At 40.7% G+C, this 72089-nt stretch overlaps 1 protein-coding gene across 1 annotated transcript; it reads right to left on the reverse strand.

The window, feature by feature from the left end:
- Positions 1 to 5731: 5731 nt before the first annotated feature.
- On the reverse strand, positions 5732 to 38773 carry si:dkey-238o13.4 (uncharacterized protein LOC560780 homolog). Its single transcript, XM_059993489.1, has 6 exons — positions 38591 to 38773; positions 25941 to 26048; positions 25329 to 25468; positions 22276 to 22372; positions 7026 to 7150; positions 5732 to 6102 (listed from the first exon to the last, which is right to left on the reverse strand). Exons 1-6 carry the CDS (start codon positions 38673 to 38675, stop codon positions 5926 to 5928), a joined length of 732 nt encoding a protein of 243 aa, XP_059849472.1. The 5' UTR covers positions 38676 to 38773; the 3' UTR covers positions 5732 to 5925.
- Positions 38774 to 72089: the final 33316 nt, after the last annotated feature.

Below are 72089 nucleotides of genomic sequence, written 5' to 3' on the forward strand. Positions count from 1 at the left end.
TCTTTTCGTCACTAATTCTGCATATGACACTAAACGTGGTGATGTGGCCAACAGTGAAGTTTGTCCAAAGTTACAACAGGAAATAAATCAATTAGGCAAAGGAATGGCAAATGGAATTTAATTTAACAAATATGGAGTGTTGCACTTTGGAAAGTTAAACCAGGGTTGGACATAACAGTAAGTGACAGTATCCTGGGAAGTGTTGTGGGACAGAGGGAGTCTCAAGGCTACAAGTATATTATTCCTTGAAATTGGCAACATGGGTAGACAAGCTGATAAAGGTGGCAGGTTGATGGCATGGTTCCCTTCATTTAACAGGGTACTTATTACAAGAGTCAGGATGTAATGTCACAGCTGTACAAGAATGTGCTGAAAACAACAAAAATATTGTGTGCAGCTCCAGAAGGATTTGATTAAGCTCAAGAACGTAGAAAAGAGATTCACAAGGGACCAAAGGCTTGAGTTATAACTAGATCACTCTGGAGTGAAGGAGGCAGAGAGGTGACCTCATAGAGGATAATAGGAATAGCCTAAGGAAGATGATCTCCTCGCTACCTCCACCGCCCCCCCCCCCCCAGCACTGATAGGGGAGTCTAAAACTAGAAGGCATCAGTTTAAGGTGAGAGGGAAAGAGTCAAACAGGATCTAGGAAGCAGGTTTTCCATATAATAAGGAATGAGCTGCCAGAGGTAAAGGTAGAGGTGGGTGCAATGCTTCAAAGCCACTTGGACGGGTACAATGAATAAGACAGTTTGCAAAGAATATGAGCCAAGTGCAGACAAACAAATGGGCTCAGGAAGGTGCCTTCAGCAGCATTGATCCATTGGGCTGAAGAGCCTGCATCCATACTGTATAAATTTATGATTCTATATAAAGACATGAAGTGTATTTTATAACAGTGGCTTGCATCAAATTTCCTCAGAAAATATACCTTCCATCTGTTTGTTGATGACCCACCAGCTTAGTGTGACAATCAAAACATTTAATAGCAATTGATAGGTAGTCATTTTGAAGTCTATGCTATCAAAAATCTATCAGGCTGCAGGTGTAACACAAATATCGATTGGAGCAATGCCAATTCCTAAAGCCTTTGTTAAAGATAACTAACAACAAGATCATATAAACTCTTAGAAAAAGCAGAATCAACATATAACGAGTGCATACACTTTCAGAAATTGACAAATTGTGGTGCCAAATCATAAGTAATGGTATTTCATTTGTATTCATGTGTATATACGTGTATTCATGTGTATATACGTATGGTTAAATGAAATTTAAACTTGAACTTGAACTTAATATATATAAAGTGATGGTGCATGAGCAAGACTCAGGTTTGAAAAAAATAATGCTGTGTTAAAACAGGTAGTTTCCTCTTACCCCAAAGAGAAAATCAACTTTTTTTTCAATCTGCAATGAAAAATACTTTCTAAAAATACTTACCTACCTGTAAACACAATCACATATTTTATTACAAACTTCATTATCAAGTGTCTACTTCTTCCTTAATATTATTTGCACTACTTTCGCCTTCTATCATTCAAAAAATTACAGGTAAATGCAAATACTATCCGCAGAGTAAGAGGAATATTGGCACATGTATTAGGTTTATTGAGGGAAGAAGATGTGTATAATATCTACAAAATATTAGAACATTTTCTGTTTGTTTAGTTATATTGTTTTTACCTCTTACATTTTTAGAGAGTACACCCAAATATCATAGAAGATAAACAAATAGAAATCCCCTGCATAATGTAACAGAAATTCTTCAAGCCAGATAAACATGTGCAAGAACTTGGCCTATTTCATAAAAATTCACAATAGCCAATTGACTGAAGAATCAAGAATGTTTCTAATAAGAAACAGGAAATGATTCAAAGAGACACAGATATGCAGTTGAAGTGTTATTAACTGTGACACACTCTCTTCTCAAACTGATTGCTGCCTTCGTTAACTAGAAATTTAGTTAAATTACAAAATGCTTTGTCTAGAAAAGTATACAATTTATTTTTGATCTTGTTAGAGCTCCAAGTGTCTGTTGGCCCCGTGAGGACACAACCAAACAGCAGATGGTCCCAATCTACACTTATCTACTCCTGCTCACAATTTAGATGTCTAACTTGCAGATCAATCTTGCCCCTCTTCGCTACTATCTAAAAGCTTTCTGAATTATTATCATTGGTTCCAAAATTTTCACTCATTGACACTTACCTAGACACCAATCAGTAGTTGTCATTGTGGCTGTGTAGGGGGGAGATTGCAATCAGGATTTATGTTGGGTGTCTCATTTTGTCCTCAGGCAAAGTACACCTAAGAGAGATGCTTCCTGTGCACTTAGGGCTGATGATCCGTTTACCTTCTCCTCTCCTTCCTTATTTCAACTTTTTGTCTTGTCGCAGGTAGTCCCTGTCCATTCACAAAGGGGCAATGCTAACTAATGAGCTCATGCTTTGGAATAACTTTTCCGCAGAAGATTAAGTCAGCAAAATAGCCTCCATCACCACTGCACTCTTCCATGCAGAGCTTTGTAATTTGAAATAATTGTGGAACACTTCAAACATAGAATCATACTTACAGCCAGAGTAAGCTAGCTTTAACCTGAAAGCAATTTATAATCTCTTTAAAGGGAACTGGTTGGAGGAAGGGAGTACAAATCTTGATCAAAAGTGGGCATTGTTGCTATCAAAATGTAGCCCTGGCGTCCAATCAGCATGAGGTTTCATCTTCCCTCTCTGAATACTTTGAGTGGCTGTTTGATGTATGTGCGTGCACTAGGTGGAATGTGACATCCATCATAATTACTTCAAAACATTTGAGGCACCACCCATCCTTCACAAAAAAAAACATACTGGTATAACAGATCCCAATTTCATGCTTGCACTTATCATGAAAATCTACTGATAACAGTGTAACTTTAGATCATTCCCAGTAATTAATGTTATTTATCAACCTAAATAAATCAGTGAGTTTTAAAGATCATGACATATTACACATCTTCAACATGTCAAAATGTTCACATTTACACAGAGGGTGTGCTATTAGTAGTGAGTAAAAATGAGGCTAATTCATTAAGGATTCAAAGTACATTTACTATCAAGTGTAGGCCTCTGTTAGTCTCGATAGACCATGGACCTGCGCCTTGGAAGGTTTCCAGGGTGCAAGCCTGGGCAAGTTTTTTTTTGTGGAAGACCAGCAGTTGCCCAAGCTGCAAGTCTCCCCTCTCAACACCACTGATGTTGTCCCAGAGAAGGGCATTAGATTTACTATCAAAGTATGTATGCAGTATACAACCCTGAGATTTGTCTTCTCCACTGACAGCCATGAAACAAAGGAGAACCATAGAACCCATTCAAAGAAAATCACCAGACTTTTAGAACAAACATTCATCTTTATTAAATCATGCAACAAAATTGACTGATATCAATTTATGGTAAGAAATACATGTAAGAAATTTTTTTTAAAAAAAAGTCACCATACCACAGTCAGATTTGTTACTTAACTGTTGTAATGAATATGTAATATTAGCTAAAAAAAAACTCACTAAGAATGGCAAATGGTTGAAGTCCTACAATTTGTCTAAAGAAGTGGGCAGCTTACTTCAGTACCAAAAACATAAAATACTGTAAGGGAAGGTGTGCCTTAAATGAATCTAAATATCTTGGTAACAATGTAAACAACCATCCCTTGTTTAGTGAGTGGATCTTAGAAATGTTTTAACCCAAACTGACACCTGTTAGTGTCAGCTAAATTATCGGTACTGACAACAATACTACAATTCTCTCTCATTGCTTCCATCAGGAAGGAGCTACAGAAGCCTGAAGACACACACTCAACGATCCAGGAACAGCTTCTTCCCCTCTGCCATCAGATTTCTGAATGGCCATTGAACATTACCTCACTACTTATCTAAATATATATATATATATATATATAACTACCATAATTCACAGTTTTTATTATTGTGTATTGTATTGTACTGCTGCCGCAAGAACAACAAATTTCACAACACATGCCGGTGATACTAAATCTGATTCAGATTCTGATTCCTGGTTTTGTTGCTTAAAAGTTTAATTTTAATCAATTGATCTTAATTTTCTAAGAATGAGACCATGGGATATAATTGGATTCTAGAGAAAGTAGAACTAGGGGACATTGCCTCAAGATTCAGGGTAATAAATTTAGGATGACAATGAGGAGAAGCTGCTTTTCCCAGAGAGTAGTGAATCTGTGGATTTATCTGCCCAGGGAAGCAGTAGAGGCTACCTCATGAAATATATCTAAGACTCGGTTAGATAGATCATTGAATAGCGGGGGAATTAAGGGTTGTGGGGGAAAGGCAGGCAGGTGGAGCTGAGTTCAAAGCCAGATCTGTCATGATCCTATGGAAAAGTGGTGCTATCTCAGCAGGCCAGATGACCTACTCTTACTCATGTTCCTAATGCTCTTATGTTGGTAACCAAAGCAATTGCCTTTGCAGTAAACTGAAAGGTTTCATGAAAATCATTTCAAATTCTTTGAACTTGAGCAAATTATGTATCTTTGTATAGTCCATTTTCTAATCTTGTAAGGACACAAACTAAACTATCTTTATCACTTAACTAAATGGTAGTCTAAATAATAGTTTCTCTTTTTTCTAAGTACTACATGAAGGGCAATTATTCAGAATAAAGCTGATATTCTAAGTATTTCACTCAGACTATTAAGTAATACTTAAGGTTGATGTTAGTTAAGGAAGTCATCCATAACCCTTTATCTTGACACAAAACACAACTTAGGAGTCAAATATTCTTGAATAAGTTTGGAGAAGGTCAATTTGATGCATCTCATTCTTTCTTTTCAGCTGACATGGTGATGCATACTGTCTTCATAATAACAGCCAATTGTTGTTTACACAATGAACAAGTATGACTTCCTGCTCGAACATTCTTATGATCAATATTAAAAATGATATCAAACATTGTTTTACTGTACATCTGGAGTATTTCTGGAGTATCCAAGGGCAGAGAGAAAGCAACAGAAGAGTTTTATATATTCCTGGCACTGTAGAGTGAGTATCGTTCTGCTTAAGTGTGACACCCACAGATTAATCAACAATTTAGACCTGATCTCTTTGAAATTGCAGGATTTGAAATATAGGCACAAGTTGTAAATGCACTAATAAGATGATTTCTAAAAAAAACATAAATCAGTATTCAATGACAGATCTGTAAGGCCTTTTCTTTACAAAGGATGCAGTTCAAACTATGATCAACCCAGATCCAGCCTTAACTTGTTCTGTGAAAATTATTCTATGTCCAAATGAAGCTGCTGGAACTTAGTAGGCTGTGGTGGGCTTCATGTGTGAAAGATAGCATGCTAATACATCTGTTCAATAAAGGAAATGGATAAATTGTCACCTCATGCAGACCTTTAAGATATGCAGGTTTTTGAAAGGGAAGCTGTGGAGGAAGTTTCCACTTGTGGGAGGAGACCTATCCACCCAGCTCTGAGTCCATCCAGGGAAGACAATCTCCAAGAAAACCAAAGGGAATTCAAAGACACTCAGAGTGAAGAGAATGGGGAACTCACTACCAAAGGAAGTGGTCGAAGGGAGACTGGACAAGCATGAGAAGAAGGCGAAAGGGACAAAAGATTGAATGGGAAAAGAGGACAGGGAGAACCTTAGGTAAGGCATAAATGCTAGAAGGAAGCAGTTGGATTGAATAGGTTGGTTGAAATGTAACATGAAACAAAATGGAGACAGGTGATTTTAATCTGTTTCAGTTTAAGTGCAAGAATCAACACAAGCATTGGCAGACATATTACTGGTTTTATAGTACAGTGCACACCACTGTAGTATTAAAGGACTTTAAAATTAAAAATAAACAATACATGCAGTACAGAATGTCGAATGCTGATTTGGTACAGAGATTTGAAGGGTCTTCAGGTTCAAACTTTCCCCTCTGTGATCAAGGCTTTCAGCTCAGCTGGGGTATTCACACAGAATATGTAGTGGGAAACAGATGACTTCTCCAAAATACTGGCCATGGCTTCACCGACATCCAGATGATTGACAAAGCCAGGAGCAATCCGATCTGGGGTCACAACACCCATGTTGAACTTCACCTGTCAATGTAACAACAATAATTTGCATCCAAGAGATTTTCTATTGTATGACAGCAAGTTAACTTCCAGTCACTTATACAAGAAATACCAATAAGTTTATTAAATTACATCTATATCTTAAGACAACAGTCAGTAATGTAAAAGTTCATGAAAAGGAATTGCACTGCAAAGATCAAACTTAATATTTTATCAGTCTAAGTCTGACATGAAAACAATAATGGTGTAAGCCCTTAATTGGAAGTTGGTGTTAAGAATGATAAGTTAGGCTTAAAACCTGATGACCAAATGTGCCAGATATTATTAATGGCTGAAAAATGACCTTGCTCATTTAAAAGAGATGACAGAGTGCAGATGCGTCATGAGGGTATTCAAGAAACAGGTTTCATTTCCCACTTAAATTACCACAAAGAAAATGAAAGCAATTATTAATCAAATATGGATCATTAAATCTGTATGGAAAGCAGTTATCTTGTTATTTAGAAAGTATTTGTTTCTCTGTCTGCCATGAGCAGGTCCAGAAGCACCGTGGTAGCATGGTAGTAAGTGCAATGCTTTTCAGCACCAGCTGTACGATCAGTCAGGGTTCAATTCCCACCGCTGCCTGTAAGGAGTCTATAAGTTGACCCATGACCATGTGTGCCCAGATTCCTCCCAAACTTCAAAGACGAAAGGGATAGTAAGTTGTGGGCGTGCTAAGCTGGCACCAGAAGCAGAGCAACACTTGCAACTGCCCCTTGGATGTGTTGGTCATTGATGCAAATGATACATTTCACTCCATGTTTCGAGCAGAATGTAGAAAACGAGATTAATGTAGGAAGAGTGTAAATGTCGGTGTGGGCTCTGTGGATCAAGGAATCTGATTCCTCTGTATAACAAATTCATGAAGATCAGATGAATAAAGCCAGTCTTATTAAAATCTTCACCTCGTTCAGTTTGCATGGGACGTCAGGGTACTCCTCTCTGACAACCTGGCAGAATGCCAGAGCTCCCGCAGCTCCCAGGGTCAAGAATCCAGTCCCAGGCATCAGTAGGCGCTCCCCGGCACCACCTTCACACATGGGGAAGCAACAGGGAAAGGATTAACTGTTTGACACTGTACTTCATAAATCTCCTCATGGTGCATTGCACCTAAGTTGTAACACATCAACTGGAAGCACTTCACTTATACATCAGATACTTTACTACTTTCCATCCACAGCTGATCAGATCAATTCTGGACCAAATCTGGATCAATAAAGTTTGCTTGACAGCTGTGGCAGGACTTGAATGGTATCACCTCCTACAAGGTTAAATCAAGCAACATGGGTGACAAAGGGCTTTGCTTCCAGATGAACTCAATGCCCTCCATGCTGGCTTTGACCATCATGAAATCCCACAGCCCCTGATGATCCTGGAATTCCAGTCCCTGAGGCCAACGTGAGAGTACCTTCAGGAGGATGAACCTTTGGAAAGCATGCAGCCCAGATTGGGTACCTAAAGGCCTGTGTGGATCAGATGGCTGGAGTGATGACTGAGATCTCTAACCTCTCACTTTGGCAGTCTGAGGTACCACATACTTGAAGTAGGGTTCAACTATACCAGTGCCCAAGAAGAATGTGGTAACCTGCCTCAATGACCATCATCCAGCTGCACTTACATCTACGGTGATGAAGTGTCTTGAGAGAGGCTGGATTTGAAGCATATCAGCTCCTGTCTGAAGAGCGACTTGGATCTGCTTTAATTTCCCTACCAGCACTACAGGTCCAAAGCAGATGCCATCTCATTGGCGCTTCACTCAACCCTGGAACCACTGGACAGCAAAGATACATACATCAGGATGCTCATTATCAACTACAAATCAGAATGCAATACTATCATCCCCTCAATACTAATCAAGAACCTTCAAGACCTTGGCCTCAATACCTCCTTGTGCAATTGGATCCTTTTCTTAGACCCCAGTCTGTTTAGTTTGACAATATCTCCTCCACAATCGTCATCAGCACAGTTTTTCCACAAAGCTGTATGCTTAGGCCCCTGCTCTGCACACTTCACACTTATAGCCAACACAAAGTACACTGCAGATGCTGTGGTCATATGGCTAAGCACAGCTCCAATGCCATATTTAAGTCTGCTGATGACACCACTGTTACAGGACAAATCAAAGGTGGTGACAAATCAGCCCATCAGAGGGAGGCAGAATATCTGGCTGAGTAGTGTCGCAACAACAACCTCTCACTCAATGTCAGCAGGACCAATGAGCTGATTGTTGACTTTAGCAGGAGGAAACAGAGGTCCATGAGCCGGTCCTCATTAAAGGATCAGAGGTGGAGAGGGTCAGCAACTTTAAATTCCTTGGTGTTATCATTTCAGAGAATCTGACCAGGCCCAGCATGTAATCTAAGTGTAATTACAAAGAAAGCGTAGCAGTGCCTCTAATTCCTTAGGATTTTGTAAAGATTTGGCATGACATCTAAAACTTCAACAAACTTCTATAGATGTGTGATGAAGAATATATTGGCTGCATCACAGCCTGGGATGGAAACCAATGCCCTTGAATGGAAAAATCCCACAAAAAATAGTGGATACGACCGGTCCATCACCGATAAAATCCTCCCTACCATTGAGCATATCTACAAGGAGTGTTGTTGCAGGAAGCCAGCATCCATCATCAGCGACCCCCATCATCCAGGATGTCCTCTCTTCTCACTGCTGCCATCCGGATGAAGGTACAGGAACCTCAAGATTCACACCACCAGGTTCACTCAATTCCACTTGCCCCATCACCGAATTGTTGCCAAAAGGTATGGACTCCTCATCTCATGTTCTCAGTAGTTATTGGTTATCTATTGATTTTTAATCTTTCTTCTTGTACTTGTAGTTTGGTGCCTTTTGCACACTAATTGTCCACCCTTTTGGTGCAGTCTTTCTCTGATTTTATTATAGTTATTGGATTTACTGCGTATGCTCAAAAGAAAATAAATCTCAAAGTAGTATATGGTTATATATATGTACATTGATAATACATTTACTTTGAGCTTTAAATATAAATTAACAGAATGACTGAGACTTCATGGCAAGGAAATGGGTCTGATAATCTTAAACACAAGAGATTCTGCAGATGCTGGAAATGAAGAGTAACACAAACAAAATGCAGGAGGAACTCAGCAGGCCAGGTAGCATCAACGGAGAAAAATAAAAAGTCGACATTTTGGGCTGAGACCCTTCACCACGACTTTGACAATAACTATTTTGGTTACCATATGACAATTTCCCCTACTTTTACCAAGTCAGACCCAGTCTAAGAGTAGTCCAAACCAATAGATAACCAATAGAGATTATTGCAATGATTAGAAATATGAACCATTGCATTTTTTTATTTCACGGTCCAGACCAACCATAGAATGGTATTGAACTGACTTAATCCAGACACGGGATAAAACCTTGCACTGTGGGTCTGAACTCATTTACTCTGTGCAGAAACTAATAGGCAGCACAGGGGTGCAGCTGATAGAGCCTCTGCCTCATGGTGTCAGAGACCCAAGTTCGAGTCACACCTCACTGTTGTCAGTGTGGAGTGCGTATGTTCTCCCTCCAGGTGCTCCAATTTCCTCCCACATTCCACACATGTTATCTGGACATTGCAAGTAACCCCTAGTGTATGGATGAATGGTAGAATGTAGTGGGGGGAGAGGCAGTTAATAGAATGTAGAGAGATTAATGTATGATGAGTGTGAATGGCTGGAGTGGACTCTGTGGATCAAGGGATATATTTTCATGTTGTATCTCTCTGTAACCAATTCATGAAAATCATATCTGCTTCTTCAGTTCTGTGCTCCTCAATATCCCTAAATGTGATCACTCCACCTTTGGTGGTCTTGCTAACAGCTGCCAAAGCACAAAGTTCATGTATTATTATTCTACAACTCTCTACCTTTCCTTTAAGACACCTATCGTACCTACATCTTTGCCAGCTTTCTTTTAAACATTAGCAATAACCGTACAGCAGGACTCTTCAATGTCTCTGTTTGGAAAGCCCAATTTCCAAAACACACGTGAGCTGAACTGTAGTCCTTTCTTGTCACTGTTGCATCCATCACAGAGCCCACCAAATCCACAATAAAGGCCAAGAAATCCCATGTCAAGGAAGCTTCCTTCCTCCATTCAGTTGGTAGATGAAAAGATAAACTCTGTTCCTCAGGACCCAGGTTCTCTTGCTGCAAGCACCCCCAGACTTGAGCTACAACACTACGTTATCTTGTAGAGACTGATGGGGTTTTACAATCAAAATCAGAATCAGGTTTAATATCACTGGCATTATATTTAAAGAAATTTGTTGTTTTGCAGTGCAGTACCTTACAATACAAAATAATGAAATACAATAAGACATATATAAATAAATTAAATGAGTAGCGCAAAAAGAGAGCAAAAAATAGTGATTCACTTTACATGGGTTCAATGTCCATTCAGAAATCTGATGGTGGAGGGGAAGAAGCTTTTCTTGAAACATTGAGTGTGTGCCTTCAGGCTCCTGTATCTCATCCCTGATGGTAGCAATGAGAAGAGACATGTTCAGGGTAATGGGGGTCCTGAATGATGGATTCCGCCTTTTAAGGCATCGCCTTTTGAAGCTGTCCTCAGTGCTGGGGAAGCTAGTGCCTGGCTGAATTTGCAACTTCCTGCAGCTTTTTCTGATCCAGTGTAGTGGCCACTCCATGCCAGAGGGCAATACAACCAGTTAGAATGCACTCCACAGTACATCTGTAAAAATTTGCAAGAGCCTTTGATGACACGCCAAGTCTCCCCAAGCTGCTAATGAAACTTAGCCACTGCCGTGCTTTATTTGTAACTGCATCAATATATTGGGTCCAGGACAGAACTTCAGAGATATTGACACCCAGGAACTTGAAACTGCTCACCCTTCCCGCTGCTGATCTGTCTATGAGGAACGATGAGTATTCCCTTGACACTCTCTACCACTCTGGTATCCTGTCTTCCTGTGCTTGTACTTAGCTTCTGTCCATGGAGAAACACTGGTTTGGGTAGGAAGTGATGAAGAGCATGGCCCTTGCCCCACAAAATCTATCCCTTCGAGCAGTAACTGGCACCAAAAACATCTAGCATTGGGGAACCCCTCCGGATAAGAGGGCTGCACCTGCTCCTGGCAAAGTGGCATCCAACATGAGGCATTCTTCTCATGCTGAATATTGAGGGAAAGATTCCATGGATGATCGGGCCTAGGTTCCTCATGGGAAGCTTTGTGGGAAGATGTGCTGACAATGACTGCTGACAAGACAGAAAAATTCCTGTGCCAGCGATTTCAATTTTCCTCACCAGAATTGCATTTGGTGAAACTATATTGCATAGATGATCTCATTAATGAAACAGTGAGATTCAAATTGGGAGACATGCCAGGGATTTTCCAGGGCTGCTTGGAAAGATCAGGGAAGATGAAAGTCAAACATAACCATGACGTCTATGCGAAGTGCAGTCCAGACCCATGACCTTGGCTAAAGGTTTTCCCATAGAAGTGGCAAATCTTATTCACGACAGCCTTGGAACACATAAGCATGCCAATGATTTTCCGACTTGAATGTTCTAGTTAGGATGTGGTGTCTTTGAAGACTCTCTGGAAGGAGACTCTTCACTGACTGACATAACTTGGCCTCCTGGCCTGAAATTCCTGAGTGATTACCCATAGTCATAATGACTCCTTGAATAACACTGGACAACAAAAATTTTGCTTCCTGAATACTTTTGGGTGTACCTTATGGATTTTGGGCTGCTGATCATGAAAATCACCATGAAATTTCTCTGTCACATACCATTTTTGGAAATTGCCTGTATTTGTTATCTCAATTCATAATTCAACTCAGACTAACTGGTGCCAAGATTAAGAAAGGCATTTTTGTTGGTCCACAAACCAAACAGGTTGTCAATGATGGGCAATTTGAATAACATCTAGTGGGACAGGAGAAAATCACATGGAAGGCATTCAAGGACGTTGTTGAAATTTTTCTGGCAACTACAGAGCACCAAACAACATGCTGTTGGTTGACAACATACTTCAAGCACACAAAACCATGAAGTGCTACATGTCACTAAGGATTCATTTTCTGCATTCATATTTCGACTTCTTCCTTGCAAATCTGGCCCTGTCAGCAACAAGCACGGTGAAAGGCTTCATCAACAAAACATTTTTGGCTTTGTTGAACTCTTGCAAAGTATGCAGTTAGTCCGTATGCAGTTAAACGCATTATGTTCAATAAAAGTTAATGTCTTGTTTCTCCAAATTCCTACATGAGACAAGTAATCTGAAATTATACGTGCTCAGCTTCAAGTGGTCTATAATTTAAAAAATTCCGATGAATCAACCTTCCGAAAAAATTTGTTGTCCAGTGTAATGGAATACTGCCAGAGGTGCCACAAATGAATATCAATTTTATCAGCATCTCAGCAATCAAATAACAATGAGCAACTCCCTGATAGCTTCAATAAACCCTGGAGACATTGGAGGTGTAAGTATGGAAACTGCTCAGACAGGTCTCCCAATTTTTGAGACAAACAACAATACTCTTAGTTCTATTGTGGTGCTTCCACAATGGTTGGAGTTTGGTGTTTTCACCTCCCCTTTACATTGACACTCAGCAATACGCAACCGGCAACATCATGAATGGCGTGTGACATTGGGAAAGATTAGGCATGCTAATGTGAATTACTGCTTAAGTCCCATCCAATTTCATCATTTCAACCAAAAATGTTTGTTTCTGCCTTTTACTTCAGTCTAGATTGAGTTTCACAAGATAAATACAAACAGAAGAGGGATGACATGACACAAATTCCAGGTTCATTTGTTCAGTCCTCTTACGGCCGTATTATAGGGACAAAACTTTTTATAAAAAAGCACACAGAAATAAAATAGGGTTGTAAAGACTTCTGATTATATTCAGATTGCCATCTATCATGCTTCTGAACCACAGATACACAGTGTATCTATATTTGCTCTGTATTTGAACAAAGTATTAGCCAAGGTCATTGATAAATTATGTTAAATCAGTAATCATTTAAAATGTTTGTTCTCAATCTTTATAACTGCTAGTTTAAGTGATAAAAGAATTTATACAGTATAAATAAAAATGACAGATTCTGGTCATTTCTGTCTGAGTTATCTTTTTCTACATCATAAGTATTTTGGATGACTACCTTAAGATGTGCGTGACTACCACCCAAGATTATATCAATGCCAGCAACCCAGAGATATCATTGTAAGGGACGTCATGTAGTGTTGAAATGCAACCAACTTGTACTGCATGGCCAAAAAAAATTGAGAGGAAGCAATTGATTACTTATTTTTGGATTCAGTCATTTCACTATATATTCACTTCTTTTTCCAGATGACAAAAAGGCAATCAAAAAGTACCTCAGCTGAATTCTTGTACATTCATGCATGACTAAATGTTGATGTTTCTTTTCTGGGTATAATAAGGTAGTTGCCAATCACCTTACACTAGTGATGTTTCTTTCAGATACCTGTCCAGCTGGTATTCCTAGCCAGGACAGCATCCGGCCGAAGAATTGTGAGCTGTATGCCAAAACCCAATGGGTTCCCATCTGCCCACTGAAGCCTTTCATTACACCATTCCGGAGGACAACATACCTCTGCCAAAATATAATAACGCTCACTAATATATTCAACCCGGAAGAAATAGAGCCAGGGTCTGCTCTCAAGTCAAACTGGCACGTTGCCTAACAACACTGTTTTTTTCTGCTGGCCCCATCAAATCAGGAGCAAGGGAGGAGACACAGGTACACGAGTGATATCTTAAAAAGGACCATTTGTGGGCTTTCGCTATTCTTCCAGCGGCCCAATTGAAACAGGAGTGTGAGAGGAGGCAGATCATAGGTCTATGAGTGAGATTTAACGAAGAAGCATTCACAGGGTTTCAGTGTTTTCTGGTGGTCCAATCAAATAGCGATTCATTAGCATAAAGAATAAAAATAAGATAGGGATAAGCGGAGTGGCCATTGTGTGAGTGGACCAGTCTTAGAGCAGACAGGCTTGGGCGAGGTACATACCTGATGTTTCTTCTTCATTATTCATTCTTTGTCTGATAGTACATACAGCAGTAAGGGTGGCTCAAGAGGCTGATTGTGTTCTTGGTATGAGATGTGGGAATTCTGGGAGACCTCCAGCCTCCTGGATAACCACATCTGCACCAGGTGCATGGAGCTGCAGCTCCTCAGAGAACGTGTCAGGAAATTGGAGCTGCAGCTCGTTAACCTTTGGTTTATAGAGGGAACTGAGGAGGTGATAGATGGAAGCTACAGGGAGTTAGTCATTCCCAAGTTGCAGGAGGCATGTACCCAGGTAATTGTCAGGAGAAGAAAAAGAAATAGGCAGCCAGTACAGAGTATCCCTGTGGCCATTCCCTTCAATAATAAGTATACCACTTTGGATACTCTTGGGAGGAGGGAAGTAATCTACAGCAATTGGGTCTCTAGCACTGAGTCTGGCATTGTGGCTCAGAAGGGAAGGGGAAGGAAGAGGACTGCAGCAGTGATAGGGGATTCCATAGTTAGAGTAGACAGATTGTGTGAACGTGTTAGAGACACCCAGATGGTATGTTGCCTCCCAGGTGCCAGGGTCAGGGAAGTCTCAGATCAGGTCCACAGTATTCTAAAGGGAGAGGGTAAGCTGACAGATGTTTTGGCACATATTGGCACCAATAACATAGGTAGGAAAAGGGGAAAGAGAGAATTTAGGGAGCTATGCAGAAAGCTGAAAAGCAGGACCTCCAGGATAGTAATACCTGGATAGCTGCCTGTGGCATGCACCAGTGAGGGTAAGAATAGGATGTTTTAGTACGTAGGTGAATGTGTGGCTAAGAAACAGGTGCAGGGGGTAGGGTTTCAGATTTCTGGATCTCTTCTGGGGAGGGTTTGACCTGTACAAAAGGTTACACCTGAACCCAAAGGGGACAATATCCTTGTGGGCAGGTTTGCTGGTTTGCTAAATCTGTTGGGAGGTTTTAAGCTAATCTGGCAGGGAGATAGGAAACTGAATGATAGGGCTGAGGATGGTTTCAGTTGGTACACAAGAGAGGCAGTGTATAGTGACTGTCAGAAAGACAGGTAAATGATAGCACAAAATTGCAGTCAGTGGAATGAGTTGCAGTGTAACCGGAATAAAATCAAAAAGAGTGATGAATATAGGAATGAAGTTCTTATATTTGAATGCACACCAGATATGGAATGAGGTAGATGATTTTTTTTTTAGCTCAGTTAACAGATTGACAGGAATGATGTGGGCATTGCTGTGTCGTGGCTGAAAGAAGATTATGGTTGGGAACTTAACATACAAAGATACATATTACAACAAAAGGACAGGCAGGTAGGCAGAGGGGGTGGCGCGGCTCTGTCGATAAAAAAATGAAATCAAATCCTTAGTAAGAGACAACATAAGATCAGAAGATGTAGAATCTTTGTGGGTAGAGGTCGGGAACTACAGGGATAAAAAGACACTGGTGGGAGTTACATACAGGGCTCCAAACAATAGCCAGGATGTGGGCTGCAAGTGGCAACGAGAGGTAGAAAATGCATGCGAAAGGAGGCAATGTTACAATATTCATGGGGGATTTCAATATGCAGGTAGATTGGAAAAATCAGATTGATGCTTATTTTGTATCACATGAGAGAGAATTTGTAGAATGCCTGTGAAATGGTTTCTTAGAGCAGCTTGTGGTTGAGCCCAAGTTGTAATCAGCTATTCTTGATTGGGTGTTGGGTAATGAGACGGATTTAATTAGGAACCTTAGTAGCCAGAGATCATAATATGATAGAATTTATGCTGAAATTTGAGAGGGAGAAGTTAAAGGAAATGTATCAGTATTGCAGTGGAGTAAAGGGAATTTCCAAGGCATGGGAGAGGAGCTAGCCAAAGTTGATTGTAAGGGGACACCAGCAGGGATGACAGCAAAGCAGCAATGGCTGGAGTTTCTGGGAGCAATTCAGAAAGCATAGGATAGATCAGGGGTGGGCAAACTTTTTGACTTGTGGGCCACAAAGGGTTCTAAAATTTGACAGGGGGGCCGGACCAGGAGCAGATGGACGGAGCGTTTTGGTAATACACCTCATAAGAGAAAATAAAATATCATGGGATATGTAGAAAACATGTGCTCTAATTTCAATTGAAAATGAACAAATGCATTACAACAAAATATCTGTCTTTGAAGTCCCATGGTATTTAGCTATTTATTGAAATGACTTTTAAAACACTGAAAATTAAATGAATAAAATACAGCTTTTTTTAATAGTAACAGTTATTACTTTAAAGCACTGAAAATTCTGTTATCCTTCAAGATATTATCATCATCACTCTCCTCCTGACTGTCTTTATTTCAAAAACGGTAGGAGATGCAGGTCTACTTGTCCTGCTCATTCTTATTCAATTGTCCCCTGTGCCAAAACTCAACAACGACCAGCACAAGGACAGAACAGTGACAGCGCGTCAGTATGCGGAGCGCGTTATTTGATCTGGAGCGCATTTTTTATTTTGAGAACATACGTGCACCTGCGCACTACTCATGTCCATCACTTAACAGAAATGACATGTAACATGTAAGGCTTATTGAAAAAAATATTTTCAAATGCACTCTTTACATAACACAACGAAGAAACTTATTTTTAATTTCAGTGGGAACAGTGTTGTTGGTCTCCCTTTTTAGCCAGCGCATCAAAGTCTGGATTTAGTTTTGTTGTGGCGATTCTCAGGATGGATCTGAGGTGTTGGTCAGTTAACTTGGATCTGTGGCTGGCTTTGTTGATGATCATGACGCTGAACGCCTGTTCACACAAATAGGTCGAGCTGAACAAAGAGTAAAGCGCAAATGTGGAGTAATACGCTGCACCTCAACAAAGGTCAATGTATATAGAGTGCGTCATCTATTGGGAAAACGCCAGAATTGCAGGGAAAAAAACGTTAACAAGGTTTATTAATATAATTTCATCAAGTTCTGCGGGCCGGATTAAAAAGCTTAACGGGCCGCATATGGCCCCCGGGCCGTAGTTTGCCCATGCCTGGGATAGATACATCCCAAAGAAGAAAGTATTCCAAAGTATTCTAACTGTGGCTAACAAGGGAAGTCAAAGCCGATATAAAAGCAAAAATTAGTGAGAAGTTGGAGGATTGGGAAGCTTTTAAAAAAAACTAGAAGGCAACTAAAAAAGCTATAATGAGGGAGAAGAAAACGTGAAAGTAATTTATTCAATAATATCAAAGTGGATACCAAAAGTTTTTTCGGATATATAAAGAGTGAAAGAGAAGTGAGAGTAGATATCAGCCCACTGGAAAATGACACTGGAGAGGTAGTAATGGGGGAACAAGGAAATGGGAGATGAACTAAGTAAATATTTTGCGTCAGTCTTCACTGTGGAAGACACTAGCAGCAACCATTAGTTCGAGAGTGTCAAGGGGCAGAAGTGAGCACTGTTGCAATTACTAAGGAGATAGCATGAAAGGTCTGAAGGTAGATAAATCCATAAAACCATAAGACATAGGAGCAGAATTAGGCCACTTGGCCCATCGAGTCAACTCCGCCATTCAATCATGACTGATCCTTTTCCCCCCTCAGTCCCACTCCCCAGCCTTCTCCCTATAACCTTTGATGCTATGTCCAATCAAGAACCTATCAAGTTCTGCCTTAAATACACCCAATGAGCTGGCCTCCACAGCTGCCTGTGGTAATAAATTCCACAAATTCACCACCATCTGGCTGAAGAAATTTTTCTGCATCATTCCTTTAAATGGACACCCCTCTGTCCTGAGGCTGTGCCCTCTTTTCCTAGACTCCCTCATAATGGAAAACATCCTTTCCACATCTACTATGTCCAGGCCTTTCAATATTCCAAAGGTTTCAGTGATATCCCCCTCAGCACCTGAACCAGATGGACTACACCCCAGGGTTCTGAAAGAGGTGGTTGAAGGATAGTGGAGGCATTGGTAATGATATTTCAAGAATCTCTAGATTACAGCATGGTTGCAGAGGACTGAAAAATTGCAAGAGTCACTCCAATCTTATAGAAGGGAAGGAGGGAGGCAGAAGAAAGTGAATCGTAGGGCAGCTAACCTGACCTCTGTGGTTGGGAAGATGCTGGAATTGATTGCTAAAGATGAGGTCTGGGGGTACTTGGAGGCACATGGCAAAATAGGGCAAACCCTGCATGGTTTCCACACAAAGGAAATTTTGCCTGAAATCTGTTGGAATTCTTTAAGAAAACACAAGCCGGGTAGACAAAGGAGAACTGATATGTGTACCTGGATTTTCAGTAGGCCTTCGACAAGGTGCCACACATGAGGTTGCTCAACACAGGAAAGATTCTACCATAGATAGGGCATTGACTGATTGGCAGGAGACAAAGAGTGGGTATAAAGGAAGCCTTTTCTGATTGGCTGGCAGTGACTAGTCGTATTCCGCAGGGGTCAGTTTTGGGACTGCTTCCTTTTAAGTTGTATGTCAGTGATTTAGATGACGAAATTGATGGCATTGTGGCCAACTTTGGGGATGATACGAAGAAAGCTGGAGGGGCAGGTAGTTTTGAGGAAGCAGGGAGGCTGCGGCAGAGTTAGATTAGGAGAATGGGCAAAGAAGTTCCAGATGGAATACAGTGTCGGGAAGTGTACGGTTATGCACTTTCGTAGAAGGTATAAAAGTGTAGACTATTTTCTAAAAGGAGAGAAAATTCAAAAATCTGACATGCAAAGGGACTTGGGAATCCTTGTGCAGGATTCCCTAAAGGTTAACTTGCAGATTAAGTCAGTGGTGAGGAAGGCAAATGCAGTGTTAGCATTCATTTTGAGAGGATTAGAATAATAAAAACAAGAATGTCACGCTGAGGCTTTTTAAGGCACTAGGAAGGCTTCACGGAGTATCGTGAGCAGTTTGGAGTCTCTTATCTAAGAAAGGATATACTTACATTAGAGGGGGTTGAAATGAGGCTTACAAAACTGATTCCAGGAATAAAAGCTTTATCATATAGGTAATGTTTGGTAGCTCTGGGCCTGTACTCACTGGAGTTTAGAAGAATGAGGTGGGGTATCTTACTGAAACCTATCGAATGTTGAAAGGTCTTGATAGAGTGGATGAGTCTATGACCAGAGTGCACAACCTCAGAATGAAAGGAAATTCATTTAGAATGGAGATTAGGTGGAAATCTTCAGCCAAAGAGTTGCCACAGGTGGCTGTGGAGGCCAGGTTATTGGGTGTATTTAAGGCAGAGGTTGATAGATTCTTGATAAATCAGGGCATAAAAAGTTTATGGTGAGAAGGTAGGAGAATGGATCAGCCGTGATCAAATAGTGGAGGGAACCAATGGGACAAATGGCCTAATTCTGCTCCTTTGCCTTATGGTTTTAACACAGTTTAAATTGTGACAAGCATGCATGGTGGTTTTAAAAGAGGTTATTTTACAGATTATAACAATGGCATTGTTTAGTTGACTTGCTTCTTAATGAGAAAAATTATGAAAATTAGAGGGTTGATGCTCAGTGCTTCAAACTAACCACAGCATGAACTGGCCGACACCCTTCCACTTGGTACCCTGCTAATAATCCAAGGGTTAAAAGCAGAATTAAAAGCATGTGCCCATCTCTCCCCTCTGCAACCTGTATGCCTCTGCGGGTTCTGCTGGTGGGTGGGAGCAGCAGACAGGTCAGTGACTGGATCGGAGACTCAGCAGGAGAGTGCGAAGTCAGGTGGGGTAATGGTGACAGAAGACTTGATGGTTCGAGGACAGATAGGAGGTTCTGTGGCCGCAAAAGAGACACCAGGATGGTGTGTTGCCTCCTGGGTACTAGGGCCAAGGGTATCTCAGAGTGGCTGCAGAACATTCTCAAGTTTGGTGAGCAGACAGGGGTCATGGTGCACATTGGCACCAATGACAAAGGTAGAATGGGGGAAGGACACCTGTGCAGTGAGTATAGGGAGTTAGGAAGTAGGCTGAAAAGCAGGACCTTGAAGGCAGTAGTCTCTGGATCACCCTTGGTGTCACATGCTAGTCAGGGCAGAAAGATAGAACCAGATCAAAGGGTGGCTGAGGAACTGAGGAAGGGGGCAGGACTTCTTGGATCATTGAAAGCTCTTCTGCGGGCACACACACACTCGCTCAGTGGCCACATCATTAGTAAACCTGCACATTACTTTAATGCATTAATGCAGATCTCTAATCAGCCAATCATTTGGCAGCAACTCAATGTATGAAAGCATGCAGACATAGTCATGAGGTTCAGTTGTTGTTCAGACCAAACATCTGAATGGGGAAGAAATGTGATCCAAGTGACTTGGGCAGCAGTCTCTAGAGTTTACAGAACAAGGTAAGAGAAACAAATAAAAAATCTAGTGAGTAGCAGTTCTGTGAGCAAAAACACCTTGCTAATGAGACAGGTCAGAGGAAAATGGCCAGACTTGGTCAAGCTGACTGGAAAGTGACAGTAACTCAAATAACAGTGGTGTGCAGAAGAGCACCTCTGAACAAACAACATGTCGAATCTCGAATTGGCTGGGATACAGCAGCAGAAGATCACGAATATACACTCAATGGCTACTTTATTAGGTACAGGAGCTCCCTAATAAAGTGGCCACTGAGTGTATAGATGTATGTATCAGGTCTCGATAGACATATAGTCTGTTACTCACAGCACCCCTGGTAGTGATGAAATTAGCAGTCTTGCTTCAGAAAAATGTGTTACTTGAAATAAGCTTAATCCGTCCGGATTGGCTCTTACTCACTGAATTGAATTGATTTTATTACTTACAGCCTTCACATACAAGAGGAATAAAAATCTTTACGTTATGTCTCCGCCTAAATGTGCAATGTGCAATTTATAGTAATTTATAATAAATAGTATGTACAACAGGACAGTCAATATAACATAGAAATACAGTTGTGTCAGCATGAATTAATCAGTCTGACGGCCTGGTGGAAGAAGCTGTCCTGGAGCCTGTTGGTCCTGGCTTTTATGCTGCAACACCGTTTCCCAGATGGTAGCAGCTGGAACAGTTTGTGGTTGGGGTGACTCGGGTCCCCAGTGATCCTTCGGGCACTTTTTACTCACCTGTCTTCGTAAATGTCCTGAATAGTGGGAAGTTCACATCTACAGATGCGCTGGGCTGTCCGCACCACTCTCTGTCGAGTCCTGCGATTGAGGGAAGTACAGTTCCCATACCAAGCAGTGATGCAGCCAGTCAGGATGCTCTCAAATATGCCCCTGTAGAAAGTTCTTAGGATTTGGTGGCCCATACTGAATTTCTTCAACCATCTGAAGTGAAAGAAGCGCTGTAGTGCCTTTTTCACCACACAGCTGGTGTGTACAGACCACGTGAGATCCTCGGTGATGTGGATGCCGAGGAACTTAAAGCTGTTCACCCTCTCAGCCCCAGATCCATTGACGCATACTGCACCTCTCCTGCCACAAACAACGCTGTGTATCAAAGTATACTCACAGAAATATGGTAAAAGTTAATTGTGGATTTTAAATCCCATTCCACCTCCAGAAATTCCTTTTAAGATTAATAGGATAAATTGTGGAACATGATATTGATAACAGGCAGAGCTAGAATATGTTGACATCAGAAAGCTTCAGCACCTTCTTAAAAATCTAATTTGCTTTAATAGACTGTACAAGATCAGTTCCTAAAGCCAAAGGCTGGAGCCCAATTAGAGTTTTATAAAGCTGCAACATGACTTCCTAACTCGTGAACTCAGTTCCTCAACTAATAAAGGCAAACATGGCATAGGCCTTCTTTACCACCCTATCAGCCTGTGTCGCCACCTTCAGGGAGATCTGGATGGAGATCCCATGATCCCTCTGTATGTCAACACTGTTAAGAGTCTTGGCGTTAACACTATACTGTCCCTTTTCTTTTGATCTCACACCATCTGTCACTGCCCCACCCATTTCAGCAACTGATCTATATCCCACTGGATCCTTTGGCGGACTTCCATACTATCCACAATGCCACCAATCTTCATAATGTCTACAAGCTTACTAATCCATCCATCTACATTTTCAATTAGCAACCATTGGAATGGACTGTACAATCAGATGTTCAAAAGCCAAGGTGAAAATAATATACTGCGTCAATTTGAAGTAATATTGAGTCTTTCAAAAATAATTGTCACATTCTGAAGTAGTCAACTCACCAGTTATAAATGTGTATGATCCATGGGGGTTATCTTTAACCAGAGGAAAGAATGCCTTCCAGGATGTGAAAGTGCTCAGCACCAGTGTGTTCAGAACCTAGAGCATATAATACCTGGGTTAGATGCATCAGCAATATATTCTGGCTGCCGCAGAGTCCCTGGTACACATTCCGACTTAAAACAGAGAAGAATTTTTTTTGATTAAAGTTTATTAAATGGATCAAAGGATGGAGGTGAGGAAGGAGGGACAAATTTAAACCCCTCTCCAGAATGTGAGGGGGAAGAGATGGTGATAATTAAAATAGAAGGACGAAACGGCAAACATTGAAAGGACTAAATCTGCTCGGAAAGCTATTGGCTATTGACATTAGTCAATTCAACTGAGGCCAGAGTTGGGGGAATATATTGGTGATAACCCACTAGGCCAAATCTTCCAGGAGCATAAAACAGGACCAAAAGGAAGCTCTGCCAGACAAGAAAGACTTTACAGACCAAGTGATATAATCCAGGGAGCATCATAAGGAAACTTAGCCTTCCCTCTCCCAATCAGGACTCCATTCAAGAAGCACTTGCTTAAAAACAAGGGTTATAACTCTTGCAGTGTCTTGGCGCTCAGTTTTAAAGGTTGACCAGTCAGCGACATATTAAAGATGGCTGGACAATGATAAATCAGCTGATTATGCACAGAGGCTACTTGACTGTAATTCCTTCTCCAAGATAAAATCAAGGCTCCCGTTCAATGTGAACCCTTCCTTTAGGTTACTCAGCAATGGGAGAAAATTGCAACCTAGAATTAGATGTCACATCTACAGTTTAGTGACAATTCATAGAAAAACAAGGCGAGTAAATAAAGCATAGATCATCATTCATTTTCATCATTTTACAAAAAGCAAAATTATTATTAGGACAAAGAAGTGAGATTCAGGTAGATGATGAAACCAGAGGAGACCATTCAGCCCATCATCAATGTCAGGTCACAGCATAGCATTTCTATCAGTATAATTCCCATTTCCTCTCCGGCCCTGCAACTTACGCTCATAAATTCATTTTGTTCTTTTGTCACTCAACTACTCTTAGGTGTAACAATGTGACTGATTAACGTGTATATATATATATATATATATATATATATATATAACCTCCGGGTTACATAAGAATTTTTTTTTTTCTGGAAACTAATCACAAGTTAGAACCATCTGCTTATAGTAGTAACCCATATTATACCACTAATTGATATTGTTGAATTATCATCCTTACACTATCTATAGATATATATTGCATCTAGTCATTAATGGATACCATAAAATAGTAATAATGTTACTGGCTTGAAAAGTGTGTTAAACAGGTATGGGCAAATTGGCAAAGAGCTAGATTTGCATAAATCAGGTCATTTGTAACCCAGGGTGACCGAAAACACAAAACTCAAACATTGCACAAACATGAAATAAACAAAAGTTCGTGCTTAATACTTTGAAAACCATGGGACGTTGTCACAAATGAGTCACAAATTTTTTAAAGCCAGTCCTTTTAAAATACACCCCATTCAGCAAGGTTAAAAAAGTATTCCTCGCGAGAACAGTGCATAAGAAGTGAAATTCATATGAATGAACTGATTCCACTTTTATTACAAGAGTGTCAAGAAATGTTTAAAAATCTTCGGGTGATTGAGAAGGGTAATTAAGTTTCTTACCCATTAAACTGCTATTTCCAAAATCCAGCTACAATAAGGGGTGGGGGGGGGAAATTGATGCATTATCTGATTTTTCCAGTTAGGATAGATTGGCTTAACAACAAAGGCAAGTGCAGTCAAGCAGCCCTGCAGCTTTATGTGGAAATGGTTGCAAACATGTATATTATAAAAATGGCATGTGTTCAACATGTAGCTTCAAAAGCATTTTGTTAATAAATAAGGGTACTGCTGACATCAAGCCATCTGCCAAATTGTACAGGTCCATAAAGTTAAAATGTAGTGTACTTTAACTATTTCACATAATACATGTATGCGCCGCCTAACATCCATTCAGACAACATCCAACTGCATATACGTCTGTAGTCCTGATTGGAGAATGTGCTGTAGCCAATCTTGAGTATCGCGCGTCTCTTGAGGTAGTAGTGTTATCTCTCTGTTTAATTTTCTTTCGAAAATATTACCGTAAAGTGCACCAGGGCTTCCAAACGCAGCAAAACCACTCCTAGGGATAGCAGCAGCAAGAGGCAAAGGAAAGGTATTGATTTGGAAGTGAAACAGTAGGTTATTAAACAATACGAAGGTGGAAAAACCAGTGAATGCTATTGCTCGGGATTTAGGCATGTCGCACTCAATGATCAGGACAAGCCTGAAAAACAAAGAAAAAAATTCTCAAAGCTGTTAAAGGATCGGCTTCACTGAAAACTACAAGGCTCATGAAAATGCAAGGGGGACCTATATCGGATATGAAGAAATTGCTAATGACATGGATTGAGGCAGTGTTTTTCGAGAAATTTATGAAGAAAAGAAAAAGCCAACTAGGCAAACAACACTGGACATATTCCTGAAGAAGCCAATACCTCCTGAAGAAGTGGAACTCTATGAGGAAGTTGAGAACAGTGATGTGGATGATCCTGATCCTCATTGATAAATTGTGTGTGAAATAGGCTAAGAAAGTGTTTACATAAAAGTTTAAAAAGTGAAAAAAATTTAAAAGTTTAAAACAAAATAAAATATGATAGTGTATGTATGTATTATTGTGTACAGTATACAGTTTTAGTGTAAGTTCTTGGCTATGTAGTCAATACAGGTACACTACAGTACTCCACATAGGTTTGCTAAGTATATATCATGTTTGCACAATGTCCAAATCACATAACGGCCAATTTCACAGAACATATCGTGGATGTTAAGCAACGCATAAAAAATGTCTACAGTCCCGACTCTGTGGCCAAATATTATGTCATTCAGTACTGGGTTCATTGAAGGATAATTTAATGTAATCACAAGCAGTCAATAGCTTAAGATTGCAAGGTGCAGTGCTGTTCAACGGTCTAGAGTTTAGAGTGATAATTCTGCCACTTACCCTATTGAGTTCTTCCAGTGTTTGAGTGTGAGGAGGGCCACCCTGCCACCAGCTGAACCCCAGGGATGACACAATATCTGTCACTTTCTCAACAGCCTGGAGGACTGCATTTTTAGCTGCTTCTGCACCCTCTTCAGAACCTGGAACCGTTTCAGGCAGTTGATTAAAACTACCGAAGTACAGTGATGCATATAATGACTTGCCACACTAACCACCCACAACCTCTGGGCATGTCTGAAATGTACCAAACTGAGTATTACATCAGGTCTCGTTTCTGAGGTTGGAATTTAGAAACCAGACTTCTCTAAATCTCCTCTGAACATCCTCGCAGGTCAAAGGACAGTATGTTTTTGTTTATATTGACGACAGAGCTTTGTTTCCAATACAAAAGCTGTATGCAGTTTTTTTTGTATTGGGATTACAAGGCTCAGAAACCGGCCTTGCAAATGAGTCTCCTCCCATTCCCTTCAATTATACGCGCAAATCAAACAAGAATCAAAACTAATCCATTTTTAGACTTCTTTGACCTCTCAATTCTACTTATTTGTGCCAATTTTTCTCTCCAATTAATATGAAAAAGAATGCTTTGAGTTCATGGAAAGGATACCTTACCCACATCTCCAACCAGTGTAAAAAGCCTGGATTTTGTAGCAGTTGAGACAAAGTTTTTTATTTTCTCTAAGCGAGCCGCATCTCTGGATATTACTGCCACACGAAAGCCTGAAAAAACATTGAAATAAAAGGAACTCAACATAAGCTGCAAAAAGCTAGGTCTTTTTTTTTGGCCTTTAAGAAGGAGGATGAGTTAAGATGAGTTTTACATTTCACACTTAACATTTAATAGTCTGATGATGCCCTGGACAACATACATACCAAAACTGCTTAGCTGATTAACACCACTTTGAGAGACTTTGCTTTATGTAAATAGTTTGTTGCACTTGTTCACCTTCTTATACTGGTATTAATTCCAAAATTAATTTACATGAAGGAGCAAAAAAAAAACAAACAAACTTCTGGAGAAATTCAGTAGGTCAGTCTGTGAAGGGAAATGGACAGCTCCAGGATGAGACTCTTCACCTGAACTGAAAGAAGCGGAGGCTGCCCATATAAAGTGGTGGGAGAAGGGGGTGGCCCCATAGCCGGCAAGCAATAGGTGAATCCAGGAGATGAGAGGATGAAAGACAGATGAGGTGGAAATAGTGACAGAGGCTGGCATGAGTAAAGGGAACAAGGGGCTGAAGATAAAGGAATCTGATTGGAAAAGAAGATGCAGTTACATGAAAGATTCTGTATTGCTCTAAGCATGCAGAAGGTATTGCATAAGCATGTTTCTTTCTACACACAGGAGGGAAACAGTTAAACTAGAATGGTTAAGAATATACTACTAAGGAAACCTGTGATGATGAACAATATGTGATCACTGCACAGAACCAGAAAAGTCAAAATGAATTACCATTTAGATACCAGTAATAAATGAGTTACTGGATTCATACAAAATTACTCTGCAACTGTAACGACTGTGTTTCATTTCCAGCTAATGAAGAAACTTTAGATGATTAGAAGATTTGTCACTGATGTCACATAGCTTGGATTCAATCTACAAGATATCGCCGCACTGCTGAAAGAGCTCAGAAGTAAACCTGACTGAATAGTGTCAATCTTCATCGTCAGTGCTTGGGTGTTCAGATGGAACCTAGAGACAGATTGATTTGCAATTGAACAAATAGATGGATTCGACTATTTTTGATTGCTACTCTCCTTTGGATGCATCATCATGGCCGAGCTATTCCAAGCCTCAGCAACAAAATATTGTTTTGCATTACACAAGTATTTTCAAAATGCAATTCCAATTCATTTTCAAAACAGAAAACAACTTTAATTTCACTCGCACAATACTGTACTGAAGAAGTTCTGGTAAACTTCACAAATGGTGTTGATATGATTGTTGATATAAACTGGAAGATCCCACAAAAATCAATTAAAATACAATACATATTAACATCTATTTTGTCCTCTTGGTTAAGGAATGAATATTGTCCAGGAAATACGGTACTGTGCAAAAGTTTTAGGCACATACACTGTACATAGCTAGGGATTTTGTGCAGTACGGGTATCTATGAATTTGGAGTGGAGAGCGAGTTTGTAAATCTGGCAGGAACATTGGGAATGGCCGCAGGCAAGGCTTGGGATAGGTGGCAGAGAATGAGTACTGGTTAGAGGATGATGCAGATGCAGACACATCCAGCCCTGAGACACCATGCAAGGTCATTTGATTCCAAACAATTAGTTTATTGATCATTGTAGAATGTCTCTCTGGCACCTCCTGCTCCCTCCCCTCTCCCTTCCCCTTTTCCAACCGGGAATCCCTTCTCCCAACTCACTTCCCATTCTCAGTCCACAATAGAGACTCATAGCAGAATCAAGTTTGTCATCACTCACATATGTCAGGATTTTGTTGTGTGTGGCAGCAGTACAGTGCAATGCATAAGATTACTACAGTACTGTGTAAAATTCTCAGGCACCCTAGCTATATATATGTGCCTAGGACTTTTATACAGCATTGTAAACAGTGATCATCTTATAAAACTGCAAGTTAATCTCTTAGTTCTGCTGAATGAACAAACACAATCCAAAAGGTAAGAAGCAAGATTTTCCTTCATTGCATTTGTGTAAAGGCTTCTCGATGTAGGCCCTATGATGCTGGCCCTTGAATTACACTGCAAGTTTATAAATATTATTAATGAATGTGCCTATGGGAAATGCCCTTATTGTCAAAGCTATGATGTAATCATTTAAAATGCATTATAACCTCTGCCGTACAAACATCAAACTCAATTTGCAAATGCCACTCCAGTCTTGCATGAGAAGAATAAAACTTCCACCAAAATACAGGGAAAATATTTCAAGAGTTCATACCTTTAATGCAACATGAAATTAACTTTGGCATTGTTTTGATTCAATCTTTAGAAGTTTTTAATGTCAAAATGACATGCAATGACTTGTATTTAACGTCATGGAAAACAGAGTTGATCCTGTCAATAAAAGCTTTTGGATAGTGTGGTGAACTGCATATACCTGTCTGGACACGCCCCCTGCTGACTGCTCCTGTGGCTCCTCCCACAGACCCCGGTATAAAGGCGATCAGGGCCTGAACCCGGCCTCTCTGTCTCCAGGATGTAGTATGGTGGTCACTCACTGTTTGTTCCTTCTTCCAGTCAATAAAACCCGATGTCTCGCCTTACGTCTCAGAGTGAGTTGTTGATGGTGCATCAGGTAGCTTGGGTGAGTTAGTTAATAATTACAGTCAAGATTTGACTAGAACCCAAGTTTGAGGTACTGATCATGGCTCTGAACATCAGTAGGAATATCACAATTTAAGCCACTATAGATACCATCATAGATCTCCCTGGGATTGTATTTCAGGCAATATTAATTATTATACAAAATTGTGAGACATAAGGGAAGACACTAATGCTATTTCTATAAACAAATTAGTACTTCACTATTACTAAATTATATTAATCAAATAAAAATCTTGTGCATAGTAAGTATTTCCCAGGGTTTATTCATCAAGTATAGACAACAGCAACATCATACAAATTATCAAGGTAACAAAGGTTTCATCATGAATCACAGGAGCATGATCCAACAAAATTTAGCAATGAAGGTGTTAAGAATAAAGTGCCCGGAAAAAGGTTTAGGTTTCTTGGTGTATCTCCAAAAGGAGACAGAAAAGGATCTAAGCCTTGACAGATGAAGATGGGGCTTAGAAGGTGGATTAATTAAACTCAGGTCTAGCAAAGAGTACAGCGTTGAAGGAGAGTAGGTAGCTGAGGCTTATACTACTGGATACAGAGGGAAGAGGACACTAAGGATTAAAAGCAAGAGTGTGAATGTTAAAATCAAGGTGTTGTTATACTGAGAGTCAACTTACGTCTCTGAGTCAGAACGTGGTCATGCTTGCATTAGTGCACTAGAGATCCATGAGTCACCCAGAGAGACGAGTCCAAATCATAGCACTCCCTGGCAACAGGGAAACTTAAGGTAACTTAATAAGATATATGGTTTTTTTAAAAAGCTGGTAAGAATAAAAGATTAGCTTGTCTTGTCAAATGGACATCGAAACATACAGCGAAATGCATCTTTTTGAGTCACCGACCAAGGAATATGCTAGGGCAGCCCACAGGTGTCAATGCGCTTCCGGCTCCTATACAGCATGTCCGCACAAACAAACAGGAGGAAATCTGCAGATGCTGGAAATCCGAGCAACACACAGAAAATGTTGGAGGAACTCTAGTTGACGGTTTGGGCCAAAACCCTTCAGCAGGACTGGAGAAAAGTGCTGAGGAGTAAATTTAAAAGTGGGGGGTGGGTGAGAGAGAAACACAAGGTGATAGGTAAAACGGGGAGGGGGGAGGATGAAGTAGAGAGCTGGGAAGTTGATTGATGAAAGAGACAGAAAGCCATGGAGGAAAGAAAAGGAGGGAGGGAGGAGCACCAGAGGGAGGTGATGGGCAGGCAAGAAGGTGAGAGAGGGAAAAGGGGATGGGAAATGGTAAAGTGGGTTGATGGGGGAGGTTGCGGGGCATTACTGGAAGTTTGAGAAATCGATGTTCGTGCCATCAGGTTGGAAGCTACGCAAATGGAATATGAGGTATTGTTCCTCCAACCGGAGTGTGGCTTCATCACGACAGTGGAGGAGACCAGGGATGGCCGTATCAGAACGGGAATGGGAAGTGAAATGAAATTGGGTGGCCACTGGGAGATCCCGCTTTTTCTGGTGAATTCTCCAAAGCTTCAGCCACCTCCAAAGGGATCCCACCACCAAGCACGTCTTTCCCTCCCATCCCCCACCCCCCACTTTCCGCTTTCCACAGGGATCGCTCCCTGCACTCCCTTGTCCATTCATCCCTCCCCTGACCTCCCTCCTGGCACTTATCCTTGCAAGCAGAACAAATGCTACACCTGCCCCTATACCTCCTCCCTCAATACAATTCAGGGCCCTAAACAGCACTTCCACGTGAAAGCGACACTTCACTTCTGAGTCTGTTGGGGTCATATACTGTGTTCAGTGCTCCCGGTGCGGCCTCCTGGTATATCAGTGACACCCAACTAGATTGGAGACCGCTTCACCAAGCACCTATGCCAGAAAAAGCAAGATCTCCCAAAGGCCACCCAATTTAATTCCGCCTCCCATTCCCATTCCGATATGTCAATCCATGGCCTCCTCCACTGTTGTGATGAGGCCATAGTCAGGTTGGAGGAACATTGCCTTATATTCCATTTCGGTAGCCTCCAATCTTATGGCAGGAGCATCAATTTCTCAAACTTCCAGTAATGCCCCCAGCCCCTCCCATCCCCTCTCTCACCTTATCTCCTTGCCCTCCCATCGCCTCCCTCTGGTGCTCCTCCCTCCTTTTCTTTCTTCCATGGCCTTCTGTCTCTTTCACCAATCAACTTCCTAGCTCTTTACTTAAACTTTCCCCCGCCATATTTCACCCATCACCTTGTGTTTCTCTCTCCCCTCCCCTCACCTTTTAAATCTACTCCTCAGCTTTTTTCTCCAGTCCTGGCAGAGGATCTTGGCCTGAAACATTGACTATACTCTTCTCCTAGGTGCTGCTTGGCCTGCTGAGTTCTTCCAGCATCTTGTGCATGTTGCACAGAATGCCCACAACTCACTAATCCTAACCATATGACTTTGAGAATGTGGGATGAAACCAGAGCATTCGGAGGAAGCCCACATGGTTATGGAGAGAACATACAAATGCCTTACAGTCAGCGGAGGCAATTGAATCCTGAGTAGTGATTTCTGGGGCTGTAAAGTTAAAAGTTCAAAGTAAATTTTATTATCAGAGTATAAATACGTCACCACATACAACCCTGAGATTCATTTTTCTTCAGCAAATCTATAGAATAGTAACTACAATATGATAAGTGAAAGATCAACCAGAGTGCAAAAGACAACAAACTGTGCAAATATAAATATAAATAAATAGCAATAAATAATGAGAACATGAAATAACAAGATAAAGAGTCATTAAAGATAGATCATTGGATGTGGGCAAGTGAGTGTAGTTATCATCTTTTGTTCAAGCGCCTGGTGGTTGAGGGGTACTAACTGTTCCTGAACCTGGTGGTACAAGTCCTAAGACTCTTGTTCCTTCTAGCTGAGATGGTAGCAGCAAGAAGGGAGCACGACCTGCTACACTACCATGCCACCTGTCAATGGTGGCCACTAAACTGCTGGATTCTGTATAACTTCACCGAAGAGCCAAAACCCAGTGGAGGAGCAGATCATTCAGCCCTCAAACATGTTCCATTATTCAATGAGGTTATGGCTCGTATCTCACAGCACCTTGGGGGAGGAAATTCCACAGGAGCATCATCATCTGATGAAATATCTGCTCATCTATATCCTCTTATTATGGCTGACCTCTTACTATAAAACAAATGTCCCCTGATTCTAGACCTTGCAGCCCCAAGAAACATCAACCACACATCTACCCTGTTCAGTAAGTATTTGGTGTGTTTCAATAAGATCACTCAATAAACATACCCTATTTAATCTCTGGTCATGGAATAAAGCCACCATTACAGCAATCAATCCCATGAATCATCACTGCACTCTGTTATAACCAGGCTTCGATACAGTATTTCAATTATATTCTCAACAGGGTCTAAGGCAATTGGAGTAACTTGTCTCTTCCTCTTTCAATAATGTCCAAGGAATTTTCCATTCTAATTGCCTGCAAGCTAGCTTTCATTGATTCTTGTACAAGGACATCCCAGTCCCTCTGAACATAAGGTCCTTTCAATCTCTCACTATTTAAAAATAAATACATAAGTTTTAAAAAACACACTCAGTGGCCACTTTTTTAGGTACTCCTGAATACCTGCTCATTAAAGCCAATATCTAATCAACCAGTCATGTGGTAGCAACTCAATGCTCAAAAGCATACAGGCATGGTCAAGAGGTTCCACTGTTGTTCAGCCCAAGTGTCAGAAAGGGAAAGAAATGTGACTTAAGTGACCATAGAATGGTTGTTGGTCCTGGACAGAGTGGCTTGAGTATCTCAGAAACTGCTGGCCTCCTGGGATTTTCATGCACGACAGTCTCTAGAGTTTACAGATAAGTGAGTGAAAAGCTATAAATATCCTGTGGGCAAAAATGCCTTGTTAATGAGAGAGGTCGGAGTAAAATAGCTAGATGGCTTCAAGCTGACAGGAAGGTGACAGTAACTCAAATAATCATGTTTTGCATGCAGAAAAGCATTTCTGAATGGTTAACACCTCGAACCTTGAAGTGGCTGAGCTATAGCAGCAGAAGACAATAAACATAAATTTAGTGGCCTGAGTACAGGAGGTACCTAATAAAGTGGCTACTGAGCATATACTTTCTTAGTCATTTCAATTCAGATTTTATTTGAGATCACAAAGTTCATTACATTAACAACTGATGTGTCTCAAAGAATCAGTCATGCCTGTTCCTAATTTCATCTCAGAAGTAGATTCATGGGTTTGATGGTTCTTCAACTGGTCAATATCTTCTGTCAATACTTCAGCAAAAGTTATCAATGTAGCCAAGTTCACTTGAACTTTACCCTTTGTCTCTCATTTGATTGGCCATGCATACAAGATGAATCACAGCAAGATAGCTAACCCAGCCTAACTGATCTGATTCAATGACCTTGAAATTCCCAGTGAGCTTCTGCCTTGAGACAAGTCCAATTAGATAGGACTTATAACAGCCAGTGTATCTTAAAGCGGCCTCTGTATCAAACTTATAGGAAGTAGCAAGTAAACAAAGGTGGCGATTCCATACATTTAGAGCATTCCCTTGAATGTCTTTGAACATGCAAGCCTTTGAAATGCCATCCTTCCATTGTACAAAAGGATTATAGTCTATTCCATTGAGATTCCCAACTGTTCAATTAACAACCACCAACTGCATTGAAATCAGTTGCTTTTCAAGAAATTGCCAGTGTGTTCATGTGAACCTGAGCCAAAAAAAACAATTTGAGTACCCCTGATTCTTGTGCTATATACTTCAATCATACCAGCATCCCTTCACCATACACTGGGAGCAGGCAGCCAAATTTTCACACAGCAGGTGTCAAGAAACTGCAGTCTGATTTACAAGCCAAGCAAACTTCTTGTCTCATTTCTCCAGGGATGCTCAGATTAATGAATTCCAGCTTCAGATCAAACCAGAGACAGTAGCTGCAAAAATCAATGTTTTTCGTTGAGGTTTGGGGAACCCCCTTCTGTTGAATTTGACTAATACTGCTTATTTTTTTGTCATCCCTTAGTTGGAAGCTTTCAGCTCCAAATGGTTGATTATTCTGGGCAGCTTATTGGACAACATTTCTGTTTATTGTCTTTTGTGAAAAATTTGGCCTTGAACTCCCACTTTAGGACATCTGCTGGTAGAGTAATGGGCAACCCCCAAAATCAGCAGCAATTAAGGGTCTGTGGGGCAGACTTTATGAATGGGTAGAAACAGCAACTACCTCATTATAAAACAAGAGTTTCATACCTTCGTGTTTTATTCAAGAGCCTCAACTCTTTGCTCATAAGCTGCTTCAGCTAATGGATGAGCAAAAGTAGTCAACGAGAAGCGTACGCAATATATGGTGGCCATTTTATTAGGTACCTACTATACCTAATACAGTGGCCGCTGAATGCATGTTCATAGTCTTCTGCTACTGCAGCCTATTCACTTCAATGTTGGATGTGTTGTGAGTTCAGGGATGCTCTTCTGCACACCATTGTTGTAACGCATGGTTACTGTCATCTTCCTGTCAGCTTGAACCAATCTGGCAATTCTCCCCTGACCTCTCTCATTACCAAGGTGCTTTCTCCTACAGAACTGCTGCACACTGGATTTTTTTTTATTGTGTCTTTCACACCATTCTCTGCAAACTCTAGAGACTGTTGTGCATGAAAATCCCAGGAGATCAGCAGTTTCTGCGATAATCAAACCACCCCATCTGGCACCAACAATCATTCCACGCTCATTGTCATTTAGATCGCATTTCTTCACCATTCTCATATTTGTTCTGAAAAACAACTGAACACCTTGACCATGTCTGCATGCTTCTATGCATTAGGTTGCTGCCATATGATTGGCTTGTTAGGTATTTGTATTAACAAGCAGGTGTATCTAATACAGTGTCCACTGAGTGTATGTACTTACTTTATAAAGTTTGCAAAGTGTCCAAATGTAATGTAATACATTTGTTATTCCTCCCCCTCAAAATACAGTTCAAGACTTTCCATCTTGGGGGGGTGGGGTGACGTGTTATTTGAGTACAATATGAATGTGGTTTTATAATGGTATAGCGTAGCAGTTCCAAGGTTTGATTATTATTATAAAGGGGAGGATACTGTGAGATTAGAATGTGAATAATGAATAAGTACACAATCATTGAACTAAAAAAAATTAACTATTCCAAAAGGGATTGGGTGAGATAAAACCATAAAAGGGGAACAATCTTCTTAAGTAGATGTGGTGAGATGTTTAATCTAGATTTAAACAATTACTTAGATTAGAATCTACTGGATTCGGCCTGAGTGAGCAGCCTGGAAGCTGACAAAATTAGACCACGTAAATAATGCCAAAGTTGAGACATTCACGATGCACAAAGCTCAACAAGTGTAATTTGAAAATAAATACAGATGCTGGAAATCTGTAATAGAAGTAGAACACGCTGTAACAGTCTGCAGATCCAGTAGCATTTGACCTATGTGGCGAATCCAACATCCTGCTTTTATTGGAGTTTTGCTAATGTTGGGTTGCACTTCATCTGGTGATTGATGTCAGACAGAAACCTGATAATATGGCAGCAATAACGGTGACACAAGTGAAATAGTTGTAGGTTAACAGGAAGGCTTTCTGGCTCTCAAATACCTCTCCAATATTTAGTACAATAAAGGCTGATAGTCAGCCTCTCCATTACCTCTGCACCCATCCCTATATCTCCTGAATCTCTTGATCCAAGGATCTATCAGTCTCAATGACAGAACAGTCAGGGCGTTTTCAGGTAGAGAATTCCAATGGGCCACAACCCTTTAAATAAAGAAATTCCTCTCACAAGAAGTTATTAGTCATCATAATTAACAAAGTGAAACAGTTTCAATGGTCTTATCCACAGTTATCAATTTTGGTTGTGCAAGGGTGATTGCAGACCCAGCTGTAACACTTTGGTTTAATACTTAGTAAGATTTATTGCACTCTCCCCAAAGAAGGTTTATGCAATAGTAACATTAATAGTTATATTTAAAATAAATAAACAAAAATATTAAAGGAAATCGAAGTTGATGTTTTACATTTTATTTTTGCAACCCTTGGTTTGAGTTCCTGAATGATCCCTGTTATGCTTAGTTAATCCCCAGAATTGAGGGTTAACAATGGGGCGAATTGAGATACAACATACAAAAAAATTGCAAGAATTCCAATATCTTTTGTTTGCTTAGTGATGATGAAATCAGCTTAACTTAGACTAATATGTGAATGTAAGAACATCAACCATGCATGGGAGAAAATGATGTGAAAAAGCATTAAGGTTATGATGTATGTGCATCTGGCTTCTGTCCTCACCCAACCAGTACCTTAATCATACGGCACCGGCTTTTCCCGCAGCTATTGGATTGGTTGATGTTTAAAAATGAAAGGTGTGTTGTTGCAAATGCTCCATTGACATAGTTCAACATATGTCGATTTTTAAAACCAAATAACAAACTGCTTGCAAGCACAGCGAGTGCATGTCAGCTTCGGTTTGCCTTCCAGCTAGTCATTAAACTACCATAACGACAGGCAGGATCTTCCACACTCAAATTTATAGGCGTGTATTCTAGGCTTTATATTTTTTACATTGGACCTGCCAGTAAAATGGAAAGAAAATCTCATCTGAATAGTGAAACCCACCAACAAAGAAAAATACCACAGTTACGTTTGAAGTCGCTGGGTCAGCAAATCAATATACTTCCAGAATGGTAACCTCGTGTCTTGCATTAATAATTCAGAGACACGGGTGTAAATCTCATCAAGCAGGATGTGAATTTTAAATAATTTATTTAAATAAATATGGGGAGAGACAAGCCAGATCTGATAGTAATAATGGCCAGCAAGAAGCTATTAAACTTTAAATGATAGTAGGAGAGTCTAAGACCAGAGGGCACAACTCCAGAAATGAAGGAGGTCATTTTAGAATGGGAATTAGGAGGAATTTCAACAGCCAGAGGGAAATGATACCTTGGAATTCATTGCTACAGGTAGCTACAGAGGCCAAGTCATTAGTTACGTTTAAAGCAGAGGTAGATGGGTTCTTGATTACTAAGGGTTACATGGAAAAGCCAGGGGAATGGGGTAAAGAAGGAATATAAATCAGCCATGGTGGAATGGCAGAGCAGATGCAGTAGATGGAGTGGCCTAATTCTGCTCCTGAGTGTTTTGATCTTATGCTCTTCTGGCTCTTTGGAGAAATAAACCAGTCTGGGTTCAATGTGGTTGAATCTGTGTAGCTTTCTGAAGTGACTGAACAAGAGGTCACCAATGTCTTCCTAGGGGCAAGAAGAGTTTTGTTAATGTCAACCTCACTGTGTGATTTAAAGAATAAAACAAAAGTTGAATGACATCTATCACTGCACTCAACTTTTTCTATTATGTGCATTTCCCAGAGATTGATTTACTTTGCAAATTCTACACTGAATTTTTTAAGTTGGAATGAACAGCAAGCAAAAAAAAACATTTTCCAGTCATTCTCGGTGACTCATAACCACATGAGATTCTGCAGATGCTGGAAATCCAGAGCACCCGCGCTCAACATGTTGGAATAGCTCAGCACATCTGGGAGCATCTGCAGAAAGTAACAAGGGGTCGACGTTTGTGGCCGATTTCTTTCCTAAGATGCTACACCCGACCTGCTGAGTTCCTCCTTCATTTTGAGTGCCTTATTCTCCGCGGCTGTTCGAATCGTAACGATTGCGTAGATTAAATCATATATCGCATGCATTTCCTGACAGTATTATTCTTGGGAGTAACTAAAATCACGTTATTGTCTTTTTTTTTGCAAGCAGCTGGTAAATCGAATCTGGACATTTTCGTGGGTTTATGTGTCTTTTGCAACTCAGCAAAACACATCCATCGTTAAACAATAGTCCGAACACGTCATGAAAGGTTGACACAATTATTAAGAAACTGGTCAGGTGAGAAGGGAAGCCGTTGTAATTTGTAAATTAAAAAAAATCAACATCACACAAAAAAATGTTTCCCCGACTTTTTGCTTCTTGGGTTGTAACGCTGCATTAGCTCTCATAGAAAACAGTGGTACAGAAATTGACGTCTATACAAAGTATCAGGACCCCAATTCAATTAAGTTTCCTATCGAGGGTTGGAACTGGATTTTTTTTTTGCTTTATTTTTTAAGTGAAAGACCCTATTTGGAGATTGTGAACAACCTGTTGTATAATTCTAGCCATTACTTACATTTTGGATTCTACCCAAATTCGAGCCATCCTGAAGTCAGGCTATGGGTGAGTAGCGGTGCGGTGGGGAGACCAATTATAACGCATCTTAATTTTAAAGCGGAGAACTGCAGCGGAAATTTGCTGAAATAATACCAGAGATAGCAGGAATGTCCGCAGTTCAGAGACCGTTTCCTTGATGCAGAAGTTCAGAGGAGATCTCGTGTAAACGCGATGAAACCGCTTTCATCGGCAGGAGGCTGGCCGCCGGCCAAAGATCACAAGGACCAAAGAATAATTTTCTTTTCCAGCGAGTTTGAGGTGCGTTCGCAAAACAGAGGAATTCTGCAAAGGATTTGGGCACATGCTGGAAAGCGACGCACAGGCAGGCGAGAGGGCAAAGAAATTCAGTGGCTCTGAAATGTGACAAAGTGGGCTTGTCACTCCATAGCCGCTCTCGAGCATCATTTCACTCCGGATGCAGATCCCCTTGCAGGGATGTGGGTACAAAGCAAGGCAGTGATCATCACCGCGCTTAAATGGCAAATGCCAAATACCCCAGTGGCATTTTTCTCTGCCCGATATCCTTCGGACAGGTTACTTGGTTTGTTTCAACACTGTCTGTCACATGACATTTTCGGTATGCTGGAAAGTTCAATGTCCTTACAAAAAGCAAGTCCTGATGAAGGGACGGGGAAGTGGAACTGAAATAAACAGTGAACAAGGTGTGAAATGAAATACGACTCCCGCTGTACCTTCCAGCGGGCAGTTATAGCGGAATATTCGCCGCCTACCTTTCTCCAGCAGAACTTTGACGATGCCTGAGCCGACGGTGCCAGCTCCCCCAAGCACGAGTACGGTGCGATCAACTGCAGCCATCCTAGTTATAGACAGCGGGATCGGAGCCGGTTTCCAGGGAAAGGGGATGAATTTGACAGAAAATGAGCAATGGAGACTCTTCTTATACCGGCCTGCGAGAGTACCCGCCCCGTTGGTTCAAAACTCCACCCTCTTCTCCCCACGCATTCACTCGTTAGCACAGAGCACACAGTCTTTTGATACAACAGTGGCTTTTACGAGTCATTTAGCAGACACGTGTACACGAAGGGAATGGAAGAATATGGATTCTGTACTGACAGAAGGAATTATTTGGTTAGGCATCGTTGCTAGCACGGACGTTGTGGGCCGAGTGGCCAGGCCCCCCTGTTGCATTGTTCTATTTTGTTTACATCGCTGTCAATGTACCATATACCAGCATCTTTCGATCCCAACTTCTACATCAAACCCTCAGTAATTTATGGATACATTTATATTAATGTTAATCATTTCTGGCAATTATAAAGTACAAGCAGATGGTGGAAATCAAGGTAATGAGAATCAGGTTTATGATCACCAGCATGTGTCGTGTAATTTATTAACTTAACAGCAGCAGTTCAGTGCAATAGATTATATAGAATAGAAAAATAATAATAATAAGTAAATCAATTACAGTATGGGTATAATAGATAGATTAAAAATCATGCAAAAAACAAATAATATGCATTTAAAAAGTAAGGTAGTGTTCACGGGTTCAATGTCCATTTAGGAATTGGAAGGCAGAGGGGAAGAAGCTGTTCCTGAATCTTCTGTACCTCCTACCTGATGGTAACAATGAGAAAAGGTCATGCCCTGGGTGCTGGATGTCCTTAATAATGGATGCTGTCTTTCTGAGAATGGATAAGAATGGAAACTCCTGGAAATATCTCTGGCAAGGTCTTTCTGAAGAATGACCTTTTATCAAATCCTTTCCAATAGCCAATGAGGTGATTTTTGAGGAAGAAGGCAAAGATGGAGACCGATCCAGTGAGGGGGTTCAGTTGAAAGCTAATGTGAGAGTCTGTTTGTTTTGAAATACAACACAGTAACAGGCACTTCTGGCTGAAGGAGCCTGCTCTGCCCCATTACACCCATGTAGCTGATGAATTTACGAACCCTATATCTCTGGAATGGGGAAGCAAAGCAGACCACCCCGAGGAAACCCACACAGTCAAAGGGAAAACATACAAACTCGTTGCCCTCGGCAGTGGAACTGAACCTGGGTCACTGTCTCTTTCGGTTAGTCCTGACGAAGGGTCTCGGCCCGAAACATCGACAGCGCTTCTCCCTATAGATGCTGCCTGGCCTGCTGTGTTCCACCAGCATTTTGTGTGTGTTATATGGTAATACATATTCACTTTGACTTTGAACTGTTGTGTGTCCATACTAATACCACCTGCTTGCATTAGTTCCAGGTCCCTCCCTCTCCTGTGCACTTGTACCTGTTCAAATGGCTGCTAGCTGCTGTCACTGTTCCTACCCCCAGCACCTCCTCTGGCATCGCTTTCCAAACACCAACTAGAGCAATAATTTGCTGTCATCACAGGCTTGAAATCTCAACAGCACCGTGGCAGTACATTGACCACAAGTACTGGAGAGACGGAGAAAGGTGACTCACTGCAGCCTTCTCAAGAGCAACCGGGGATCCGCAACAGTGTTGGTTTTGCCGGCAGTGCCTTCATCTCATAAACTAATAACTAAGTAAACTATGATGAAAATCACACCTCAGGGAGTTACTGATTGAAGATACTGAGCTCAGAGAATTCTGAGTGGCAATTCAGAATTCTTAGTCAGACCTTAGACTTACAGATTGTTCTAACATGCAAGTGCTGATCATCTCCCTTGTACAAGATGAAGAAAGTGCACGTATCCCATGATTCCCAGTCTCCATTACCTCCCTCTCCAGACAAGCAGCTTTTTAAAAGAAATGTTTCAGAATTTCCAGTTCAAGTCTACCCGGTCATTATTCATGGCTATTCCCAGTTTTTAACAACTAGGGCACCATCTCTTTCTAAATGAAAGGGTTATCATATGAGGAACATTTGATGGCTCTGGGTCTGTACTCGCTGGAATTTAGAAGGATGAGGGGGGATCTCATTGAAACCTTCCGAATGTCGAAAGGTCTAAACAAAGTAGATGAGGGAAGGATGTTTCCCATGGTGGGGGAGTCTAGGGCAAGAGGGCATGGCTTCAAGATAGATGGACGTCCATTTAAAACAGCAATGTGGAGACATTTCTTTAACAAGAGGATGGTGAATTTGTGGAATTTATTACCACAGGCAGCTGTGGAGGCCAGGTTGTTGGGTGTATTTACAGCAAAGTTGACCATTTCTTGATTGGACACAGAAGGCTGGGGAGTAGGGCTGAGGAAGGGGATAAAGGATCAGCCATGATTGAATGGTGGAGCAGACTCGATGGGCCAGATGGCCTAATTCTGCTCCTAGGTTATATGACCAAAATACAGGAAAATTCAAATAATTCGCAATTTAATGGAGGGTTATGGGCTGAGTGTGGGCCAGTGGGACTAGGTGAGAGTAAGTGTTCGACACAGACTAGAAGGGCCGAGATAGCCCATTTCTGTGCTGTAATTGTTATATGGTTGTATGGTTATATATGGTTATGTGGTTGTGGATAATTGTGCAGAAATCCCAGTGGTTTGGCATCTAGTTCACTGAATGCTTACTCGCCTGCTCACTTTCACATCCCCTAATATACTGGGCCTCCCTTTATATACTCAAGCTCAAGTTCCTGCGCATTTATTAACACATTGGAGCCCTGGTTTGTACTACCTTTAATATCTTGGCCCCTGGTTCAGAAGGATCTCTGCCCAAAACATCGACTGTACTTTTTTCCACATTGCTGCCTTGCCTACAGAGTTCCTCCAGCATTTTGTGTGTGTCACTTGAATTTCCAGCACCTGCAGATTTTCCTCTTGTCCCTGGTTCCAAGCTGACTTTTACACACTGGGGCCTTGGTTTGTGCACTTCTCTTTAAACTCATCAGGGCCCGGTTGCAGTGTTTCGTTCAAACATAGCCAGGCCTCACTTCAAGCAGTCCCTCTAGGCTTACTAAATTTGCCCCCGCCCCCCAAAAAACTATGGTCATATTACTACACAGCCTCTCCAAAAAAGTGAATTAAGATCTGGTACTGCTATAGAGTTTCGATCCAAAATATCAACAATTCCTTCCACTGACACTGCACGACACACTGAGCTCTTCTGCCAGATTGTTTGTTCCTCCAGATTCCAGCAACTTCAACCTCCTGTGTCTCCATCTGAATATGTTGTAGTATTATTTGGAACAATATCCAGCAGTCTTAAAAATCCAGTCTGGCATCACCAAAATCCCGAGTGCAAACACGAGATTCTGCAGATGCTGGAAATATTGAGCAACACACACAAAATGCTGGAGGAACTCAGCAGGTCAAGCAGCAGCTATGGAAATGAATAAATAGTCAATGTTTTAATAATGTGAGTTGTCAGGGCAATTTAAAAACAACTAGCAGTATTTGTGCACTCTTTGAAAGATAGCTCTGTCTCACATAATAACTGTTCCCTCAGGCTGAACTCCCAGAATTCACAAAAAAACTAATCTTTGAAGTGTGAGTATTTCTAATTTGTGAACATGGGAATACCTGCTAATTATCTGCTAACAACTTTAGGTCCATTAAGAAAATGTCAAAGGGTAATCAAGCACAGGTGACAATGTGTTTGAAGTAAAATCTATTACCTGCCCATCACCTCCCCTTGGTGCTCCTCCCCCTTTCCTTTCTTCTTTTGTCCTCTCCAATCAGATTTCCCCTTCTCCAGCCCTTTATCTCTTCCACCAATCAACTTCCCAGCTCTTCACTTCACCCTCCCCACCCCTCTCCTGGCTTCACCTGTCACCTGCCACCTTGTACTTCCTCCTCCCTTCCTCTATCTTATTATGACTTCTTCCACGTTCTTTTCCAGTCCTGATGAAGGGTCTTGGCCAAAAATGTCAACCATTCATTCATATCCATTGAGGCTGCCTGACCTGCTGAGTTCCTCCAGTACATCGTGTGTATTGCTCCAGTCGGAGGGTATTCGTTTATGATTCAGTTCTCTCCCTTCCTAACCAATCAGAAACAATAACATCTATACTTTCATAAATACAAGAGTCTGCAGATACTGGAGATCCCGAGGAACGTGCATAATCCTGGAAGAACTCAGCAGGTCAGGCAGCATCCATTGGAATGAATGACAGTTAACTTTTCAGGCTGAGACCCTTCTTCAGGACTGAAATGGAAGGGGGAAGATGCCAGAATATAAAGGTGGGGGCAGGGGGGGAGGAGAATAGCCAGAAGGTGATAGTTGAAGCCAAGTGGGTGGGGAAGGTTAAGGGCTGGAGAGGAAGGAATCTGATAGGAGAGGATCCAGGGGGAGGTGATAGGCAAGTGAGAAGAGGTGAAAGGCCAGAGGGGGAAGAGGAGAAGATGGAAGGGAGAGGAAAAAGAAAACTTTACTGGAAGGAGAAATCAATATCCATGCCATTAGATTGGAGGACACCCAGAAGAAATATAAGGTGTTGATCCTTCACCCAGGGAAATAGGTCTAAGAGGCACAAGAGGAGACCATGGACCAACATACCAGAATGAAAATGGGAATCGGAATTAAAAGGTTTGGCCAGTGGGAACTCTGCGTTTGGCAGATGGATTGGAGGTGCCTTTACTTTCATCTGCTTGTATTTGTCACAGCCAGCTTAATTTGTCGTGTGAATTTGTCCTTCCACTCTCTGTGTCTTTTAGATAAATCAGCTGAATGAAAATCTAGCACCTTGAGTTGCCGCCATTACTGTCTCAATCAGGTTATGTAGAATGTCAGTGTGTCACCTCAGCTGGAGGATGTGTTTGATATTCAGAGACAAGCATTGCATTTAAATTTAATAGCTTATTCAAACCAGAACTTCTGACATTCTGTCTCCCAACCTATCTCTTAAAGAGACTGGAAAATAGTAATTCAAATCACCAGCAAAAATACTTTAAATGAAGGGTTTGAGTGACAGGCAACCACTCTTACAGCTTTCTTTCAACCAAACGAAGGTTAGAGCTCTGTATGTACTCTGCCATCTGTCTTCTGAATGGATATTGAACGCATGAATACTACCTCACTATTTTTACACTACTGTACTTATTTCATTTAACCATTTTCTAGTTATATAAATATTTACTATAATTCACAGCTTTTTCTCTATTTTTTATGAATTGCATTGTATTGGTGCAGCAAGGACAACAAACTTCACGATGTATGCTGTGATTCTGATTTTGTTAGTAGTAGTCACATGCCACAATGTACAGCATTAAAACAAGATTTTTTGTCAATGAGCTACGAAAGCAAAATACTGCAGGTGTCTGACATTAAAGCAGAAAATGCTGTAAATGGTCAGCGAGTCAGGCAGAGTCTGTGCGGAGAAAAATGGGCTTTGCATTTCAAGTTGATGATCTTTCTTAAGAAAATCACTCACAAATGCAGTCCATAAATAGAAGTTGCATATGATGCATCAGGTACTGAGGCTTATTTAGACAATGAGTCTTGAGGGAAATTCAAAACTCCACCTGTATAAAGATATTTTACCAACTTCCTCTCTATTTCTTTTCAGTAATATCACTGGTTTCCCACTTATTGGCAAAAAGCAAACAACTGCTAATCATGATTCACCTTATTTGCAGTCTTAAAGGGAGTAATTTTGAAAGTTTGGCTTCACATTAAATGATGTCCACTACATCTTGGCAAAGGTAATTGAGGAACAATTAATCTCTTTTCTAAATGAATTCCAAAATTCAGTTCACATTGTATTGTCAAATTTTATTTATCATTGCTCATAACACCTGTAGCCCAATTCATAAGTCAGTCAATAATCATGTTTAAAAACTCTGCAAACTCACAAAAAATAAACATTCAACTGCTATTATCCTTCACATGCCAAGCAAGAAAAAACTTATATTATGAATGATAGGCTATGATAAAATTTTATACAGTGTTTGAATTTGAGTTGGCTAACTATGAAGATTGGGTTTTAAGTCTGAACAAACTACGTCATGTAGGTATGAAAGCTTATTCGAATGAGAGGTATATCATTGAGATTAGAGGAACTATTTTGTACATCTTCACTTTTGAAGATACAATAAATCATACAGTAGTGGAGAGCTAACATCCTAGAGTGAATGAAGGGCTTAAGGAAATTGGCATTAATAAAGTACTGAAGAAATTAATGAGACTGAAAGCCAACAAAACCAATGGACCTGATGGTCAACATCCAAGGGCTTTAAAAGAGGTAAAGAGAAAGATTAAAGATTAGCTTTACTTCACCTGTGAGTCATTTGAGGTCATCTACTGTATCCGGTGCTCCTGGTGTGGCCTCCTATATATCAATGGGACCCAACGTAGATTGGAAAACAGCTTTGCTGAACACCTATGCTCCATCCGCCAGAAATAGTGGCATTTCCCAGTGGCCACCCATTTTAAATCCACGTCCCATTCCCATTCTGACATGTCAGTCCATGGCCTCCTCTACTGTCATGTTGAAGCCACCCTCAGGTTGGAGGAACAACACCTTATATTTCGTCTGGGTAGCCACCAACCTGATGGCATGGACATCAATTTCTCCACCTTCCGGTAATGCCCCCTCCCATCACCATTCCATTCCCATTTCCCTCTCTCACCTCATCTCCTTACCTGCCCATCACCTCCTTCTGGCGCTCCTCCCCTTCCCTTTCTTCCATGGTCTTCTACCCTCTCCCATCAGAGCCCCCCTTCTCCAGCTCTTTATCTCTTTCACACATCACTTTACTTCACCCCTACCCCTCTCCCAGTTTCACCTACCACCTGCTTCCGTGTACGTCCTCCTCCCCTCCCCCCACCTTCATGATCTACCTTCTCATCTTCTTTTCCAGTCCTGATGAAGGGCCTCAGCCCGAAACGTTGATTGTTCAGTCATTTGCAAAGAAAGCCCAGCAGCATCTCTACGTTCTGCGAAGGTTGAGGGAAGTCCATCTCTCACTCCCCCTCCATCTTCATCACATTCTACAGAGGTTGTATTGAGAGCATCCTGAGCAGCTGCATCACTGCCTGGTTTGGAAATTGCACCATCTCGGATCGCAAGACCCTGCAGCGGATAGTGAGGTCAGCTGAGAAGATCATTGGGGTCTCTCTGCCATCATGGGCATTTACACTACACACTGCATCTGCAAAGGAAACAGTATTATGAAGGACCCCATGCACCCCTCATACAATCTCTTCTCCCTCCTGCCGTCTGGGAAAAGGCTCCAAAGCATTCGGGCTCTCACGACCAGACTGTGTAAAAATTTCTTCCCCCAAGCCATCAGACTCCTCATTACCCAGAGCCTGGACTGACACCAACTTACTGCTCTCTACTGTGCCGGTTGTCTTGTTTATTATTTATTGTAATGCCTGCACTGTTTTTGTGCACTTTACGCAGTCCTGTGTAGGTCTGTAGTCTAGTGTAGCTTTCTCTGTGTTGTTTTTACATAGTTCAGTCTAGTTTTCAGTCATGTAACACCATGGTCCTGAAAAAACATTGTCTCATTTTTGCTATGTACTGCACCAGCAGTTATGGTCGAAATGACAATAAAAGTGACTTGACTTGACTTGATTTCCGTAAATGCTGCCTGGCCTGCTGAGTTTCTTCAGTATTTTGTATGTGTAGCTTTATTTATCACATGTACATTGTCAGATACAGTGAAATACATTTGTGTTGATGACCAACACAGACCAGGGCTGCACGGGGGGCATCCTGCAACTGTTGCCATGCTTCCAGTGCCAACAGAGCATGCCCACAAATAACAACCTTAACCTGTACGCTTTTGGAATATGGGAAGAAACCAGAGCAGCTGAGGAAACAGGGAGAATGGAAACACTCCGTACAGACAGTGGCAAAAGTCGAACCCCAATTGCTGTTGTTTTAAAATGTTACACTAACCGATAAGCTACCATGTTGCTTCTGAAGGAAAGTTGCTACAGAAATGGTGGTTATGTTCATTTTCAGCATTTTAAGACCTGTTCTTGGGGAATGGAATTTAGCAAGTATACTGTAGCTCCATTACTCTAGGAAGGTATGAGGGAAAAAGAACTGGGAACTAAATTATTTAACAAGAACTAATCTTTATGCTTAATGCACCTTTTAAGTTGATTATTGGATAGGAGAAGAGTATTAGGAAATGCTATCATTTCTGGTTTGACAGCCTATAAGACAGGAAGCTGGTGCACAGCAAATAGGCTACCTTTATGCGAGGATGGTAACCTTCTTAACTGGAGCCTGTCGCTAATCCTCAGTGGTGGGGGCGCTATTGAAAAAGACATGTGAAGGACAGGATTCATCTGTACTTGGAAAAGCAGAGATTAAATTAAAGACTGCTTGGTTTTGTTTGCATGGCGTTCTGGATGACCAGCTCGATTGAACCTTTTGAGGATATGGATGAGGATGGTGAAACTGACGTACTCATTATGGGCCACAGGAGAGTCTTTGGCACTGAGTCACGTGGGAAACTGTTCTAAAAGATTAGAGTCCAGGGGACCGAAGGCAAATTGGATTCATATATTGACTTGGTAATACATGGCAATTGACTTGGTGTTAGTAGAAGGTTATTACTGTCATTGGAAGTTTATGGTGTATCACAGAGTCCAGTGCTGGGACACATACTGTTCATTATATTGATGATCAATTTGCATCTTAATGTAGGAGATAAGATAATTGAGATAAAAATTGGTGATGACGTTAATAGAACATAGAACAGTACAGCACAGGCACAGGCCATTTGGCCCACAATGTTGTGCCACACCAGCTAAAAAGCAAATCAAAAACACCCAAATACTATTCCTCCTACTTACTCCATGTCCATATCGCTCCACCTTCCTTACATCCATTTGCCTATCCAAATGTCTCTTCAAAGCTCCATTGTATTTGCCTCTCCCACCATACCAGGCAGCACTCTTCAGGCATCCACAAGTCTGTAGTGAGCAGGATTCTTCTAGGGCAGAGGTTCTCAAGCTTCTTTATGCCATGGACCAATACCATTAAGCAAGGGGTTTGTGGACCCCAGGTTGGGAACCCCTGTTCTAAAGTACAGGATGGAATTGGTCATTTGGTAAGATGGGCAGAGCAATGGCAGATGGAGTTTAACCCTGGTTGTTCTGAGGTGACAATCTTTGGGAAAACTGAAATGCACAATGAATGGTAGCAGCCAGGGAGTATTAAAGAATAGAGGGGCTTTGCTGTACAGGTCCAAGTGTCCCTGAAGGAGGCACCATAGGAAGATAGAAAAATAAAAATTATGCAGGGGACATTTGTCTCCATTAATCAGGGTTTTGTACGTAAGGGTAGGGAGATTATGGTAAACTTTATAAAACATTGATTAGGCCACAGGTGGGGTACTGTGTATAGTTCAGTCCAACTGGCCTTAAACTCACAAATTCCAAGAACTTCATGTCTAATTTGCATACCTCCTTATACTTTAACCTTTGGAGTTTGAGTACACTCCTGATAATCTCTGCTGCAAACCTTTCATTGTGCAGGGAATTTCACTGTAGATGTTAAGGGAATTAAGACAGTTAGGATAGGAAGCAGTACTGAGTTATAGGATCAACCATGAAATAACTGAAAGATGTAGCAAACAAGAGGACCAAAATGACAATGTTGCTTCTATTTCTTAAGTATGATGCCAGCTTTGTTTTGTTCGACAGTGTCATAACCTATCAATTTGAGGGCACCCACAACTCCGGATGTCTCTGAGGCCAAAACTAACGCTTTAAGGAGTGAATCCATGAAAGGCATCTGGTTCAGACAACATATTTGGCCGTGCACTAGTGATCTATGTGGACCCAAATGACTGGCGTATTTACAGATTTATTTGTTATATTTGATCTCTCACTTCTGTGGTCTTAGGTTCCGACCTGCTTCGAAAAGGCAGCTACCCATGCAGAGCCTGGTGATCTGCCTCAATAACAAGCGTCCAATAGCAATTACATCAACCATTATGAAGAGCTTCTGGAATTTAGTTATGTTGTCTATTTAATATTTTGGTAAATTTTGGGTAGTCTTATATATATATATATATATATATGTGTGTGTGTGTGTGTGTGTGTGTGTGTGTGTGTTAATTACACATTCCTGTTCATTTAAATAATTCATATGTATAAATATGTGAATTGCATACATCATCACACTACCATGTGATACATGTGCACTTTGCTTAAAGTAAAGAATGGAGTTAGACTCGCATTCTCAGCCTTCGTCTTTTTTCTTTGAATTAGTTTAATGTTTTGAAATTACAAAACATAACAATGGCAACAAGGTATTTTTAAAATGAACCCAATATGACTTCTGACCTATTGAAGTGCAGCGAGACATTCAAGTTAAACAAAGCACATCAAAGAAAAGTCATGTTAAAGAAAATGCAGCAGAGCGTGTTCAGAGACAGTCAACTTAAAAAAAAAGCAGCACTGCATGTGTACAGAAGGGAAGACATGATCAAGTTTTTTTTTAAATGCAGAAAATGAAAGATTTCATGATTTCATAAACAATAAGTACAGTGATAAGAATCATAAAAAGAAAGAACAGAAATGGCTGGCTACATCAGAAAGATGGAGACATTCGATTGCTCGATGGGTAACTGGCTCATGTATGCTGAGTCAATTGAACAGTACTCTGAAGCACATGAAATAGCCAATCAGAAATTAGTACCAATTTTGCTGAGTGTGTTGTGTTTAAAGGAATACAGTTTGCTTCAAAGTTTAACTGCTCCAACCAAGCCATTAAAATTGAGCTTTGCTGCTATAATGAAATAAATACAGGAACACTTAGAAATAAAACCAATTTTGATTGCAGAACACTTAAGGTTTCATAAATAGAACCAAAGGGAAGTGGTGTCCATTTCTGTGTACGTGGCTGAATTGAGATTGTCTGAGCATTGTTAGTTATTTGATTGGCTCAGTAATGAACTGAGAGATCATTTCATTTGTGGAATCTTACAAGAAAGCAATGGCAGAAGCTCACATACAGCAGATCACTGCAGATTTAAAGGTGAAGCTTGCAGAAAACGCATCAAAGCGGGACACATGCAAAGAGTATGTTGGGCAGACAAAAACAAATGGACTGCACAGGGAAAAGATAAAAAGTCAAGTTGCAGTTTCAAAACGAGCCCCCACCTGCATGTTATTGGTGGAAAATCAACTAATGTTGAGAGTTACACAGGACTGAGTACCTTTGAGATTTACATTGTCAAAACTAACAAGAGACAAGCGGTGTGGCTTACACCAGAAGTGAACGGCAAATTAATTAAAATGCAATTGGACATTGGCTCGGCTGTTACAGCCATTCCACAAAATGAGTTTGAACAGCCTTTCACAGATACTAAACTGAAGTCTGAAGATATCCAACAAAGAACTTACACAGGAGAGAAGATAACTCCTGTGGGAATGACGTTTGTGACAGAGAAATACAATAGCCATCAAGCCACACTGAGTTTGTGTGTGGTAAAAACTTGGTGGCCAGCATTGTAGGGACATGATTGACTGACGCTGCTACAAATTGATTGGAGATCCATCCACTAATAGCGTGCAGCCATTAGTAATAAAGTCAACTGAAAACAAATTTAGAAAGGTACTGAATGATGCCACAACTGTCTCCATGCCGTACACCATGAACTGTTGCCCAATAGAGGACAAACAGGTGTTGGTGCCAACATCTGTGCTGCTGGTTAGAAAGCATATCGGACCAGGAAGGACCATGCTGCTCAGGGGAATTGTGAAAGTGGCCAAAGGAGTGATCTGACTGCAAGTTTTTGCAGGCAACATATCTGAGAAAGCTTCAGCTGTTAATCAGGCAGTTGCTTGAAAAATGATTTTAAACAGGAAGACTTCAAGGACCTTCATTCAGCTTTTGTAAGTAGAAAGAACCAGGATTTGCTCTGTGAGCATTAAGTTTATTGACTGAACTTCAAGTTGGAGACAAAAAGCTGCTTGTAAAAGTGATGCAAAGGCCAAAGTCCAGCTGGATGAATGGAAAGCCAAAAAGAAAGGAGTCAATGGAGATTCAAAGACAGAGGATTCATATGATGATGTTGTGAATGAGGAAACCAAGAGGGCAGATCAGATCATAAATGGAGCAATAGAAGGATGAATAAGAGAATATTGCAGTGAACTAATTGGACCTTCCCAAGATCAAGATGCACAAACTAGAAGAACATAAGGAAGAAGAAAGGTGTCCAGAGATGTCAGAACCACTTCCCTGCAGTCTCAGGGTCAACTCCTACAACACCCACAGAGGAGGACCCAGAACCTGAGATTGTTTTCACAGACACAAGTGGCACCTGCCAAACAGAGTGAGCCACCTTGTCAGGGAAGAGGTTATCCCTCAAAAATAAGAAGCCTCCACAGTAATCAAATCTTTTAGCCTGAATAGGACAATTTAAAATAGACTATCAGTGGATATCTGTACGGTGGTTGTATTATCTAGTATACTGTGTAGAGTTGAGATGCATGCTCCATTGAGTTGGGGTTTATAGTTAAGCAGGGAGGAGTGCTGTGTATTTAATATTTCAGCAATATTTGAGTAATCGTGTATATATATATATATAGGTTGATTAAGCATTCTTGTTCATTTAAATAATTAATTATAGCTATATGCCTAACTATATGAATTGCGTATGTCATCACACTACAAAATGCTACGCGCATTGCTTGCTTAAAGTAAGATCAAAGTTAGTCTCACATTTCAGACTCCCATGTCTTCCTTTGAATTAGTTTAATGTTTTGAAGTTAAAAAAAAACAGGTTATGGTACGAATCAAGAGCTGCCTCAGAAATGACCTAAATCTGCCCCAATTTGCCTACCGCCACAGTAGATCAAAAAGCAGATGTGACTTCTGTGGCTCTTCACTGTGCTATGGATTACCTAAACAACAGGAACTCATACGTCAAGCCATTGATTACATCTCAATGGTCGATCCAATCATCCCATCCAAACTCATCGTCAATCATCAAGATGAAGCCCTAGATGCCCTAGTACCTTTTCTGCAATTGGATACTCGCCTTTCTCATTCAACAGCTCCAATACCATCTTCAAAGTCACCAATAACAAGATGCAATGCCAACTTCAAAGACACCGATAACACTACCTCCAGTAAGATGGTGCCACACTTAGACACAGTGGCCACCACAGGTCCAACCAAAGATGTCTTGTATGTTTTTTTTTAATCATTGCAAGTCACTTGTAGATACTCAGAACATCAAATGCTGCAGGACTATCCCATCAGTGATGGAGTTGGACTTATTGTATACAGTCATTGTGTTGTCTCCTGGACTTGTTGCCAAGACACTGCATGGTGCAAGTGATTACCTTGGATGATGTTATTGGGATTGCAGGATCCCACTGGACGTTGGTTCATTCACTAGACTGATGGCGGGGGAGAAGCTTTCCCTCGGTTGTGACGAGGACGAGGTGCAAGCCGCCCGGAGGAGGAGATGCTGAAGCGGTTTAGAGGAGCCACTGTGGCACACATAGGAATCTGTATTGGGTTGGGGCCTGGTCCCTTCTGCTAATGCTGCCTTCAAGTGCTCGCTTGGTGCTATTCTGCATTGTTCGTGTGCTGGCAAAGGGTTTCAGTCCCTGATGTCGATTGTACTCTTTTCTATAGATGCTGCCTGGCCTGTTGAGTTCCTCCAGCATTCTGTGTGTGTTGCTTGGATTTACAGCATTTGCAGATCTTCTCTTGTTAGTGTTTGCCTGGAGCTACCTTCCAGTGTGCACTCTGTGCTGCCTTCTGGTGTTCATTTGGTTGAAGAACAAGCTGGACCAGGATTACAGACATGCCACTCAGGGACTTGGGCGAAATTATTACTTTGCTTTGTGACTGCACGTTTTCTGAAATTGTAACCATATGTGCTATTTGTGTCATGTGCTTTGGTGATGTGTGTTGCATCTTGGCTCCAGAGGAACACTGTTCTGTTTGGCTTTATTTCTGTATGGGTGAATAATAATTAAACCTGAACTTGAACTTATTGTCGAGGCCGAAGGTGGGGAAGCTACATGGCCTCAGCTGTAGTGCGGACTAGGCCTCATGCTGCAGCCAGGAAGGGAGACACTGGGGGTGGTGTGGTGTCGTGGCCATGCAGGATTGGGAGCGAGCCCCCTCCCAATGGTGCTGCCCTCCAGTGTTCACTCAGTGTAAACCAAGCTGGACTGTGCTCATCTGCAGGCTGCTATGGGCTTGTTTTTGCAACAATATCCATGCATCATCAATCTACAGGGTGTGATGCTCAGGTCCTGGACTCTATTATATTTTTTTAGTGGTGCTTTATTTTACTGCTATGTATTACATGTTCTTTGTGCTGTGTATGAATATTGATACTGTGATTTGCACCTTGGCTCCAGGTAAAAATGGTTTCATTTGGCTGTACTCATGGGTATTAATGGAAGGTTGAATGACATCTGTTGTCATTGCTCTAAAATAATTAGATCCGTACATTACTCATCTTCCCCTTTAGATTAATGCAACATAAAACTATATATGTACAAATCATTCAATTTCCTTTTCGTAAACCCAAATTCCAAATAAATGCTTTCACAATAATGGTCCATAACTAACTTCACTGTACTAAAGGTTAAGCCTTTTGGATGGTGCTCCGTTTCTTTCAGTAAGTGCCTCTGGACCTGTGGAGTAGCATTAGGTTTGGTAAATGTCTTTTGTCCAAGACAATACTCTCGGTTTCCGGTATCATGTTGATGTAAATGACATGATCATCACTGAGAGCTAAGTCTGGTGGCTGAAGTGTGTCCTTCTCATGGGATGTGCTCAATTCAGGTGTATTCTTCGGTTGAGCATCCAATATCTGGTCCACATGATGCTTCCATGTCTGATCTCCAACATCCGCCGTGTACGTCAATGGTCCAGTTCTGGTAACTATCCTACCAGTATCCACTTGTTTTATCAGTAATCACGCGCCAGGACTTCCTGTCCAATCTCAAAGCTCCTCGCTGCTTCACTTGGCTACTGGCTGAACTGTTTATTCTGCACTTCCCTCCGTAGATCTGGTTTCAGGAGGTCTATGTGAGATCTCAGATTCCTGCTCATGAAAGCAAAGTTAAACTTGAACTTGTACTGTTGTTGGATGAATCACAAGTGGTGATGAGTCAGCTTACTGGAGCGAGATCAGTCATCTGGCTGAGCAGTGCCACAAAAATAATCTCTTGCTCAATGTCAGAAAAACTAAAGAGCTGATTGTTGACTTCAGGTAGGAGAATGAGGGCAAATATGTGCCAGTTGACATTTGAGGTGCAGCAGTGTGGAGTCAGCAGCTTTAAATTTCTGGATATGATCAGATCAGATGACCTATCCTGGGCCCAGCTCATACATGCAATCATAATGAAATCATGCCAGCATCTTTACTTCCTTAGGAGGTTCAGCTTGTCACTAAATTCTCTAACTGATTTCTAAAGGGGTGTTGCTAAAAGTATCCTGATTGGTTGCAGGGCAGTATGATACAGCAATTCAAATACATAGCAATGTACAAAGCTACAGAGTCTAGTGGACTCTGCCAGTACATGACAGACACATCCCTCCCCACCATCTGTAGAATCTACAGATGCTTCAAGAAGACAGCATCCACCATCTGAGCCATGCCATCTTCTTGCAGCTATTTATTATTGGGCAGGAAGTACAGAAGTCTTGAAGTTACACATCCCCAAGTTCAAGATCAGCTGCTTCCTCTCAATCATTCAGTTCTGGAACCACCGGGTGCAACCCTCATGACAGTGATTACTTTGCACTAAAATGAACTTCATTCTTTTTGTTCTAATTGTATTCGATCTCGTAAAAATAGTTTATGACTTATGTTTAACTTTGTTTTTCTTTGCGAATGCTGCTTATATGATGCTCTGGCAGTAATGCTGCTGCAAGTAAGTTTTTCATTTGAAAGCTGTATTCCATTAGCCGTTTTTGGCTCCCAGCTTTCTCTCTGATATTTAATGATCTCTGAAGGTACTGCCTCAAAATTTTCTCTGAACTTCTGACTTCATTTAGGGTATACTCTGTTTAATCATGGCCTGACTTAAAGTGACATACCTGCAACATAATATTGAAATACCAAAGTACATGGTGATTATATAAATATTCAATGGAATTTTCCTTGTGTTTTATGCTCCCAATTTATTACATATGTTGTTCATATTGTTTGATTGTAGTGTCATAGATAACATTTGCACTTCATATTACAAAGCGCATGACACAGAAGGTTGTAAAGTCAATAATTACATATTGTAAACAGAAGATTATCATCTGGGTATTGATTAATGAGGGGTATGCAATAGAAAAAAGAAAAACGAGAACAGATTTTGTTTAGCACAGAAATTGGTACAATGCCAGACTTTAATAGGGGAGTCCTTAACATGTAAAACAAATTAGTGTGGCTAGGGAATTTTTTATAAGCAAATATTCACTCCATGATAGATTAGAGACATTAATTGATGCTTAGCGAAGAATTAGCAGATTGAAAGAGTAGAGATTAAGAAGCATAGAATACATCTTCTGAATGTGGGCCATATAATTAGACAATGATAATGATAATGTTCTGTATCTCTGGCAAAATCATTTCCAAAAAGTAAAGCAGTAAATCGGGAATGTGACTAACGTCATGGGTTTCAGTAGATTGATATAGTCACGTGCTTTTGATCCCTTTGTCCAATTTGTTCAGAATATTTTGAATTAATAAATGTTGGATATGTAGAAGATGCCACTTTCAAATTAACCCAAGGCAAAGATGTATTTGTCCAATTAGCTTAAGTGATTGTATCATCATCTGTAATGACATAATTATATTCTCCATGGTTCCAGAGACAGGACTTTGGAGACCTAGGGGAACTCTGGTTCTCACTGACTTGATTAACATGCATTAATTGTGTATAATTGGCATAATTATAATATCCTGAGTGCTACCAAATCATTCCACTAATGGGCTGTGACCAGTTGCACAGAAGGATTAGATGCATGATGTCATTACATCCATCATTTTTCACACATTATTACAAGCTAAAATAAACTCTGAATGTTAAAGGTGAATGAACATTACAATTTATCTTACTTCATAATTAAAACCTTACAATGTTGAACCCATTTGTTTACGGAGGATTGAGGGTTCTAAGCTGTCTCTGGTTTGGTTGTGTTCCAAACATCTTTGAGTAAGAATAAATAGTGTGAATGAAGAAGCTTAAGAGAGAGCCTAGTCTAATGCTAATTGCTCTGGAGGTTTATGTTCAGAGTCATAATCAACACTTTTGTTGATGGATCAGCATTATTAGGCACAGCTACATACCATCATGATATTTCCATGTAAAAAAAGACATTAATTCATTGCCAGTCAAGACAAGTGACACGATAGAAATACTTTGAGTTTCACTGTTGCTAGCTGCCGGTAACTATTTCACACTTGTGTCTGGAAAGCCTGTGAGCAAAAGGTCAAGGCTGATAAATAGAACTTCCTTATAAAAAAACGTTGCAATGCAAAATATAAAACAGAGGCGCATCTCTCATTTGCCATGAGGAGAGTAAGTTTTGTTCAATTTGCAGGAAAGTCTTTTTTTGACTACACTTCTTGTCATCTTTACTCATCGCCTTTTGGGTCTACAGACTAACATTCTAAAAATCATAAGGATGGCATTTATTCTCATTCTCCAGTTTAACTTTATGTTTTTCCTCACTTCAGTGCTGAGGTAAATGCTTCCACACATAAGAATTTATTGCAACTATTTCACATCTACCAAAGGCAGACAGCTCTGCAACTTTGAGAAATAAACCTTGGAAGGAGTGGTAATAATGGAGGGTAACCTCAGAGGTTCCTGGGCACACCACTGTAGTAGTGTGTGGTTATTTGAGTTACTCTCACCTTTCTTTCAGCTTGAACCAGTCTGGTCATTCTACTCTGTCCTCCATTAACAAAGAGTTTTTGGCTACAAAACTGCAGCTCACTTGATTTTCTTTTATGTTTTTTGCACCTTTCTCTGTAAACTCTAGAAACTGTTGTGCACGAAAATCCCAGGAGATCAGCAATTTCAGAGATATTCAAACCAATCCCACCTGACCCCAACAACCATTCCACGGTCAAAGTCACTTAGATCACATTTCTTTCCCCATTCTGACATTGGGTCTGAACAACAACTGAACCTCTTGACCACATCTGCATGCATTAAATTGCTGCCACATGATTGGCTGATTAGATATTTGTACTAACGAACTGGTGTACAGGTGTATCTAATAAAGTGGCCACTTAATGTAATTCAATGTTTGAAATAGCAGGAGTAAGCTTGAATTTTCTCAGTCACTCGGTAATATTATGTTCCTGCTTGATCCTTGTTTATCCTGACTCTATTAGTATCCCAGAACCAATCTGTCTTTACTTGAATGTACTGATTGTTGATACTTATGGCTCTCTAGAGCAAGAAATCTGATAGGTTCAGCAGTCAGTGAGTAAGAAAGTTTCTCCTCAATTTTCAGAATATTCCACTGATTCTGTTGCCTAGTTTGACATTCCCCAGCCTGAGGGAGCAGCCTTTTGACACCTGCACTTGTCAATCCAAATCTTGTGGGCTTCAGTCTAAACAACTGTCATAAGAATAGGTTAATCTTGCTTAATCTCTCCCTATTTCACAATCTTCTCTCCCAAATTACCTACAGTCCATTAATGCCAAGACAAACATATTTTCCCTCAGACTTGCAGACAAAAACTGCTGCACACGCAAAATGCTGGTGGAACGCAGCAGGCCAAGCAGCATCGATAGGAAGAAGCACTGTCGACGTTTCGGACTGACACCCTTTGTCAGGCCTAACTGAAAGAAGAGATAGTAAGAGATTTGAAAGTGGGAGGGGGAAGGGGAAGATCCAAAATGATAGGAGAAGACAGGAGGGGTGGGATGAAGCTAAGAGCTGGAAAGTTGATTGGCAAAAGGGATACAAGGCTAGAGAAGGGAAAGGATCCTGGGACAGGAGGACTAGGGAGAAAGAAAGGGGGGAGGGGAGCACCATAGAGAGCAGGCAAGGAGTGATTGTGAGAGGGACAAAGAGAGAAAAAAGAGAGAGGAAATAAAAGGGAGGGAATAATAAACAAACAAGTAAATAATAAATAAATAAATAAATAAATAAATAGATAGATAGATAAATAGATAAATAAATAGATAGTAGATAGATAGATAAATAAATAAATAAACAAGAGATGGGGTAAGAAGGGGAGGAGGGGAATTAACAGAAGTTAGAGAAATCAATGTTCATGTCATCAGGTTGGAGGCTACCCAGATGGAATATCAGGTGTTGTTCCTCCAACCTGAGTGTGGCTTCATCTCAACGGTAGAGGAGGCCATGGATAGACATATCGGAATGGGAACTAAACCAGAGACAGCTTAGAACCCTCAATCCTCTGTAAACAAATGGGTTCAACATTGTAAGGTTTTAATTATAAAGTAAGATAAATTGTAATACTGAAACACCCCTTTTATCCTGTGAGACGAAAACTGCACACAGTTCTACAGGAATAGTTTCACCAGAGTATTAAAGTAAGAGGCAAAGTACCTGTCCCTCAATGTCAACAAGAGAAAGAAGACAGTTATCGCCTCAGGAGAACTCATACCACTCAACCCCTCTTTATATCAGCAGTGCAGGGGTCAAAACTGCGAGCAGCTTCAAACTCCTGGGAATGCACATCTTGCATGACCTCTCACAGTCCCAGGACACACCCTGAACAATCATGAAACCTCACCAGTGCCTCCACTTTCTGAAGAAGCTGAAGAGATCTGAACTATACACATCAATACTCACAGCCTTCTGCAGATCCTAAAAAGCTACATCACCACATGGTACGGAAACTGCACTGCGATGGGCAGGAAGCTTCCAGTGCATCCCGAGCACCAGCCTACTCACCGTGAAGGACATCTACAGAAAGGTGCAAGTAAAAGGCCAGCAAATCATCAAGGATCCCATCCACCCATCAGGGAGGAGGTTCTGTAGCATCCATGCCAGGACAACCAGACTCAAAAACAATTTGCTTTCCCAAAACACTGAGGATGATCAACACCTCCACCCACTAACCCACCCCTCCACACCCCCAACCACCACTAATTTATCATTCCTGTCAGTCACCTCATGTACAGACACTCCTGTACCTAGCATCACTTCATGCACATACAATTGATGTACATAAGCTATCTGCTGTATTTATCTTTGTGTTTTGTTATCATTGTGTCCTTTCGCTTATGCTGTTTCGGATCCAGAGTAATAATTATTTTGTTCTCCTTTACACTTGTGTACTGGAAATTATATTAAGCAATCTTGAATGAATAAACATTGTGCAAGACTTCTTAATTCCTTATTCTTGCAGTATGTTTATTGTCTGTATTTCAATATGTCGGTGTGCTGTAACTTCTACTAACGTCTCATAAATTTAAATGTATTTCATTTTAGTTTTTCTTGCCAATGGTATAATCACTTATGAGTTCCCTCATCATCACGTACTGGAGTGAGTGACATAGTCTGCAAAGTTCATTGGAACAGCCACAGAGCACAAATTTATGACCCCACATTACATTGCATCTGCCATCTGCCTGCCCAAGTGATCTTTCTGTGTATATTTGCTGATTTATTGTATCCTCCTCATAATTGACCTTCACGTGTACCTGTGTGTCATCAACAAACTTGGATACGTTACACACTGATTTTTCATTACCTTATTAACATAACTTTATTAGCTGAGGACCTTATACTAATCCCTGTAGCACACCACCATTCACAGTCTGTTAAACTGTTAATATTGCCTATTGCATTAACACCTTCGTATGTCTGGTAATTTGCCATAAGTCAATAAATCCACCCAGGATAAGCATCAGCTTTTATAGTCCAAAATAACTCTGGGTATCTTAACAATACAAAGAACACTGGAAGAACTCAGCAGATCAAGTAGCATCTATAGAGGGGAATAAATATTCAATGTGTTAAGCCAAGACTTTTCATCAGGACTGGAAAGGAAAGGGGAAGAAGCCTTTTTAAGTATGTCAAAATTGGACATTTTGAGATAATTAATTTGATGCCAGGCAGTCATAGAATGGCACGGCTTGGGAACAGGCTTTCCATTTACCATGTCCATCCCGGCCACCAACAACCCACTTATACTAATCCTCCATGAATCTCACTTCCTATTCCCCTCATTCCCATCAACTCCCCACGGATTCTGCCACTGACCTGCGCCCTTTCGCTTGAATTCACCTGCAGACCCCACTTGTTTGGGATGTGGGAGGAGAGTGGAGTATCTGCAGGGAAGAGGGAGAGGGTGCAGACCCCACATGGGTGGCATCAGAGGTCAAGATCAAATCCTGGTGGTTGGAATTGTGAAGCCGCACCACTGTGCTACCGACATCGTTGGTGAACATCATGAACAAAAATCTTCAAACCTTATAAATAATGGCACAGAAGAAGACTATGTAGACCAAGATGTTCGTGTCATTAAAACGAATAGAGTTGTTACATTCATTTGCATTCCAGTTATAAATCATTGAACTTAGGGCTACATGTTAAAGCTGAACACCATTTCCAAAATGTTTGCAGTGATAAATTTGAACTAGACATTTTGTTGTGGATAACGTAGGCAGACCCTGTAGGGAGCCAGGAAGCTAAACCTGTATGTCGGCTTGACAGGTTTTGCTCTTAGTTGTTTGGGAATTACCTCAGAGCAGCCTGCAGGACCATGACAACCTGATCCAGATTCTGGGGAGAGTGAACTGGTGTGAGGTTAGGTCGGATCTGAAAGCGTTAGAAGAGATCGATCAGATAGACAGGAGGAAGGTTGGGATGAATCATCCTATCCCAGTACTTGACTCAAAGGTCTGATCCCAGGCTCGAGGAGTCCTTGTAAGGGAATACCTGATGAGGAGTAAGAGATTTGGAAAGCCAGTAGGAAACATTATTCGCCTGGCTGAGAAGCTGTGATATAAAAGCCTTCATCTAACATCCTCGGCAGTCTTTGCTCCCTTTCACCAATCTGATTACCTGAGCCTTCAAAAATCTTACTGACAGTATAAAATCTGCAAGACACCTTATACCAGAACAATCTGGGCCCAAGGATGGTGTGAAAATAATAAACTGTTTCCTGACAGGGTATCTCCTGCTTCTGCAAATAAATTATTTAGATTTGTTGACTGTTCAACAATTTGGTTGGAACTTAGACATAAAAACAGTTAATATGAGAAATGTATGCAAGTTAGGCAACATCTGTGGAGAGATAAAGGTCCCAACTCTGAAAAATTAAGTGTTCTCCTCCAGCTGCTCCCTGACCTGCTGAGTTTTTCCAGCATCATCTGTTTTTATTTCAGATGTTCTATTTCTGCAATTCTTTTTCGATTTTCTTTTTTGGCTGGAATGTTTCCTAATTAAACCCCTCCCACCAATACCTTCCACACTCACACAATCATAAATGCTCATCTATTTTAAGGTTCACTTTGAAATATGGTGAATTATCTTAAGTACTATTAATGTTTTTATTCATCAGCCTGATCTGTTCATCTAGAAGGCTTGTAAATGGTCTCGTGAACATAGTACCTTCACTGCACATGCCAATTACTGTATGCATGATGTAGAATTTATTAAATCACCCATGCCATGTAATCCCTCATCTGTGTCTCAGACAGGTGCTGAAAAGTATACCTGCAAGAGTATTATGTTTCATGCACAATGGATGCTTAAACCTTTTCTTGTGCAATCACCAAGTGCTTGTGGTTTATAATACAGAATTAGAAAGCAGACATGGAAAAAGGCTAACATTTGAATGATTCTTACTTTTAAAACAGTAATACCTGCAGGAAAGAAAGCAGATTAGGAAAATGCATTTTCAAGAATATGTAATCTTGCTATAATTGTGGTATTCTGTCATTTAAAAGTTCTTTATTTCCTTCTCTTTCTCACACATTCTTGTTTTATTCATGTGACTACTCCTTCTCTCCCCTACTCTCTACTTCTGCCATGGGTCAAACAAAATGAAAGCAGGTGGGGGGCTATTATACTCTAATGTCTAATCTCATTACTTTCAACAGAGTGACACCAATCAAAAAACTATCCTAGTGATAATAATCCTGTGAGAATATTCTAGAAATCCCATCTCAGGATTCTCTAGTTAATTTTTAATTGCATTGAAAATGGCAATCAAATTAAAACAATTGAGCTAGAAATTCAAATACGTAAAATAAATGCTCTAAAATGGTGCTTCAAAGGGGATCCTGATGAGTTTCTTCTGAGCTCAAGCCAAGCAACGTTCTCATTCACCAATTGTGAAGTAAGTTGCGTATTTAAGGACATGATTCTTGATCCTCAGCAAGTAGTTGTATAGGAAATGGATAGGAAGTGTTGTATAGGAAATGGCAACTTACCTACTTGATCCACAAAAGAAGAGATTTGCAACAGAATCTATTGCTTTAAGTACTGGTCTTAAAATTATATCATTTCACTGGGAGTGATGGCAAAGAGACCCAAGCAGCCACCTCACTACTCTGAAAACTGCTGGGCTTCATCGTGACAGGCCTAGTCTGGGAAGGAGGAGTATAGAGGTCAATGCAAGCATGGGAGTGGTTTCCCTGCTTCCCCACCCTCACAAGGGAAGCTGAAGACCTTACCTAGGAAACTGAGATGTGAGTTATAACAGAAGATTCCACAGTTGTCTTCAAGAATGGGTTCACAGTATGCTAATAGGCTCCATTAACTCAAGATGAACCAAGTTTTCATCCTTCAGTTAAAGACTACACTTCTCATCCAGGCTCACACTTCTCCTGCACTCTCCTGCCATTGCTGTGGCATCGAAAGTGGGTTAAGTCACTGATGATCCAAAGAAGTCAGCAATTAAAATTCACTTGATGAATTCATTTGGCAAATGAGTCTGTACTTCCATTTAATCACAAAGCCCAAAAGACATTTGCCAAACAATTAGTTTTACTTTCATTATTAGCATTGAGACTCCTCCCTTCTTTTCCCATCCTGCATCTAGAAAATTGAGCACAAAAATGTCACCCATACTGTGGATGTTTTCTGATGTTATGATGGTCAAGAATGTGTAAACACTATCTTGGTTTATCCTGAAGGTATTCTACTGATATCATCAGTTTTGACCCCCTTACCTTGGAAAGGGGGTGCTGACATTGGAGAGGGTTCAAAGGACGTTCAGGAAAGATATTCCAGGATTGAACGTTTGTCATATGAAGAGTACTTGATGGCTCTGGGCCTGTATTCACTAGAATTCAGAACAATGAAGGGTGTCATTGAACCCTATTGAATGGTGAAATGTCTTTATAGAGTGGATATGGAGAGCATGTTCCCTGTGGTGGAAGAGTTTACAACCAGAGGACTCAGCCTCAGAATAGAGGGGCATTATTTTAGAATGGATATGAGGAGGAATTTATTTAGCCAGAGAGTGGTGAATCTGTGGAATTCATTGCCACAGGCAGCTGTGGAGACCAAGTCTTAATTATATTTAAGGCAGAGGTTGATAGATTCTTGATTGGTCAGGGCATGAAGGGTGAGAAGGCGAGAGATTGGGATAAAGGAATAATGGGTCAGCCATGATGAAATGGTGGAACAGACTTGATAGGCCAAGAGGTCTAATTCTGTTGCTATATCTGATGGTCTTATTATAGCCATATGTCAATAAATTATTTGTTCATTATTTACATGCATTAAAACACAATGTTAGTTTGAATGAAATATGTTTCTTTATAGATTGTAATTTGGTGTGGTTGTGAGTCTCTGCAATGGGCTACAAACCAGAAAAAAATTAAGTATCTGTCCAACATTGAATTATGTTCATCTTGCTAACTGTTGGTTCATTCAAATAAAATGAAGTCTCAAAGATTGACCACAGCAACACCGTAACGTTGCACAGTATGACAAAAATGAGTTCTTAATCTTTCAACCTACTTCGTAATGGTACTTACTCTGTATTTGTCCACTTGCACAGCAACTCCTCCACAACTCTAACACTATTTCTTCAAATGTTCATTTTGATTTTATGTACAGTACTGTGTAAAAGTCTTGGGCACACATATATATATATATAGGCTCTCTGAGTCTTTAGCAGAGCACTGTATTAGTCACCATGGAGCGGACAGCATGTTTCGAAGTCTGGTGGGTGCAAACGATGTTAGCGTTGGTGAGGATGGATCCTGCAGGAGGGAGGGATGTGGGACAAGTGGCAGAGAAGGAGTGCTAGGAGTGGAAGGTGGCGCAGGTGCAGACACACCCAACCCTGAGACACCAGGCACTGTAATTTAATTCCAAATAATTGTTTCATTGATCTTTACAGAAATCTCTCTGATGCTTCCTGCTCCCTCCCTTCTCCCTTTCCCTTCCCTTCTCCCTGCCCACTTCCCACTCTCAGTCCACAATACAAGACCATATCTGAATCAGGGATATCATCACTCACATATATCATGAAATTTGTTTTTTCTTTGCGGCAGCTGTACAGTGCAATACGTAAAATTACCACCACAGTTTTAGTGGATGCTTGGTCTCCATAGCTGCCTGTGGCAACGAATTCAACAGGTTCACCACTCTCTGGCTAAAGAAAACAAAATTGCTACGCAGGTTGACAGTGTTGTTAAGAAGGTGTATGGTGTGTTGACATTCATCAACCATGGGACTGAGTTCAAGAGCCGTGAGGTAATGTTGCAGCCATATCAGACCTTGGTCAGACCCCACTTGGAGTACTGTGTTCAGTTCTGGTCACCTCACTACAGAAAGGATGTGGGTACTGGAAAGAGGGTTTAGAGGAGATTTACAAGCACGCTGGGGAGCATGCCTTATGAGAATAGGTTGAGTGAACTTGCCTTTTCTCCTTCGAGCAACGGAGGATGAGAGGTGACCTGATAGAGGTGTATAAGATGATAAGAGGCATTGATTGTGTAGATACCCAGAGGCTTTTTTCCCCAGAGCTGAAATGGCTAACATGAGGGGGCATAGTTTTAAGGTGCTTGGGAGTAGGTACAGAGGGATGTCAGGGTAAGTTTTTCACACAGAGAGTGGTGTATGTGTGGAATACAGTGCCAGTGATGGTGGTGGAGGTGGATACAATAAGGTCTTTCAAGAGACTCCTGTGTGCGTGGAGTTCAGAAGAATAGAGGTCTATGTGGTAGGGTATTCTAGGCAGTTTCTAGAGTAAATTACATGGTCGGCATAACATTGTGGGCTGAAAGGCCTGTAATGTGCTGTAGATTTCTATGTCCTTTGTACATTCTATGAATGTCTTGGGCACCCAAGCTATATATATGTGCCTAAGACCTTGGTATAGCCCTGGGCTTATGTTTCGAATTATCTGTCTGGACAGCATACAAAACAAAGTTTTTCACTGCATCTCAGTATGTGTGATCACCAAGCCAGAAGAGCTGGAAAACTGTACTGAGCCCAATTAGAATGGAAATATTATTATAATTTGCAATAGTTCTAGGAAAGGCTAACCAGGAATGTTATTTCAAGTTGGTTAGCAGAAGCAGAAATAGAAAATGCTGTTCAAGATTCTATCATTTATCTTTTGGGCTGATATCAGGACATAATCCTTCTCCAAAAGGAAGTTCATTTCACGGAAATTGATTTTACTTTGGGAATTAGATTATCTTTAATAAGTGTAATTATCTTTTGATTTCTTTATAGAAAACAAGTAATGAAGAGCTGAGATCTTGATCTTTATGATAAAATAAAATCTGTTTCCTGTTCATTGACCTATCCCAGCATCAGTGACTGTTGACACTGACAGCAGGAAGAAAGTATTTTGCTCTGTGGCAAAATATTTCTCGGGCATCATGATAATGACAAGAATGATCCTAAATGAGAAAGTATAATTACCAACTACAAGGGCACATAATGATCTTCTGTACCTGCATGAAACTTGCAATTATGTTACCTGTGTCAAAATGCCAAAATGGAATTTAGCTTCTTCATTAGGAAACTAACGGGAGTCAGGCATTTCTGTCCCTTGTCCAGCAAATTGGGTTAAAATCACACTCTAAATTCCTTTCCTCCACAAGGCTGACTGTTTATTAAATGTGTGCAAATATATGAATAAATATTATTGTTTAATTTGGCTGAACGCTCTCTTTAAAGACTGTTTTTGTAACTCTGAATCTTTGCTATAAGATGGCAACATTGATAATGGGCAATAAATATTCAGACTGATTTCAACATATTTTTCAGATTTAAAGAAAATAGTTACAAACATTTTAAAAGATTACAAATATTTTTAAATATAAAATTTTGTGTCTTGCGGGGCGTGTATGTTATTTAGTTTAGCAAAAGCACCATTGAAGTGATCAAAAGTGTTTAAAGAGTGCCCCCTAGTGTATTTTATGTGAAATATTTGGAAGAGGTACTACTATAAAAGTCCAATAATCCACTTATTCATTTGTTTGGTGATCTTGATGCTTCTGTGATGACCTAACTAGGTGTTGATCGCCACATCCCTTTAATCCACCAGAACCCTAGTTCCCATCTCCTTTTAACACAGTGGTGTCTGGCTTCTCCTGATCCCTTTGACATGCGAGGGCCTTCGATTCCACACTCCCTTTCAAAGTACAGTATTTTTTATATCAAAGTACATGTATATTACTAAATACTATCATGAGATTCATTTTCTTTCAGGCATTTTATGGGGGAAAAGAAATGCAATAGAATTTATGAAGAGACAAACCTGTGCAAATAAAAAAACAGTAAGAACGTAAGTTGTAAAAAGTCCTGCAGGTCATAGAATCAGTTCAGGGTAGTAATGATTGAAGTTATTCATATGGGTTCAGAAGCCTAACGGTTGTAGGGTAATTACTGTTCCTGAACCTGGTGGTGTGGGACCTATTCTGTACCTTCTGCCCCATGGTGGTACATACCAAGAAGAGAGCATTGGCAATGATGCTGCCTTCCTGTGGCAGTGATCCAGGTAAATGGGGAGGACTTTGCCTGTGATGGACTGGGCCTCATCCACCAATTTCCGTAACCTTCTCCATTCCCGGGCATTGGTTTTCCAATGATGCAGCCAGATTGGATATTTTCTATAGGACTTGTCTGAATCTGTGGAAACCCCTAAGAAATTAGAGATGCTGTCTTGACTTCTTTCTGATGTGTGGAGTAGATCCAGGTCACTTCTCAGGCATGAGTTGCTTCATGACCAATCTATCAAAACACTTCATCACAACGGATATTGGTTTTGTTACATTCACCTCGTTTTGTGGTTTCTGTGTAGCTCCTAGTTCCTGTGTGCCCTTTAAACACATTGGGCTCAGTTCCATATTTCCTTTAGCACACTGGTATTCTGATTTTTCTCTGTTCAAACAGGTGAAACTTGATGTACAGGCATAGCCAAACATACTCTTTTCTCAATTGCTAGGAACTTTTGGACAATTCCAGTAGTGTTTAGTATTGTGGCTTTCTGAAGATTTACATAAATATTGCTGTGAAGCCCTAATTGTTTATTGCCATTGTGTAGTGAATTTGGAATGTTACCAGTTGTAGATGTTACTATCAGGACAATGGATATCCTGTTCATGTTCCAAAGTCTTTCAATTTCCTCTTTTAATTCAGCATATTTCTAGTGTTCTTCACTTATTCATTTCTGGAAGTCTCGTGTGTTTGGAATGGTTATATCTATTAAGTAATCTATTCTTGATTGGTTATCCTGTATTATCATATCAGAATGATAATTATGGATTGTCTTATCGGTAATAACAGATCAGTCATAATATAATCTATGGTTTTCTGACTCTAAAACTGGATCAGACTTGTATCGGTAGTAAGGCATGATTTCTTTTATGAGTTGTATTTTACAACAAGATTTTGGTGAAGGACGTTTGCCACTTGCTGGTGCCGGTGTAAGTAATCAGATTGAGTTAAACCACTACAGGATCCTGCAATATGTTGAAATGCTTCTGATTTTCCTTAACATCTTCTACACTTATCATCTTGAATTTGTTGATCTTTTATAATGTATTTTTAATATTTTTGTTTTAACCACCTGGTCCTCTATTGCCACAAGTAACTCTTCTGTTACTGAGAAGAGGTCTTCAACTCTAAACCAGGCATTCGACACTTCCTTGTTGATATCTAATCTGCTCAGATCATGGGAGATCCTCCATGGAGGGTCATGCTCTTCCACTGGTTATTTTTTTTCTTCAATAGTGATAATGTCTTCATTTTTCAAGGCTGTGCTTTAGTTAAGTTTAGTGGTGTATACTTCTTATCAGAATTGCATATGCTCGCATGGAGTGCTGAATCCTGGTTTTGTTGATGAAAGTATATCCTCAGAAGTTTTATCTGACTGTTGTGTAGATTTGTCTGTTATATAATGTCTGTTATTTCTCTTGCCTCATCTGTCCTAGGTAGTGTTAATCTATGTGCATCCAAGTGTACATATGTTCCCTGAAATTTGTCATTTCGGTTCTTAATTTTCTTATAAATTTTCCAGATTGTTTTCAGACCAAGGTGTTACGCCAAAAGAATACATTAATATGGGTATAGTAAAGGCGTTTATTGCCTTTGTTATAGTTTTACTACTGAGCTCTGCAGGCAGATTCTCTCAAGCCTTGAAGTAAATTCTGTCAGAAGTTTTTCCTTTAATAACACTGTGATCTATTATCTTTTCTTGTTGATATCCCAGATACTTATATGTTTCATACTCATCCATTGGTTGCGTTGTATCCTGCTGTTCTGTTTTGTATTCTATTAGCTCTATTGCACCTTTCTTTATGTTTAATGTTGTGCATGAACCAAAGTTCATGTTCATATCTTTCGAAAAGAGTTCTGCTATTTGAATTAATTGCTTTAGCTTTACTGATGAAGGAGCATATAATTTCAAATCATCCAGAAGGTGTGCTAAAGTATAGTTCATTTCGTTGTTTCTGATTTGATATCCAATTCAGTAAATCAGAGAGTGGGTTCAAAGCTCGACAGAACCATAGTGGACTTAGAGAGAGAGTCACCTGGGGAAATGCCTCAGTTTACTTTGATAATGGTTTTCAAAATTATTGTTATTATTACTTATTTTTTCTCAGCTCAAGCTGGAGAAACCTGAGGTACAGGCACAGCCAAGCACACTCATATGTCAATTACTAAGAACTTTCAGACTATTCTAGTGGTGTTTAGTATTGTGGCTTTCTGAAGACTTGTATGTATTACTGTGTAGTCCTAATTGTTTAATGCTATTATGCAGTGACTTTGGAATGATACCAGTTGTAGATGTTACTATGGAGACAATATATACCTTGTTCATGTTCCAAAGACTTTCAATTTCCTCTTTTAATTCAGCATATTTCTGGTGTTCTCTCTTGTGGATTTCTGTGTTATGTGTATTTGGAATTGCTATATCTAGTAAATAAATAGTTCTTGTGTATCCTGTATCTGGATGATTATTATGGATTGCCCTATTTTTAATATTTAATCGGTCATAATATAATTTGTGCTATTCTGACTTCTAAAGTTAGACCAGGCTTGTATTTATAGTAAGGCACGATTTCATTTAAGAGTTTGTGTTTTGAAGCAATATTTTGATGAATGACACTTGCCACTTGATTGTGGCTGTGCAAGTGATCAGATTGTGTTAATTTGCTACAGGATTCTGCAATGTGTTGAATTGTTTCTGTTTTTTTCTCAACATTTTCTACACTTATCATCTCAAATTTGTTGGTCTCCTATTATGTGTTTTTGATCATCTTTTGATTTAACCATCTTGACCTGAATTGACAATAGACAATAGACAATAGGTGCAGAAGTAGACCATTCGGCCCCTCGAGTCTGCCCCGCCATTCTGAGATCATGGCTGATCATTCACTATCAATACCCAGTCCCTGCCTTGTCCCCATATCCCTTGATTCCCCTATCCATCAGATATCTATCTAGCTCCTTCTTGAAAGCATCCAGAGAATTGGCCTCCACCATCTTCCGTGGCAGTGCATTCCACACCTCCACAACTCTCTGGGAGAAGAAGCTCTTCCTCAACTCTGTTTTAAATAACTGACCTCTTATTTTCAATCCATGCCCTCTGGTACTGGACTCTCCCAACATCTGGAACATATTTCCTGCCTCAATCCTATCAAATCCTTTAATTATCTTAAACGTTTCAATCAGATCCCCTCTCAATCTCCTCAATTCCAGCGTGTACAAGCCCAATCTCTCCAACCTCTCTGCGTAAGACAGCCCTGCCATCCCAGGAATCAACCTAGTGAATCTACGCTGCACTTCCTCAATTGCCAGAATGTCCTTCCTTAAACCTGGAGACCAAAACTGTACACAATATTCCAGGTGTGGTCTCACCAGGGCCCTGTACAAATGCAAAAAAGGACATCCTTGCTCTTGTACTCAATTCCCCTTGTAATAAAGGCCAACATTCCATTTGCCCTCTTCACTGCCTGTTGCACTTGCTCATTCACCTTCATTGACTGATGAACTAGGACTCCTAGGTCTCTTTGCATTTCTCCCTTACCTAACTCTACACCATTCAGACAATACTGTGCCCTCTTGTTCCTGCTTCCAAAGTGGATAACTTCACATTTATTCACATTGAATGACATTTGCCAAGTATCTGCCCACTCCCCCAGCCTATCCAAGTCTCCCTGTATTCTCTTAACGTCCTCTTCGCATGTCACACTGCCACCCAGTTTAGTATCGTCAGCAAACTTGCTGATATAGTTTTCAATGCCCTCATCTAAATCGTTGACATAAATCGTAAAGAGCTGTGGTCCCAATACAGAGCCCTGTGGTACCCCACTAGTCACCTCCAGCCAGTCTGAGAAACACCCATTCACTGCTACCCTTTGCTTTCTATCTGCCAACCAGTTTTCTATCCATGTTGAAACCCTGCCCCCAATGCCATGAGCTCTGATTTTACTCACCAATCTCCTATGTGGCACTTTATCGAATGCCTTCTGAAAATCTAGGTACACAACATCCACTGGCTTACCCTCGTCTAACATTCTTGTTACACCCTCAAAAGACTCCAACAGATTAGTCAAGCATGTTTTGCCCTTGGTAAATCCATGCTGGCTCGGCCTAATCCTATTACTGCCATCAAGATGTGCCACTATTTCGTCCTTAATAATGGACTCAAGCATCTTCCCCACGACTGACGTTAGGCTAACAGGGCGATAGTTCTCTGTTTTCTCCTTCCCTCCCTTCTTGAAAAGTGGGATAACATTAGCCACTCTCCAATCTTCAGGAACTGATCCTGAATCTAAGGAACATTGGAAAATGATTACCAATGCATCCGCAATTTCCTGAGCCACCTCTTTTAGAACCCTCGGATGCAGACCGTCTGGACCCCGGGATTTATTAGCCTTCAGTCCTACCAGTCTACTCATCACAGCTTCTTTCCTAATGTCAATCTGCCTCAATTCCTCTGATATCTTATGACCCTGGCCCATCCATACATCTGGGAGATTGCTTGTGTCCTCCCTGGTGAAGACAGATCTAAAGTACACATTAAATTCTGTTGCCATTTCCCTGTTTCCCATAACAATTTCTCCCAATTCATTCTTCAAGGGGCCAACATTGTTCTTAACTATCTTCTTTCTCTTCACATAGCTAAAAAAGCTTTTGCTATCCCCTTTTATATTCCTGGCTAGACTGAGCTCATACCTGATTTTTTCTGTCCGTATTGCTTTTTTAGTTAAGATCTGCTGTTCCTTAAAACTTTCCCAATCATCTGTATTCCCACGCATCTTAGCCCTGTCATACTTCTTTTTCTTTAATGCTATACAATCTCTGACTTCCTTTGTCAACCACTGTGGCCCCTTCCCCCTCTTTGAATCCTTCCTTCTCATTGGAATGAACTGCTTTTGCATCTTTTTTATTATGCCCAAGAATATCTGCCACTGCTGATCCACTGTCTTTCCTGCCAGGGCATCCGCCCAGTTAACTTTGGCCAGCTCTTCCCTCATGGCTCCGTAGTCTCCTTTATTTAATTGCAACACTGACACCTCTGATCTGCCCTTATCCCTCTCAAATTGTAGATAAAAACTTATCATGTTATGATCACTACTTCCTAATGGCTCCTTTACTTCAAGATCACTTATCAATTCCTGTTCATTACACATCACCAGGTCCAAAATAGCCTTGTTCCTGGTTGGCTCAAGCACAAGCTGTTCCAAAAATACATCCCTTAGACACTCCACAAACTCCCTATCCTGGGGTCCAGCACCTACCTGATTCTCCCAGTTCACCTGCATGTTGAAATCTCCCATAACGACTGCATTACCTTTAGCACATGCCAATGTTAACTCCCTAATCAACTTGTACCCAATATCCACGCTACTGTTTGGGGGCCTGTACACAACACCCATTAGGGTCTTTTTACCCTTACTGTTCCTCAGCTCAATCCACACAGACTCTACTTCCCCTGTTCCCAAGTCACCTCTTGCTAAG

Source organism: Hypanus sabinus, chromosome 17 (assembly GCF_030144855.1).
Source record: "Hypanus sabinus isolate sHypSab1 chromosome 17, sHypSab1.hap1, whole genome shotgun sequence".
NCBI classification, from domain to species: Eukaryota; Metazoa; Chordata; class Chondrichthyes; order Myliobatiformes; family Dasyatidae; genus Hypanus; species Hypanus sabinus.

Bases quoted from the DNA above. Each gene is read 5' to 3' on its own strand.
- si:dkey-238o13.4 (XM_059993489.1), bottom strand. From the start codon at position 38,675: ATGGCTGCAGTTGATCGCACCGTACTCGTGCTTGGGGGAGCTGGCACC. The intron at 25,469-25,940 runs GTAAGGTATCCT...AAACGGTTCCAG, and splicing joins TACACTGGTTGGAGATGTGG to GTTCTGAAGAGGGTGCAGAA. The intron at 22,373-25,328 runs GTAAGTGGCAGA...TATATGCTCTAG, and splicing joins CACTGGAAGAACTCAATAGG to GTTCTGAACACACTGGTGCT.